Source organism: Vipera berus (assembly GCF_964194415.1).
Source record: "Vipera berus genome assembly, chromosome: 4".
NCBI classification, from domain to species: Eukaryota; Metazoa; Chordata; class Lepidosauria; order Squamata; family Viperidae; genus Vipera; species Vipera berus.
This window is the reverse complement of record NC_138206.1, coordinates 108691287-108763375: the sequence shown is the minus strand read 5'-3', so window position 1 is coordinate 108763375 and position 72089 is coordinate 108691287. Positions and strand designations below refer to the sequence as shown.

Genomic DNA, 72089 nt, shown 5'->3' with positions numbered 1-72089 from the left:
GAGGCAAGTAAAGCATGTGTCATTCTAGCAAGTAACTTGCTTTTACCTAAACTAGCATAAATACTCATGATGGGTACAGTACCAAAAAATATTGCTTCTCAGTAGTTTTGCATGTATACCTGCTTACAAGATGTGATTTGTGTTTTTTCCAAAATATATAATATGGAGAGTTCTTGAGTTTGTTAGTCTTTGTCTGGTTTGTCATTAAATCTTTCTTCTTAATTAAAAAGAACAACAGCTCTCTCTGGAGGGAGGTATTTAAGAAGAGAACTGTTGGTGGTGCTTGATCATTTGCAATTTGGCTGTCTGCTTCCTATATGCCAACTTCTTCATGGCTTTCTAGACACATTTATGAGGTATTATTACTATAATCAATATAATAAATTGGTCAAGTGGAATAAAAAGAATCCCGTTGGGTAGTATGTGAAGCGACTAAAATCAGGTGAAGCAAGTCCTTGGAGAGTTAAAGACATACCGGGAATGGACCTGAGCTGAAGATCTCGGGCTGAAATTCTCCATGTTTCTGGAATGTATCAATAACCTTGACAACAAAGAACTGCTAGACAATTGTTTAGAATACTGTGACAGAACTTAGAATTTGGTGACATCAGGCTCCAGCTATGGATCTGATGGGGTGGCTGGGGTTAAAGACTAAGATTTAATACACTATATTAGCCAGATATTTTTATGCTCATGAAGCATGGAAATGGAGATAGGAACATTAACATCTGGCATAACATACAGGCGGAGTGGATGGCAGGTAAGGCATAGCCCATTACTCCCAAAATTGTAAGAAAAGGCAGAAAAGATCTTGTATAAACTATAGGTATTAGGAGAAAATGCTAGTCAAAAGATCTCTTTTGCCACATGTTTTAGTAGGAATATGTAAGAATATATCTAATAACATTTATTCAATAAAGTTTAATAATTTGGGGGAAGCGTAAAACAAGTATTTCAGTGTTTAAATTTCAAATCCTTAATTTTGATTTTCTAAATTGGAAATCAGGTCGACATGTTTGAAATCCAGAAATTGGAAACAGCTCTTCATAGCAGTTTATGTATTAACACAAAATTGCTTATTTTCAAATACTAAATGTTAATTTAAGTTTTTATAATTTAGCAAGTTATCCTTTGACAAAATTCCTTTTATTTCAGCACTTCTAGACTGAATGTTTGTTTAGAAATAGAGAGTAAACTGGCTTTCTTCTGTCCTAGCATTTTTGTAGGCTACTTCTGATTCACTTCTGTTTCTTTCTTATAGCACAATGACATTCTTAACTTGGTCTGTGAATTTGAGGTATGATTTGGTGAATCACTGCTAACATAAGCAAAGAAGGTATTGGAAAGATAATTGCAGTGATCCGCAATGCAATACTGTTGTATAATTTCAGCAGTAAAAATATTTTTGAGGATTTGAATCTTGATTTATTTAATTAAATACTTACACTTAGACACACTAAATATAATCCAGTACAAGAACATCCTGTAACAAAATATTGCAGTAGATCATAATCTATGAGAACAGTAGTCGGGTGCTAATTCAGAATTTCTTTTTTAATTTTAATGTATAACAAGATTTTAAAAAAAACAATTACAAAAGATAAACAGTGAATACACAAAACTAATAGGAGAAACAAAAATACTGAACGTCCAAATACATCATCATACATTAAACATTAGATAGAAATCTGTGGTTCACAAAAAATACCTTATAATTGTTATACAATAGGGAAAAAATGATAATACTGCTGTATAGTGTGTAAAATATCAGGAAATCTATGTCAGAGAGAAACTTAACATTTTATTCAGTATCCTGTTTTTGAGAGTGCCTGAATTTATAAAAAAGCCCTATACTTAAGAGTAATCACTTTCTCATTTTTGTTTTCCTGTGAGTGATATCCATACCATCCTGATTCACACAACATGCTAAGCCATAATATAGTGGCTGGATTGGAGTTTGTATTAAACCACAACTTGGTTTAATAGGTGAACTCAGTTCTCTTCGAGTGCAACCGAATCACTGTGATTAATAATCACTGATGGTCTGCATTGCACTCTTTAGTAGCACCTATCAAACTCCATGCCTCATCTGGGTTTTTTTGTTTGTTTGTTTGTTTTGAAGATACTTTCAGTTAAAAATGACTAGTTAGCAAACTTCAAATGTTTATTTCAGAGATTGCCTTTGGGCCCTGCACGTAGCCAGGAAGCATTCTTAGGAAGTAAACATTATAGAAAGTTGCACTACAGAACTTTTGAACTGTGTCTACCTGACTAGGAAAGAAAAGCTGAGATACTAGGAATCATCTTAGCTAGAAAAAGATGTGTAGCAACCTCATCCGTTGGCTTTCTCACAAACATTTTAACACAGCCCACAGCTCATGGCATTCTTTTCATTAAGAGTGCCCATAACATGCTCTTGACCTGCCTGTTGAATCCCCCCTTTTCAAATTCCAGAGCCAAGAGTAGTAGCCAGTGTTGAAGGAAAGGTCTTCTTCATGGTTCAGTCCAAGCCAGGAATAAACAACATGGCGACTGCTTTAGGAAGAAGGTTGCAGTTTATTGAAGAGGAGAACCAGACAGGAAGATGGCTCTGGAAGAAAAAAGAGCGAGCACATGTAGGGAGTGGGTTTTTATACCCTCTGAAGCCTTTTGTTTGGAGTTGTTCCTGTGGCATGAACTTTGACCTGAGTCTGAGTGTGCCCTTTATTATCTGTGGGTTAATCCTATTATGTCCCAAAGATCATATCCTGCTTCCCTGGTGCTGGGGCTGATGACTCTTTAGATTTTTGGTGTTGATTCTAGGGAACTTTCTTCCTAATCCCAGTTTCCTGATTCCTGATTCTGGCAAGATTATTATCTGCAATTCTTCAGACTTGGTTTCTGTTTGGGGAATGGACACTTGGGGGCAGGGTTGGTTTCTGCTTTTAAAATCCTTTAGGGAAATATATTCTGCTCTTTTAATATTTCCTTCTCTGGGGGCTGACTTACCACACCAGGCAACATCATCTCTTTCAAGTAAGCCTAATGGCACTTTTTTATTTTAATTTTACAACTGTTGCTATTTACTCCTACCTGAATCAGGAGCAAGTACATTTTACTATGCATTGCACATTTATTCCAAAGTAAGGAGGTACCAAAGTGAATCACTACTTAAGGCTCGTCCTGTCATTTAACCCCATGACTATAATTGAATTTCTGGGCAGGTAGAGAGTTCTCCAAAATTAACTTTAAACATTCAGAATCAAATGGAAAGCTTAATATTTATAAAATAACATTACACAGGACAATCAAAATAAGCACTTCAAAATAAAAGAGACAAAAGTGAAAATGTATGTCTCTAATGTATTGGGTCTGATCTATTCCTCTAAGTGTGTTCTAGTTTGTTTTTCTAAGTACTAGTATTTTATCAGGTTGACTTTGCATCAAATGTTTTTATTTCCTTTTTACTTGGTTTGGTATTTTATCATGCTGCTTTTTATGACGTTTTTAGAATTTCATCTTCTACTTGCATTGTGTTACTTCAGGTGAAACTTAAAAGAATTTGCTTTAAATGTAAATGAATAGTTTGCTTGCCCAAAAACATTTTGAGGAAACAAGGAATTGCTGGGCAGAATCAATCTTAAGTAGCACCTTAATTAAATTTTATAATAGGTAGCCAGAAGTAAACTAATTAAAGCTATTGATTTTTGGTCAGACAAGAAAATAGTTTTTATGTTTTCTGAATTCAGGAAATAGGTAGATAGAATAGAGAAGCTCTGGCATCTTTTTCATTTTATGGGGAAAGTTTGGTAGATACGAAATTTACATAATATTTCTAGTATGATGCTATTATAAGCTTACACAAATCTAACAAGATATTGGTAGTTTTATATTTGATTCTTTTCCTAATTAATATGTTCAATATTGTGCAACTTGCTAAGCCATAAATGTGATTTACAGACAGCAATGGCTGAGTTTGCAAAATATTCTAACTTGGCTTTTTTATTATTATTATGCAATGTGTAAACTTATCTCTTACCTTTGAACAGGTAACATAGGCTCTGATTGGCAGGAGGGCAGGTGATTTTAATTCTCATTGGTATTTTTAATTGGGGTTTTAAGTATACAGGGTCAATTTAATATTTTTTAATTTGGTTTTTTAACTTTTGTATGGTGGATTTTTTAATTTCCTGTAAACCGCCCTGAGTCCTCAGGGAATAGGGCGGTATATAAATGTAACTAAATAAATAAATAAATATATATATATATATCTTTAGCAAGCTAATTTTATTGGGGAATGCAAGGTAATTTATTTTGTTGATTACTGATAGTTCTCAACTTACAACAGTTGATTTAGTAACTGTTCAAAGTTACAATGACACTGAAAAAAGTGAATTATGATCATTTTTCACACTTACGTTTGTAGCATCCCCATGATCGTTTGCTCAAAATTCAGAAGCTTGGCAACTGGTTCATACTTATGACCATTGCTGTGTCTCCAGGTCATGTGTTCACTTTCTGACAAGCAAAATCAATGGGGAGAGCCAGATTCACTTAACAACCGTGTTAGTAAACAGTTGCAGTGACTCACTTAACAACTGTGGCAAGAAAGGTCGTAAAATGTCACTGAACAAATGTCTCACTTAACAACAGAAATGTTGGGCTCAGTTGTGGTCGTAAGCTGAGGACTACCTGTACATGGTAAGCTTCTGAGGGCCTCCTCAGGATTTATAACCTTCAACCATCCTCAGTTGCATTGTTTGCGTAGAGTGATAATTTTTAATGTTAATGACTGAAGTTTTTAAGAGGAGACTGGACAGCCATTTGCCTGAAATGGTAAAGGGTTTCCTGCCTGAGCAGGGGAGTTGGACTAGATGACCTCCAAGGTCCCTTCCAACTTTCTTCTTCTTCTTCTTCTTCTTCTTCTTCTTCTGATGATGATGATGATGATGATGATGAAAGGAAACAAATCTAGAAATGTATATAAATTTGCTCTTGGATTTAACCAGTTAAGGCACTAGACTAGAAACCAGGAGAGAGTGAGTTCAGCCCAACCCATTTCAGAGTGGTCATTATAGGGAAAATAGGAGGTGAAAGTGTGTTAAACAGGGCTTTTTTTCTCATAGAACGCTCAAAACGGAGTTCCGGCACCTTTTTTGGATGGAACCTTGTAGGGTAGGCAAGGCAGGTTGTATGACATGTGTGAGTTCCGGCACCTTTTTCTTTTACAAAAAAAGCACTGGTGTTAAATATTATATATGCATGTTTGCTGTCTAGAAGAATGAAAAAAAATCTAAACAAAAACTCGTTTGGATATAGTCTGTAGAAAGTGAGGTGCTTTTTACCTTATATTCTTATAGTCAGTCCCACAAGAGGGAGCTCAAATATTATTTCTTGCATAGTTTAAGGTAAGCCTTAACTATGATTGGCCTACATTTTCGATAGGTTCATAATAATGTAGTTTAAAATGACTGAGCCAACAAGGAAATAGCGCAACTTCTCAGGAGATGCGGTAATATTATACTTGCCTTAGTCATTAAACATAAGGAAGAAATAGGCCCAGGCTGGATATGTAGGTAAATCGTCCCCTGTCTTTACATGAACGTAATGAACACCGGGTTACAGGAAGAGAGGTAAAGAGGAGGAGCCAAAGGGTGTTTCAGAAAATTAAGGCTTCTTTATTTTAAAATAAGGAAAATTGTACGTGTCGTGCATGACTAATGACTTCTATATGAAAAATGTACCAAAGCCAGTTCATCTTAATTCTTTCAAGAATCTGTGAAGAAATACCAATTCTGAAATCTTACCATTAGGATGATGGTTGTAAAGCAATAACAAATCAAAATGTTGTATCTTTTTTGGGGTGGTGGTGGAGTATTTCACCTTTTCTTTTCTTTTTTGGAAATAAAGATTCGGGACTGGAGCTTTGCTGTACAGCCTGTTATCACATTGTTTTTCATCAATTTTTTTTTAATCAAGCAGGGAATTGATTTTCTTGTGTCAAAAGAACTGTCGGGAGATATATTGGTATCTGTAGGGTGATGCATTGGAGACTAAGCTCTAAGGATTTCACCATAAAATGTTTGAATAATTCAAATATACAATACAAAGATCAGAATATATGTCTCTGTCACAACTGGGGCAACAATAGGTACTTTGCTTTTGGTCTTCATTATGAACACTGACGCGGTGGCTCAGTGGGTTAGGATGCTGAGCTTGTTGATCAGAAGGTCGGCAGTTTGGCGGGTCGAATCCCGAGTGCCGCATAACAGAGTGAGCGCCTGTTACTCGTCCCAGCTTCTGCCAACCTAGCAGTTCGAAAGCACGTAAAAATGCAAGTAGAAAAATAGGGACCACTCCGGTGGGAAGGTAACAGCGTTTCGTGCGCCTTTGGCGTCTAGTCATGCCAGCCACATGACCATGGAGACATCCTCAGACAAGCGCTGGCTCTTCGGCTTTGAAACGGAGATGAGCACCGGCCCCTAGAGTCGGAAACGACTAGCACACATGTGCGGGGGAACCTTTACCTTTACCTTTATGAACACTGAATTCTAATTTCAGGTCTTCTGGCCTTGTTTGTTTGTTTGTTTGTTTGTTTGTTCATCTCAATCAATGGTATGCAGGAACTTGTGAGAGGCAATTGTTTGATATTCTGGAATTTGTTTACAAGCTGGTTGAGAGAATTGAGCCACTACACCCAGTGCACTGATATAGAAACAGAGCTGGTTCTTTCTTAAACATTTGCCAGCACACTTCTGATATCAATCCTTTGTTTCGTATTCAGATGTGCCTAGTTTTTCATTAGGCAACCATTTGATTAAAGATTAGGTGGAAATGTTGCATTGATATTTATGAAAAAAGAATCCCAATTCTGTTGCTTAGGAGATTTTAATTTTCATTCAGAATTTATCAGATTCTGAATTATCTGTCCCCCCCAACCCCAATAGCTATCCTACCACTTTCCTTTCTGACTACCACTTTTAAAGTCTCTGGATATTCTGTAGTATTCAGTTCTTCAATAACCTTTTTGATTTGCAAACTAAACATTGTTTCAGTCTCTGCACAATTCAAGGATAACCTGTATCTGTTAGCATCGCTTTCCTGTGGTTGTATCCTGTGTTTATATTTAGATGACACAAGCATGAAGACAGGGTGTGTTTAATTATCATAAGAAGCCAATATTGTCAGTCTCAACAGTTAATGCTTATTGAAAAATTTTATGCGCTGCATATCTGAAATAAGAACTCTGGGATTACAGTGAACTAAATATGAAGTTCAGCTAATTATAGAACTGCATTTAGTTTCTATGAGGCAATAATATTACATTTAGAGGTACTCCATGGTTCCAAGACAAGTAAACCTATCAAAAAATGTCACAAAGTAGCTAGCCAAATCAAACTGCTACTTTTTAGATAAAGTGAATTCAATATTTCTTTGCTAGCTGAAAATAATAATGAATTTATGTATAAATTTACAGACTTTTTTAGCTCTCAAAGTATCTTGAAAGTTATGTCTCATGTTGGTATATGTACACTTTTAACAGAAAAAGGCATTACCCAGCTGTAATATGTAGATAGAGCTGGCAGTTCCCCTTCTGTTTATTAAGCTACAGCTCTACCCAATTATTGCTTGCATTGGCTTCCTTGTATGTATCATAAACACAAGATTTTAAATAAGGAAGCCAAAATTGTCCAAAGTTACTTCTTCAGCAAAGATCATTGCTACTTCCTTTACCTGTTAATCCAGTTTAAAGTAAAGGGCATAGTTAATTATTCACTGGGGAAGAAATGGAGGTAGTGACAGATTTTATTTTCCTGGGCTCCAAGATCACCGCAGATGGGGACTGCAGCCAAGAAATTAAAAGACGTTTGCTCCTGGGGAGGAAAGCCATGGCAAATCTAGACAGCACACTAAAAAGCAGAGACATCACCCTGCCAACAAAAGTGCATATAGTCAAGGCTATGGTCTTCCCAGTTGCAATGTATGGCAGTGAAAGTTGGACCACAAGAAAGGCTGAGCGCCAAAGAATTGAAGCCTTTGAACTATCGTGCTGGAGAAGACTCCTGCGAGTCCCTTGGACTGCAAGGCGATCAAACCGGTCAGTCCTAGAGGAGATCAACCCTGACTGCTCTTTAGAAGGCCAGATCCAGAAGCTGAAACTCAAATACTTTGGCCACCTAATGAGAAGGAAGGACTCACTGGAGAAGAGCCTAATGCTGGGAAAGATGGAGGGCAAGAGAAGAATGGGACGACAGAGAATGAGGTGGCTGGATGGAGTCACTGAAGCAGTAGGCCTGAGCCTAAATGGACTCCAGAAGATGGTAGAGGACAGGAAGGCCTGGAGGAACGTTGTCCATGGGGTCGCGATGGGTCGGACACGACTTCGCAGCTAACAACAAAAAGTATTCATGTTTTGAAGGGTTTTAGAACTGAATGGCAAAAGAAAATGAAAGTCTAACAAAAGTTTCCTTCTCCTAATTATGATCTTAGTGAATCCTTGACCAAAAGTTGTGTGCGTTTTTTTGGAGGGGAGGGTGAGGGGGGGAGAACTAGAATGTGAATGCCCTTCAACTCCTTCCCTCATCCTTGTATTTTCATGTCGTACTCTTTTATTGGTCTTCCTCCTTTGGTTTAAGAAAAGCCCTCAACAAAATAGAAAATAGAAAAAGTCATACCTTAGAGAATAAAAGCTTGAAATCCCAGTAAATCAGTTCACTAGAGAATAATAATATAGCTTTATACAGATACTGCATTGTACGGTGTGAGGAGCTGCTGACATCTTTGGGAATATATAGATAAGTATGCTTTTTAAGCAATGTCTTATCTATCCACTATAATTTATTCTTCTGCTTATACCAGCTCAAGGTTCCTGGGTTTTGTTTAAATGCTAAAGGTTAAGACTTATGAAAATTCTTGTTGTACTGATTTTAATCCTGAAGAAAAAAAAAATCTTCACATGTGGCTTTGCTCACAAACTTCTTTAACCTTTTCTAAATGAACAGAATTAGATACTTAAAATTGCATTTTGGAGATAATAAGGCATTAGTTTTCCAACAGAACTTGGAATAATTTACTGATTTATTAATTCAGTCCATTTATATAGCTACAAACTTACAAATGCAAACTTGGGTGGCTAAAATCAATTAAAAACAACACACAAAAATATTAAAACAAAAATGTGCAAAACACATCACTCATCCAAGGCCATTTGCATATAAATATGCAAAATTATATAAAAGCCCCTAATGATGGGCTCACCTGGCCATCCTAAGGACCAATGGACCAGCCAAATCATCAATTCTTTGTGAAAGGCCTATGGGACATACAGCATACGTTCTTGGTTAGAGCTTATTTCGCTTACAATTTCTTTCTCTAGCAGTTAAGACTTCTCAAACCTATAAAATGTCACCCAATGTGCACAGTCTTTCTTCCTCCTATTTCTTCTGGCTCCCAAGATTATTCTATTTTTGAAGCTACGCTGAAATTCTTCAAAATCAAGATCCTTCTAGAGTTGGGGCCTACTGCTACTCAAGATTTTGTTGGTTCAATAGATCATAATGGCTCAGTGTTTCAGTGTTTCCTAGTGATACACCATTTTCTCAGAAGTCTTTCATTAATATTTATCAAGTAGAATTCACCAGTAACTTAACAGTAATTCTCAATATCATTTTTGACATCCATGTCATTTTCAATAAATACTATTTTACAGCAGATGTTAGTTACCAAGACAATAACAATCATAACAGGCCCAATTTACTCAGACCTGATTTACTCAGTTTTACAATATATCAGGATTCTCAAAATATAAACTGATTTCTATGTCAGAGAAGACCAAAACAAAGGAAGAAAAATGCAACAATGCAATAAGAATTGATATATTCAGTGCTCTTATAATTGGAACAGCATACACACACACACACACACACACACACACACACACACACAAAAGAGCATGTTGAAGGCTAGTTGCACTCTTTATAGACAAATCCTCTCTCTGATGATCTGAGTAATAAATATGTCTTTATTACAACTGTCCTTTATATTTTAAGATTTTGGAAGTGAACGTCACCTGTTTTCTTCATAGGTGAGAGAATTCAGTCCAGCATTGATTTGAGAAAATTTTTAGCAGGAGAACCTGATCTGCAATATCCCAAGAAACTTTAAACAACTCGCAAAATAGCCCTTTGATTTTTTTGGGGAACGTCTTATAACTTTGGAATCAGAAAGAGAAGTAGGAATCCACCTTATACCTGTACTGGCTTGTTTGATTTCATAAGTGTTGTTTGCATGCAGTTCCCAGAATTATAGGAAAGAGATTTCCCAGCTGCCCTTGGAGGCATCAGAAATTGAACTTGATTTTGGAAATGTGAACTCCATGTAAAACACATGCTGTTACAAAGATGCCACTCTTCAGTTAGTCAGTTGATTTACTATCTAATACAGTGGTCCCCAACCCCCGGTCCGTGGACCGGCACTGGGCCGCGGCATGCCAGAAACCAGTCCATGCAAACAAACAAAGACCCATCCGCCAGATGCAGACAGTACATGAAACTATGCCCCCCCCTCTGGTCCACGGAAAAACCTCTCTCCATGGAACTGGTCCCTGGTGCCCAAAAGGTTGGGGACCTCTGATGTAATAGAATGTCTACCATAACTGACAGTTTACTATCATCTTTTTCTTTTGCAATGTGCAAAATATATCCCACAAAAAGACTAGCATTTTTTTTAATTACAAGAAAGGAGAGTTAGATTTCAAAATTTCTATCTCAATGGCAGTTTCATCCCTTCTTTTTTTAAAAAAAAAACCTCATATTTTTAGGTGTGCATGAATTCTAAAATTTTCAGAAGACTGTTGCATTTTTCTGTAGTTTAATATTTCAATGCATTTATTCCGCCCCCCCCCCCCCCGTCCCCGAATATATGTAAATTTCTGGTGCTTTCTCCATTAACAGTGATACTGATGTGATGAAGTTTTGTTTCAGAAACAAAATTAGACTGCCTTCAGTATTTACAAGAGAAAGAACCTTGAACGTACTGTAAACAAGGCACAATTCAGAACAAATATTTAATCTTCTCGGGGAAGGAGTTGAGCATTAACAGACAAAATATGAATGTTTGCAAGAGAACTGCATCCTAGGGGGGGGGGGGAAGTCCACATAAATTATTTTCAATACTGCTGCTGAAGACCTTTCTGTTTATATGCAAACAGATGTACAGGCTTCAAGGACGGAGCTGCTTGGTAATAAGATGCCTACCCAGCTGTCCGCTGTCAACCATAAGGTTTTGCTATATCCAAGGGTGTCTGATTTGTCCTATCACATGATCCTACTGTGCATATACTTCAAAACAAATATTCTTAAGTGTTTGGTTCAAGTACTATATCAAAGAGCCTCTATGAAATCCATATTTTAAAATCTGATTTCATTGTTTTAAAAATCGCAATGAATACGCAAATTGCAGAAGCAATATAAACATGCAGCAAGAGATTCTCATTTAAACCAGTGTAATATACCTGTTCATATATAGTATCATCAACATAATGTATCCTTACTTGGGTAACATCTTTGGTAGTTTTGGTATTGGCAGCAAAGGAAGTAAAAGTTTCAACCAGCAGAATGGGTTAGTGCTATTATCTGAGGCAGAAAGACGTGATGTAGTCAAAATATAAGATGGACTCACTCATGAGTATTTAAATTTTAAAAAATTGTTTTTTAAAAAAATAAGAACATGTTTAAAGGTAAAGGTTCCCCCGCACATGCGTGCTATCGTTTCCGACTCTAGGGGCCGGTGCTCATCTCCGTTTCAAAGCCAAAGAGCCAGCGCCTGTCCGAGGACGTCTCCGTGGTCATGTGGCCGGCATGACTAGACGCCAAAGGCGCACGGAATGCTGTTACCTTCCCACCGGAGTGGTCCCTATTTTTCTACTGGCATTTTTACGTGCTTTCGAACTGCTAGGTTGGCAGAAGCTGGGACGAGTAACAGGCGCTCACTCTGTTACGCGGCACTCGGGATTCGACCCACCAAACTGCCAACCTTCTGATCGACAAGCTCAGCGTCCTAACCCACTGAGCCACTGCATCCCTTTTAAGAACATGTTTACTAGTATGCTAAAATATTTACCTATAGACTACCAAAATCATTTGTTTTGTAGCCTCGAACTGAATACCAAAATAACAGAGTTGGAAGAGACCTTGGAGGTCTTCTAGTCCAACCCCTTGCTCAAGCAGGAGACCGTATACCATTTCAACAAATGGTTGTCCAGTCCCTTCTTAAAAGCCTCCAGTGTTGGAGCACCCACAACTTCTGAAAGCAAGTTGTTCCACTGGTTGATTATTCTTACAGTGAGGGAAGTTTCTCCTTAGTTTTGGGTTGCTTCTCTCTTTGTTTAGTTTCCATCCATTACTTCTTGTCTTGCCTTCTGGTGCTTTGGAAAATAGGTTGACCCTCTCTTCTTTATGGCAGTCCCTCAAATATTGGAAGACTGCTATTATCACACACACAGACACACACACACACACATCCTTCTTTTCATTAGACCCAATTCCTGCAAATGTTCTTCGTATGTTTTAGCCTTCAGCCCCCTAATCATTCTTGTTGGTCTTCTCTGCACTCTTTCCAGAGTCTCAACATCTTTTTTTATATTGTGGTGATCGAAATTGGATGCAGTTGGATGCAAAATTGGATCCCAAACTGGGCAAACTTAACTTGGTAACTCATAAGGCAACCTTTTCATTATATATTACGACATAATACAAAATGTCATAAAACATTTCCTGTGATCAGTTCCTGGTATTTGACTGCTCCTTTCAACATGGCCTACTTTCAGTGTAGCTACATCTCTGGATATCTCCCTGAATTTTTAAGAACTTTTCCAGTGAACCTGGTACTTGAGAAGCTTTGCTTTAGTTTTTCTTACATGTCTAATTGTATTCAGTCCTGTGGGAAGCTAGCAGGATTTGGAGGAATCTGGCAAGGAAATCCCTCTGAAACGATGAGCCAACACATCACCGGTTGTCTAGTTCGTTATCTAGAAAAATAAGAACTAGGAAGCCAAATCTGAAAGCTTCCTTCCCTATCTGAGCATTATGATGTTTCTCATTACATTTCAGAATATGCTTTGGTTTTAGCTACCTTTACCTCATCTATCAAAAAATGTCTCCTCTTAAATACAGACACAAACTACAGCAACCCTAATAAAGCACCTTTTATCAGTTCTCAGAAAACAAATTCAGATTAATACAAGTGTCAACCACCCCTTTTTTCTGTTGTTCAAGGATATTTTACCCATTGCTTAATGCCACAGTGCTGCTTTCCTGTGGGGGAAGGGTTTGGAGTGAGAAAAGTCTCTCACAATGCAAGTTTCACCTCATGTGTCGATGATACATGCACAATGAAAGACCGGAGCTTGAATTGTGCGTGAGTCATTACATGCATGTGTAACAATGTAGATTTCACTATTTTGGCATCAGCGTGGTTCAGAAGAGATCCTTCCATAACCAATGGAACACACACACACACACACACACATACACACACATGTGGGAGTATGTGTGTGTGTGAGAGAGAGAGAAAGAGAGAGACAGAGAGGCCCAGACAGAGAGACAGAGAAAGAGAACTTCTCAGGCTTGAGGGTGGGGCAGGAAGTGGGCAGTAAAGCCGTTGCCATTTCTTCTAGATATTTCTATACTTTTGAGTCAGAGACGCATCCATCTGGCTTACTTCGTGGCTGTGAGGACTGACTGGTTCACCTAGCCCTTTTTTGTTCAACTTCTAGTAGGTCATTGAGATTGAGAAAGAGTAACTATGCAATAAGGCCAAGCTATGCAATCCTAGAGGCACCACATCAAAGCCTGTGTTGCTTTGGTAATTTGTGTTGGTTTCTGACACGGAGAGGACATCAGTAAAAGATGTTGTAGGGTAATGAACAAAACGTATGGTCATTTTTTTTGAATTCAGGTGCATCAAGTAAGTGGCCTTGTTGAAGTGCAATTCTGCCCATTTGATCAGAATCTGCAGCCCCATGGTCATGGGGTCAAAATTCAGATGCTCGGCAACTGACTCATATTTATGACAGTTGCAGTGTCTTGGGGTCATGTGATCACCCTTTGTAACCTTCTGACATGCAAAGTCAATGGGGAAGCCAGATTTACTTAACAACTACATTACTAACTTAAAAACTGCAGTGATTCGCTTAACAGCTGTGGCAAGAAAGGTCATAAAATCAGGCCCAAGCTCACTCAACAATTGTTTTGCTTAGCAACAGAAATTTGGGGCTCAGTTGTGGTCATTAAGATGAGGACTAGCTGCATGTCAAATGGCTGTGGGGAAAGGTGAGGAACATGTGTTTAGTTTTGGCTTAGCACGTGGTCACTAATAATTACCAATTTACCAATTACCAAATGACAGGTTAGTATGATGCATCCATCTAATTACAGAATGTGTTTGCATGCCAAGCCATATCTTCGCTTCTCTATTTTTTGGTGAGTTGGTCAGCACTACCTGTTTTGTTTTTTTTCTTATCACAGGTCAATGGAGGTAAGAGAGATGCAGCTATAGAAACGAATGCTTTGCAATCCCATTTTTGTTTCCCCTCTTTCTCCCTGTTAATTAGAGCCATTAGTACAGATTCAGATAGCATTGCTGGATAATAATTAACTTAAAACAATCACCCGTACAAAGTTGAATAACTTAACCTATGCTCTATGACCAGATTGCACTCTGTTCCACTCATCATGACATAATATATTACGTGAACAGGTCTCTGCTTGTAAAAGGAGGAAAACTGTTCTCAACTAAAAACTTATTCAGTCCTGTTTGGAAATGTCAGGGAGTAAACCTTGTGCCTTCCGATGGAAGTCATAAACTTAAATTAGTAATCGGTAGTCTTTATACAAAGATTACCACGGCAGACTGTTAATATCTGAATTAGTTTTATAATACTCTGTGTCCTTTATAAAGCTAGACAACCACAACTGAGCCCCAAATTTTTGTTGCTTATCTAGACAGTTGTTAAGGAATTTGGACCCAGTTTACAACTTTACTTGCCACAGTTGTTAAAGTGAATCACTAGAGTTAAGTTAGAAACACAGTTGTTAAGTCCATTGACTTGGCTTATCAGGAGGTCTCAAAAGGTGATCACATGACCCTGGGACAATACATGCCAGTTGCCAAGCATCTGAATTTTGATCACGTGACCAGGGGGATGTGTTAACGGTCGCACATGTGAAAAATGGTCCTAAGTAACTTTTTCCAGTGCCGTTCTAACTTTGCATAGTCACAAAACAAATGATTGTAAATCGAGGACTACCTGTATATGGTTGAAAATTTCATTTGTACTGTGAAGGAACTAGAAACATAATTGATAACCCAATAGAGCTATCTAGTAAAAATATCCCTCCCCTCTTTTTCAGCTTTGAACACCATTATCTGCTTAACTAATTAAAAGGAGTGATGTTGTTTCCTACAATAACAAACTTTTAATCAGTTCCTTCTAGCAATATGGATTTTTTTTTAACATCTCAGATCTTGTGATTCAAATGTCACAAACAAGTAGCGGTAATGGCCATTGCAAAGAAAGAACTAAATATGCTTTGTGGCTTTGAACAAAGCAAATGTGTAGGATAGTGGAGTGGGTGGCAAAAAAACCCATTTTCTCTGCCAGGTGACCTAATTATCACCTCCTACCTCAAGTAGTTACTGTAAAGTAATGAGTATAGGCCTTTGAAACTATGGTAAACAGGGTGTTGCTAAGTGTAAATAAGGATTTCTGAAATTAGATGGAGAAGCAGATCAGTTCCATTAGACTCACAGATATGACAGGGGGGTGAGGATGATATAAACAATTATTCACAGCACAGCACAATAGCAGCATTAAGAATAACTAATCTTTGGACTTCTGGGCAAATAATGGCAGAATGAAGAGAGCTTTATGGCAACAGCCCCAGTAAAAAGAGGAACTGGTGAAGGGGACATAAGTTCATCAGACACCCGCTCTAGATCAAGAAGGCAAGGTTGACTCATAAATTTGCTCCATATAAAGCCTCCCCAAAAGAGACTGTAAAATAGCAATATCCGGTGAGTTTTAGAACTTTAGAAGCCACTGAGATAAGATAAACCCAGTTGGGCACTGGGTTTGCCTACCTCCTGTCTTAACCACCTCAGGAAATTGCTTGTTAATTGATTTTTTGGGATGTTAATAACCTTCTGAAGGGCAAGGTTTACTGTGCCAGGAGAGTTTTCTTCTACCCTTTATGAAAGAAGTTTCGTGTAAATTTAAGGATTATAAAGGGGAAAAAAATACTTTTGGAAAATAGCAAAAGGGGGACTAGAATGTTGACTCTAGAAAGATAAGGGGCCAGATGGACTTGAAATGCATCTTGTGGATTGTTTAGAATTTTATTATATGTAATAATGGTAATAAAGGTCACTTTTACTTGATTTATAATCTTTACTTGAATTATAATCTTTATGCTCTCTGATTTTCCCCTAGTCAATCTTCAGAATCCTCCCTTATATTCATTTTCAATCAATAAAATTTTCTCATGGGATGATTTTTTAAATTAATTTCAAGATATAGATATATAGATATAGATACGGTATATATAGGCATAGTATAGATATATAGATGTAGATATATAGATATATAGATTGATAGATATGGATATAGATAGATAGATAGATAGATAGATAGATAGATAGATAGATATAAATATAGAAATTGATGAGAAACTTTTATTGATTGAAAATAAATAAAAGGGAGGATTCTGAAGATTGACTAGGGGGAAATCAGAGAGCATAAATATTACAATTCAAATAAAAGTGACCATTAATGGAGCACTATTATTTGACTATATAAAAAATCAAGGATATTTAGGAACAATGTATTCAGAGATTACTCCTACAATTGATCGTCATTATAGGTAGACCTCAGATAATGACCATTCATTCAGCGACCATTAGAAATTACACAGGAGCTGAACAAAGGGACTTTCCCAAGCGCCCATGCAATTTATGTGATGGCCATTTAGGTTGTAACCATCCCAGAGTTACCTTGTGATGAGATGGACAGCAAATGAATTTAACAAACAGGCAAACAAATAAAGAAAAGCCACCTGAATATAAACGGGGCTCAAACCCCACTCCTTACTAGCCTTGAGGGTGTTACCTAGTTTGGCTAACGTCTGCAAGAGGACAGCCAAATTCAGAGAGCACCAAAGGACCACTCACTGCTCCACATGAAGAGCAATTTAGGGCTGCATTCAAACTCCTTATCCCAAAGAGTGCTTTTTTTAGGAGGCAACTGCACTTTCTTGTTTTTTCCTTGAAGACGTTTTGCTTCTCGTCCTAGAAGCTTCTTCAGCTCTGACTGGATAGTGGGGAATGGGAGGATTTATATTCCTTGCAGACAGCTGGTCATTTGTCTTCTTTTAGAGTCATTGAGGCCATAAAAGAATGCAAATGGCCAGCTGTCTGCAAGGAATATAAATCCTTCCATTCCCCACCATTTCCCCCTCAGTCAGAACTGAAGAAGCTTTTTGGATAAGAAGCGAAACATCTTCAAAGAAAAAAAACAACAAGAAAGTCCAGTTGCCTCCTGAAAAAGCAGCTTTGGGGACAACCATGACCTGGATAGCTAAGAATCTCTCTAGCCTAGACATTTACTTTTGAATCTTTCGAATAATGGAAAGGAGGGCATTTTTTTTTCATTGAATCACAGAATAAAAAGGACGGCTGGGGTCCCTAAGATGCAGTAAACAGATGTGGACAGGTATAATTGCTGGCTGGGTAAAATTGAGCCGGTCACTCCCAGCCCCATACACCTCACAGGGTTGTGGTTGTGGGGGAAAATAGGAAGAAAGAGGGTGAGTTATGTTTAACACCTTGAGCAGGGGTAGGCTCTTTTATGACTCATGGACTTCAACTCCCAGAATTCCTGAGCCAGCTTGGCTGGCTCAGGAATTCTGGGAGTTGAAGTCCATGAGTCATAAAAGAGCTGAGGTTGCCTACCCCTGACCTTGAGTTATTTATTTATTTATTTTATTTATTTTATTGGATTTGTATACCGCCCTATTCCCATAGGACTCAGGGCGGTTTATTTATTTATTTATTTGTAAGCTGAGCAAGCTTCTTGGCTGAGAAGCGAACCGTCTTCAAGGAAAAAAAACACAAAGGCCAGTTGCCCCCTGAAAAAAGCACCTTTGGGACAACCGTGACTGTGAATCTCCATAGACGTTCAGACCCTTTCCCCCCAATTCCAGAGACTGCAGTGGAGCCGACCTGTATTTCCTCTTCTCCGGGATTGTCCAGGTCACAGGGGTCGGCAACCTCGGCTCTTTTATGACTCGTGGACTTCAACTCCCAGAATTCCTGAGCCAGCATAGCTGGCTCAGGAATTCTGGGAGTTGAAGTCCACGAGTCATAAAAGAGCCGAGGTTGCCTACCCCTGGCCCAGGAGGAGGAAAGAGTCGTGTGGACGCGGCCAGGGCTGTGAAAGAAGAGGAGGCGAATGAAAAAGGCCGCCTCTCTTTCCCTCCATTCAACGCCTCAACCCCTCTCAGCCCTCAAGACGCCTCTTCGCCTCCCAGCCCGCCTCACTCGCTGCTGCTGCTGCCGCCGTCTCCTCCTCCTCCTGAGGCGGCCAGCCGGGGAAGCGAGCGCCCAGGTTCCCCCGAGAAGGAGGAGGAGGAGGAGGCGGCAACGGCGGCGGCCTTCAGGGGAGGAGCCAGCCGCACCGCCGGAGCCAGGCAGCCAGAGAAAGACGGGGCCGGGAGGAGCGAAACAGGCCCGGAGCTGAAGGAGGAGGCGAGCGCTGAGGCGGCCAGACCCGACGCGCCCCCCTTCCCCCCCCCCCCGCTCCGCTGCCGGCATGGAGGAGCAGCAGCAGCAGCCCGTCAGTCGGTACCAAGTGGTGAGCGAGGCCCTCCGGGGTGGACGGTGGCTGGGCCGGGGCTCAGGCCTTGCGCGCGGCCGAGGCCTGCTGGACACGGGAAAGGGAAAGGAGCCGCGAGGAGCGCTGCTGCTTCTCCTTTCCTTTCCTTTCCTTTCCTTTTCCTCCATCCTTCCCTTCTTCCCTCGCTTCCCTTTCTCCCTTCTTCACTCCTTTCCTTCCTTCCTCCTTTCCTTTCTCCCTCCCTCCCCTCTTCCTTCTCTCTCTCCCTTCACTCCTTTCCTTCCTCCCTCCCTCCACTCCCCTTCCTCCTTTTTTTCCTTTCTTCCTCACTTCCCTTGTCTTTCTCTCCCTCCCTCCACTCCCCTTCTTCCTTCCTCCTTTTCTTTCCTCCCTTCCTCCCTCCCCTTTTCCTTCTCTCCTTCCCTTCACTCCTTTCCTTCCTCCCTCCCTCCACTCCCCTTCCTCCCTTCCTCCTTTTTTTCCTTTCTTCCTTCCTCCCTCCCTCTCTCCCCTCTTCCCTCTCTCCCTCCCTTCACTTCTTTCCTTTCCTTCCTTCCTCCATCCCTCCACTCCCCTTCCTTCCTTCCTTCCTTCCTCCTTTTTTCCTTCCTCCCTCCCTTCCCGCGTCCTTCTCTCCCTCTCTCCCTCCCTTCACTCCTTTCCTTTCCTTCCTCCCTCCCTCCACTCTCCTTCCTTCCTCCTTTTCTTTCCTTTCTCCCTCCCTCCCCTCTTCCTTCTCTCTCTCCCTTCACTCCTTTCCTTCCTCCCTCCCTCCACTCCCCTTCCTCCTTTTTTTCCTTTCTTCCTCACTTCCCTTGTCTTTCTCTCCCTCCCTCCACTCCCCTTCTTCCTTCCTCCTTTTCTTTCCTTCCTCCCTCCCTCCCCTTTTCCTTCTCTCCTTCCCTTCACTCCTTTCCTTCCTCCCTCCCTCCACTCCCCTTCCTCCCTTCCTCCTTTTTTTCCTTTCTTCCTCACTTCCCTTGTCTTTCTCTCCCTCCCTCCACTCCTTCCTTCCTCCTTTTCTTTCCTTCCTTCTCTCCCCTCTTCCCTCTCTCCCTCCCTTCACTTCTTTCCTTTCCTTCCTTCCTCCGTCCCTCCACTCCCCTTCCTTCCTTCCTTCCTCCTTTTTTCCTTCCTCCCTCCCTTTCCGCGTCCTTCTCTCCCTCTCTCCCTCCCTTCACTCCTTTCCTTTCCTTCCTCCCTCCCTCCACTCTCCTTCCTTCCTCCTTTTCTTTCCTTTCTCCCTCCCTCCCCTCTTCCTTCTCTCTCTCCCTTCACTCCTTTCCTTCCTCCCTCCCTCCACTCCCCTCCCTCCTTTTTTTCCTTTCTTCCTCACTTCCCTTGTCTTTCTCTCCCTCCCTCCACTCCCCTTCTTCCTTCCTCCTTTTCTTTCCTTCCTCCCTCCCTCCCCTGTTCCTTCTCTCCCTCCCTTCATTCCTTTCCTTCCTCCCTCCCTCCCTCCACTCCCCTTCCTCCCTTCCTCCTTTTTTTCCTTTCTTCCTCACTTCCCTTGTCTTTCTCTCCCTCCCTCCACTCCCCTTCTTCCTTCCTCCTTTTCTTTCCTCCCTTCCTCCCTCCCCTGTTCCTTCTCTCCCTCCCTTCACTCCTTTCCTTCCTCCCTCCCTCCCTCCACTCCCCTTCCTCCCTTCCTCCTTTTTTTCCTTTCTTCCTCACTTCCCTTGTCTTTCTCTCCCTCCCTCCACTCCCCTTCTTCCTTCCTCCTTTTCTTTCCTCCCTTCCTCCCTCCCCTCTTCCTTCTCTCCTTTCCTTCCTCCCTCCCTCCACTCCCCTTCCTCCCTTCCTCCTTTTTTTCCTTTCTTCCTCACTTCCCTTGTCTTTCTCTCCCTCCCTCCACTCCTTCCTTCCTCCTTTTCTTTCCTTCCTCCCTCCCTCCCTCCCCTCTTCCCTCTCTCCCTCCCTTCACTTCTTTCCTTTCCTTCCTTCCTCCATCCCTCCACTCCCCTTCCTTCCTTCCTTCCTTCCTTCCTCCTTTTTTCCTTCCTCCCTCCCTTCCCGCGTCCTTCTCTCCCTCTCTCCCTCCCTTCACTCCTTTCCTTTCCTTCCTCCCTCCCTCCACTCTCCTTCCTTCCTCCTTTTCTTTCCTTTCTCCCTCCCTCCCCTCTTCCTTCTCTCCCTCTCTCCCTCCCTTCACTCCTTTCCTTTCCTTCCTCCCTCCCTGCCTCCACTCCCCTCCCTTCCTCCTTTTTTTCCTTTCTTCCTCCCCTCTTCCTTCTCTCCCTCACTCCCTTCACCCTTTCCTTTCTCCCTCCCTCCCCTCTTCCTTCTCTCCCTCCCTCCCTTCCTAGCCTCAAAATGCCCGTTCAGGCTGTTAAATCCTCCCTCTCTCTTCTCCCCCCAGGTCTGTCTGTCTGTTACTGCTGTGTTTTGCTTTCCCTTTTCAATTTCAGGGTCTTTAATTGCAGCTCCCATCCATTCTCTCATTCTCTCTCTCTCTCTCTTTTGGGGAACGATTTCAGCAGAAGAGGCAGTCCAGAGTGAATGTTCCCTCTAGGGCTTTACACGGGATATGTTTGCATTCTCACTAAACCCGGGGTGAACCTTCCACAGGCAGTCCTCAGCTTACAGCCACAGTGGAGCCCCAAATGTTCGGTTGTTAAGTGAGACGATTGTCAAGGCCCCAATTTTACGACCCTGTCTTGCCCCCCCTTTGTTAAGCGAACCCCTGTAATTGTGAAGCTGACCACGCGGTTGTTAAGTGAATTATTTAATATAATTATGTGTCCTTTTTATAAAGCTAGTCCTCAACCTGACGACCACAGTTGAGCCCAAAATTTCTGTTGCGTATCAGGACAGCAGTTAAGGAATTTGGACCCACGGTGATTAAGTGAATCACTAGAGTTAAGTTAGCAATATGGTTGTTAAGTGAATCTGGGTTCCCCATTGACTTTGCTCGTCAGATGGTCGCAAAAGGGGATCAACCTGACCCCGGGACATGGCAACTGTCATAAATATGAGTCAGTTGCCAAGCATCTCTGAATTTTGATCATGTGACTATGAGGAAGCTGCAACGGTTGTCAGGGTGAAAACTGGTCATCAGTTACTTTTTGCCAGTGCCATTGTAACTTCAGACGGTCACTAAATGAACTGTTGTAAGTTGAAGACTAGCAGTGTTAACTATCCGAGTTTCCAGCCTCATATATATGCCACGCAAGCAGACCTATTTATCAGCTGGGCCTGGTTACCCTTGTACGATTACCACTTGATGAATTGTGCCAGTTTTATGTAGCATTTGCGTAGCTGATTTATGAAAACAAGATAGCAACAGAACAACCTTTGAGTTGAATCCAACAAGTTAGTCTCTGAGATGAACCAATATCACTATTTGTATTTTGATAGATATCACACCAATATAACTTTATGAGAAAAGTGGAAGGTTTATTTTAAAATTTGGTTAATGCTGTTGATTTCAACAATATATTGGGTAGTGTTTCTGATATATTAACCATACACTGCAACTTGAGCCTTGTGAATGTTCTCTATTTCAAGGAATATCCCCTGCTGTTGTTCTAGAGCAGGCATGTCAAACTTGCGACGTCACGTGACGTGGCGTGACATATCGCGACTTTTTCCCCATTGCCGGCAATGGGGAGGGTGCGCTTTCGGCGTGATGCATCTGGCCCGTGGGCCAACAGTTTGACATACCTGTTCTAGAGAGTATCCTAAGCTTATATATTATTTGGTAAAACAACTGCACAGCTGTATTTATGTCCTCTTAAAAGGATCCAGGTAGCCCAATACTAGTCAGGAAGAATGTCCATAAATAATTTATATAAGATTCTGTCCTTAAAGGGACAAATGCTTTTTTCCCCTCTACATATTTTTTTAAGAAAAATCTGCAAACTGAAGTTGTATAGGGTGTGGGTTTGAGTTGCCCCCTCTTCCTACACAACAGCCTAATATTTTATTAGTCTCTCTCTTTGAAATGATAAGCTGTGCGTTCCCCTTTAATTCTTAACAATGTGTATTTGCTCCCTCACTTTGTGGCTATGTTAGTATGTTAAGTATGGTTTGCTGTGCAAGTCATAGGAGTTTCATTATGTTAAACCATATTTCACATATTTGGCTAAGCCAGAATCAAACTAAATTATTTTTAGGACCTTTTTTTGAATCCAATGATCTTGCTTAGAAATAAAATGTTCTTTAAGCATACCATGTAAGTGCCTGCTGATGCTTTCCTTATACGTTTCTTTCTTTTAAACTTTCACATACATAACAGATATATGATCTGGGACAATGAAAGTAAATGATATAGGTACATTTCAGTATATGTGAAGTATAAATATATTTGTTTACACATATACATGCATATAATATAACATGCGTAATGCAGATCCTCTGTTTATATAGATTTGTAAGTTGAGCAGCTCTTACATATTTCTCTCTTATAAATAGAATCATTTCAGTGCTTGTTGAAATACATAATTTCCTGCCCAATGAACTGCTGCTTTGACTAGATAATACTTGTTTTTCCTGGGAAAATGTAGGTGCTAATTTCCTGATTCAGCTGGGACCTTGTAGTGCTTTCATAGGGAACCAAGTCTACCTCCCGGAAAGGATTTGTAATTTCAAAAGGAAATAGAGAAAAGAAATTTGAATGTTTCTTCATGTCTGATTTTATGTGTCATATTTGCATTTCAGTTGCTTCAGTTTGTACTTCACTGAAAATAAAGAAGTTGGTGCTATGCTGACATGGTTTAAAATCCAATGGATGATGCACAGTACATAGTAAAGATCGTTTATAAAGAGGGAAAATGCTGTATTTAAAAAATCATGGCTCTCCCTAGTTTGGAGGATGAAATTGTATCTGCCAATATTCCATTTTTTGAATTTAAATTTTTTGACAAAATCGCAGGTAGGATCATCTAAATCTTTTAGGATCAGCTTATGCACAGCACTGATGGAATTGACTCTTAATAAAGCTGTCAAGCTGTTTCAGCCCTAAATTTGCCTTCATTTGTGTTTTAAGTCCTATTCAGCCTGCAGCTTTCCTATGAGGTAAAAGAACCCTAAACAGTTTGCTACATCCTGTTTTTAAGGTAGCCAGATGAACATTTCAGAGGTTATGACATACTTAATGGGAAAACTTTTCAGAAGTTGTGATTGTGTTGGGTGATTGTGATTGTGTTGGGTGGTGAAAGCTAACATGAGATTCAAAATCACCATTGGAGGAACAGAGGAAAATGATTTGACTTACTCCTCTCACAAATTTCAGATTGAGGACATACTGTACCAGAAGGCTTTGCATGAATATGAATTAAGACTTCCACTGCTTCCAACTTGTATTGGATAAAATATATTTCTGAAGGATCAGTCAATATTGTGCTACCAACAAATTTAACCTTACTGCTGTATTAAGAATTTGTATAAGCTTTACCCCAAATTTCTATTTCTTATTGCTCTGCATTGTTGTGATGAGAAAACATTCTGATTAGCAGCTGGTTTCCTAGAAAAGATAATCAGTTTGTTTACTTTTGGTTTAAGACTGTTTTGTACCAGGCAGATTATATTTGTAACTTACAGTTTATGTATCATTTAACAACATCATACCAACTGGGGCCACGTTGTTCATGTCACATTATTATAGTGTCTACAAAGCAATTTTTTTATGGTTAGTGATTAGAGCCCCATTTGCATAAATATTAAAAGTGGCTAGAATCTAAAAATATTTATGTTCTTGTATAAGGCCTTACGATATTATGGTGTTCCATTAAAGATCTTACGAGCTTTCAGCAGTTATGGTGAGGAGGATGCCAGGCCAGTGTACAAATGCTCACCATTCTTGACTTGCCCTGAGTACAGTAATAACTATCCAAGGTCTTCCAATAATTTCTTTGATCCGATCCAGCTGGCTGACTAAATGACTTCTATTTATCTCAGTGTTGCAAAGTATTATGTCTTCTAGTCTGTTATCTTCTTGCATTCTATCACTATTTACCACTTTCACTTCATTGTCCACTCCAGGTTCACTAAGCTTGCAGGTCTTGGTATTTACCATTGTCCTGGCTTTTTTCTTTCCATTTCACTTTTACTAGCTGCTCTAAGTCTTCTTCAATTAACAACTTACTTCCTGTTCATTTGGCATTTCTCTTTGGCACTTTCCGTAAGCAGCCCTTTCTAATCTTCAAACTGATAAATCACAAGTTTATTTTTCTCTTTTTTCATTAAGAGTTTCCAGTCATTAATAAGCGTAGTTACTGATCTTTCTGTAACCAAACAAGTAAATTTTGCCATCTCTGCGTTCTGTTATCTTCATCACCAATCCTCTGATGTGGACAAGTATGTCATCTGTGATAACTCTTCAGATTCTATCTAGCTGTGAATTTTGACATTGCTCTGATCTTATTTGAAATATATATATTTTTCATTTTCATCATCTGCTTATATTCCTGCATTTGAAAATACCTGCAAATGAGATCTTTCCTTGCTCGATTTGTGGAGTCGTGTATCTGCTTACCTCATGTCAGTGTTGCTTAAGGCTTTCATCCTTGCTCTTTCTCTCCCTGTGATGATAATTTATTCTGAAAATCACTTGAATCTTTTCATCTTTTGCCATGTTGGTATCATGGTGGCTCTCCTGATTTCCTTAATTTTCTAAGTTTAACCTGCATTTTTGATTATGGTACTTCACTAACTTTCAAAGTAGGTGCCTGGAAGTGCACTGACTGATTAGAAAATAGAAAATGGTTGGAAGGGACCTTGGAGGTCTTCTAGTCCAACCCTCTGCTCGACAGGAGATCTATACCATTTCAGACAAATGGGTTGTGCAGACTTTTTTTGTAAACATCCAGTGATGGAGCACCCTAGCTTCCAGAGGAAAGCCAGTCCATTGATTAATTGTTCTCACTGTCAGCAAATTTCTCCTTAATTCTAAGTTGGATCTCTCTAATAATTTTCTACCCATTACATCTTATCCTGCCCTCAAGTGCTTTAGAGAAGGGGCTGACCTCTTTCTGTCAGTGGCAGCCCACAAATATTTGAAGAGTTCTATCAGGTCACTACTGGTCCTTGTCTCCATTAGATTAGACATAACCTGATCCCTCAACTATTCATAATATGCCTTAATCTCCAGTCTCCTTATTATCTTTGTTGGCTCTTCGTCCTCTTCCTAGAGTCTCAACATTTATTTATTTTTTTGTGTCACGTTGACAAAAATTGGATGCAGTATTTCAAATGTGATCTTACCAGTCCACTATAAAGTGATACTATCACTTCTGTTGTGATTCAGGGTCAGCCTGTGGGTTCGGCAGTTGGGTCGGACGACTCAGAGGAGGAGGGGGGTGTTGAAGAGCTTGCTGAGGGGGTTGGAGAGCTTGCTGATGAGAGCCCTCAGCCAGGCCCCTCCCACCTGGTCACGATGCAGACCCAGCTGTGTGAACCTGACAGCGTGGATGAAGATGACCCACAGCTGGCCCTGTTCAAGGGCGCCCGACGCAGGAGGCAGTCAATCAGGAGTAAACAGAGGAAGGCAATGGGGCACCTCGGAAGGAGGCAGAGAGAAGCCACGCCCTGAACTGTATAAAAGGGGAATGCGTGGGAGGGCTGGTTTGCTGAAGGCAACCGCTTGAATAGCTCCTGTTTCATGGTTCGTGTCTTGTTTGCTTTTGTAGCTATAAATTTGGCAGGCTTAGTTCCAGCCTCTTGCCTTCTTGTAAAAGGGGTTGTCCCTGCCTATTCTGCAGGGCCGGTAGCAGGCTGGTACAGAACAACTTCATGAGGTCTTGATACTATCCCTCTGTTGATGCAGCCCAGGACTGTTTTGGGTTTTTTGGCAGCTGCAGTCTACTTCTGACTGATACTGACATGGTTGACCCTAGGACTCTTACATCCCTGTCACCATAATTACTATTTAGCCAGGAACCACCTATTTTATACCTGCGCATTTGGTGTAAGACCTTGCTTTTCCCACCTGCTGTTATTAAATAGTACTTTTCCATCTTCCGTTTCCTATTAGACAACATCAGAATAACACAAATTGTTGATTTTTACGCAGTCTGTATTTATGTAGGTTGAATTAGGTTTTCAAAAGAAACAAGAACTTTCTACACATGACTGTTTTAAAGGCATTACTAATCCAGATGTTCCCATCATTCTAAGATCTTCCATTTCTCCAACTTTGGTATCCCAGTTTCTTTTTGTTGTTGTGCATATCATGCTTGTTGAAATATTTTCCACAGAAATAGTGTCATTTTCTTTTTGATCCATCACTGGCAGTTATAGTTGCCTAATGTTGACATTTAATGGATATCCCTTATTTCCAATAGATTTAATCTGTTTATTGAATTTTAATCAAGTAAATATTTAGTTTTTAGTGTCGCTATAACTCTGTCCCTTCATATTCTTTTATAGTTGGACAGTTTCACCTTATCATTAGAGATTTAGGTTTATGTAACCTAAATTAAATTAAATTAATTAAATAAATAAATTAAATAAATTAATTAAATAAATTAAATTAATTAAATAAATTAAATAAATTAAATTAGTGCAGGTTCGCATCCCACCAGGCTCAAGGTTGACTCAGCCTTCCATCCTTCTGAGGTAGGTAAAATGAGGACCCAGATTGTTGGGGGCAATTAAGCTGACTTTGTAATAATGCCGCTTGGGGGGTGTATGAAAGCCCTAATAAGCAGGCATATACATAGAATGAAGGCTACTGCTAAGCTTGTAAGCCGCCCTGAGTCTTCGGAGAAGGGCGGGATATAAATGGAATTAAAATAAATAAATAAAATAAAATAAAATTTATTCTTGTCCAGGCGTCCCCAATCCCCAGTCCATGGACTGACTCTGGTCTGTGGCATGCCAAAAACCTGGCCGCGCAAAGAAGCGAAACCCCATCCTTGGGATGCAGGCAGCATGTGAAACCACGTCCCCCTCCAGTCCGTGGAAAACCCTCTCTCCACGGAACCGGTCCCTGGTGACCAAAAGGATGGGGGCCACTGTTCTGGTCCACCCAGTTTTTCCCCCTAAAATATGCAGATTGATAACCTTTATACCCATTTGGCTTAAATTAAGTTTTATTTCATTCACGCTTATTCATGTTCTGATTGGATACATTGTAACCGGGTGAACTGTTTTCAAATGTACTTATCAGTGGCCAGACTTCCTTAGGTCTGTTTTATTTCTGTTTGTAAGCAAACATTGTAATCTTAAATATTAACATTGCTATGGGAAGGAAGCAAATTGTCAGGCCAAAAAAGACACAGTGAAACCCAATCGAGTTCAATTCTTTATTTGCTTATATCTCATGTACAGAATCTTACTATAGTAAAGCTATAATCTTATAACCTAATAGATATACTCTGAGTGATTATAGGGTATGGTTACCCTGAAGCTGTTCCTCCCTCCCCTATCCAGTTCAAGATTGCACAGACCCTTAATTTGAACTTTTCTCTGGAATGTGCTGCCTCTGCTCCACGAAACCACAGTGTTCCTGCTGAAATCCCCCCCCCCCTTCTCCAGGTGCATATTTTATAACACAAATGCCCTGCTCTGCATTTCCATCCTATCAGCTATATTTTTAAACTTTTGATTGGTTTCTATCGCTACAGCAAAAGAATTGTCATAGTGTAGAAAGCAATCTGTGTTGACTTTCCCTTTTATTACATCATTCTAGATACAGTGTAGAACGTAGCTCCAAAAAGTAAGGAAAATTTGAGATAGCCAGATACGTTGTAGAATATGTTTGGACAAAGTAAGGGGAGTTGAAGATAACTGGTTAATTATTCAAGCAAGGTCTTGTTTTTATTATGACTGCTTCTGAGTCAGATTTTGAACAGAATTCAACTGTCAAGTGACATTCAATGGAAAACGGAAAATGTTAAAACTGTTTAAAAAAAACACCAGAAAAACATTTGGCAAAATCTGCAGTGGAAAATAAACAAAAAGAGTAGAAGCAATTAAAAATAACTTAAAACCCCATATGAGACATATAAAGTTACAAAATTATACCTTCAGGATCTCTGGCCGTTGGTGAGGATGCTGGGAGTTGTACATAACTCTAGAGAAATTGTAGTCATTTATCATTGCTCTTAGCAAAGGGCAGAATCAGCACATTGAAATGTATATCGAAATAAACTAGCAGCCGCTACAGAGACAAAATTGGTGTAACATTGTGAGTTTTTAAAAAAATATCCAAAAGACATCCAGATAGTCCATTCTCCCACAAATGCAGGTTCCAAGCAATATTCAGAAATAACCTCATAACCTCAAAGCAAATTAAAATATTCCAAATTTGAAAAATAGACATGGTAAACTTTGTCAACAGTATAATCGAAATAGTATTGTTTGGATATCAAGCTTCTTCAAGTTTCAAATAATCCAAGCAGCTTTTCTGTTGTAGGTTTTCCATTGAAAAACTAACGTTAAGGTAACTGACCGGAATGCTAATGGAAGCTCTTCAGAAGATTTTCCTTTTCATTTATAGAAAAATGTCTTCTGCTTTTTGTTTAAATTCAATGTTACTTAGTAGGTGACTCATGGTAAAGTATAATTCATTAAGTACTTGAGTGTATGGAAGAATATAATGCTGTAGTGCAAGCTGCAGGCTCTGACATAGAATACATATGTCCTCATTTCGACTACAGTTCAAAATTTCAGAAGAGGATAAAACCCACTTTGGCATGCACACAGAGAATTTGATACTCCAACCCTTACTTCTCCTAGATAAAAGGGGAAAAAATAATAATAATTGGGTCCTTTTAAAGCAAAAGGTTCTCCTTTTAAGTTGCAGTCCGAAGGGAAGAATATTCATTTACCTGCACTAATGTTGACAGCTTGCATTTTATTCTATGAAGTTAAAGAGGAGCCCGATTTACTCTTTCATGAGTTAGTTAGTGTCTATCCCCCAAAGCAGAGGTGAATCCTCTTGGAACATCCTATCCAGCTAGGAGGCTGAGTTATAGAAATCTTCCTCCCCCCCCCCCTCCAGTTTTAATTTTCAGGAAGAAATTTCAAGATATAAGAATCTTGTTCCCCTCAAACACTTTGGAATTCGGGGAACTTTCAGAGTAAGGCATCCCAGAAGGGGGCAACAGGGAAGATAGGTGGTAGCAACAGGGATTTCCAAATTGCTGTCCCAATACTGGAGGCAGGGCCAGGATATAAAAATCCAGATGGTTTTGAGGAGAGGAGATTTGAGACCCACACCTACTTATTCAATATATAGACCCAGTCATACCACTCACTACAAGCAGCTTTTGATTTATACAGCAGGGGTGAAAGGTGTGGTACTCCCAAAGCTGAATTTAAATACAGTAGGTTTGGTTTTTTCTGGCTGGGCTTGCAAGTCCTGTTCATAATAATCCTGTCTCTTAGTTGTTGCAGAATAAGATGATATGAAAATCATCTTAGGCCTTATTAACAAGCTTGACAAAATGATTCTGGTCAAAATAGTTTTGAGGTTGAGTCAGTGGGGAATCAAGTTCAGGGCTGATTCAGTAACTCTTAGACTTCTGCTCTGCAGTGTTTCTGGAGGACAATTTGGAATGAGTTTTCAAGGATCACAAATGATGGTTTGAGAAGCTCTGACTCTGGAACATGGACTCCTTCTCTGTTTCTTAAATTTTTTCAATTGCAATCTGTTGGTAAGAATGCTGACCTCTCAGGTTACATCAGTGCTTTATTCTGAATTTTATATTCTCTGCCCTGTCTCTTTCTAATCAACTTTACTGATAGTTAGTCTTACCCAACTAGGTTTAATTGCAAGGAACTCGTATTTAAAGAACATTATTTCTTCTGTGTCTATTCTTTTTGAAGATTCATTTTATATATATTTCATTGCAATTTTTGTATTTCATGCCTGTAACCTTAACAAAAGGTCATAATTTGAGGTATTTTGCATTTGCTTGTGATATAGAGATTAAATCAAGTAGAAGGGGTTACCCATCCCTCTGGTTCTTTTTCCCCCCCAACCCAGTAGAATATTGGAAAGAATATTTTAAAAGAGGTTTGAGAATCCATCTGTCTATCTGCCCAACTCACCTGGAAATAATGGAATGGACACAATTTTGTGTGCAGAGGCAATTTTACAAAAGAAAAAAATAAAGTTTAAAAGTGGTCTGGATCAGGTTAACAGCTGTAGTGGAGATATGGTAAAAGCAGTTGGTCTGCAGTTCATCAGGTTGCTGACTGCTCCTTGGTAAGGTCTCCTATCTCTCTCCTAGCCAAATTGCCCAGAATACTGGACTGCTTTGGTACACAAATGCACACACAAACAGATATAATGCATTATTTTGTTGCACAGGAAAATGTGGATGTGTTCCCTGGTACTACTGGTAAAGTGGTAGAGAATTCCACAACGTGTACTTTGCTTGCTATTTCTATCTTGTTTGTTTCATTCTGTGTGTTTTGGAAGTTTCTCCAGATCGATTACCAGAATCTGATCTCATGTGTTGTGAGGACTTCACAGGAAAAGAGGAAGAAAATATGTGAACTTAAAAACAGCTCCTTAGGTCTGTAACATGATCATTTGAATGGTGAAAATCATAGTCTCCATTACTATGTGTGTTACATGGCCTTGCTCATTTTGTAGAATCAACCTGCTCATTTTGCCTTCCAAATATATTTAATGTGGTCCCCAGCTGCCCAAAAAAAAAAGCTTGCCGACTTTTTAGCATAGCTGTTTAATCCTTGCCCTGTTATCTTTTCTTGTCATGTGAAATCTGTTTTGTATTTAATTAAATCTGCTTTACGTGTATCGTAATTAGATTTTTTTTCTTAAGCAAACATATCTTGGCAAGCTTTAGAGTCAAGTTTCTATCCTCCCTTAATCACCTCAGAAACCCTTGTAGATTTCTTCTTGCCTGTCATGAGACTTTTATTTGGGAAGTGTTAAAATACGTGTTTCTATTTAATTGTGCAACTGTGGGCAATAACTTAACCTTCATGAGCGGAGAGAGAATTGGTAACTGTCTAATTGCTGGCAGGGCTCATGAATTTTGTATATGTGTGTCCAGTTTCAGTCTAACATAGTTAGATAACTATGATAATGTAGATAACATGGTAAGTAAAAGTAAAGATTTCACTAGAGTTATTTTGTTTACCTTCCTGGATTCGCTGTCCCTTCAGGCAGTCCGTCCTGCCCTGGTCACCTCATGGCTTGATTACTGCAATAGTTTAGTTTAGTTTAGTTTAGTTATACATGCTACAAGGGCTTGCTCTTGAATACCACCTGGAATTTCCAGCTGGATCAAAATGCAGCAGCATGAGAGGTAATGGGCATTCTTCCATGTGCCCATGTAAAACCTCTGCTGCATGAGCTGTACTGATTGCGACTTGCTTTTGAGTGCAATTGAAGTATTGGTTGCTACCTATAAAGTCTTTCATGACATACGGCCTTGTTTACTTGAGGAACGGCCCATTTCCCATTGTATCTGATTGGCCAGTTTGATGTGGTAGAGTTGATGTGCTCTGGGTTCCGCTGATTCAACAATGGCATCCACTGATATTAAACAAGCTCAGTGTCAACGCTGCTAACATCGGATGTTTTTGCTTTGACAACAGATGGAGATGCAACCATCTTCCTTCTTATGTTTTACTCTTAGAGTTACAATTAGATGATGCTAGGGGGGAGGAGAAGGAGGAGGAGGAATGTGCATGGGAGTTTAGCTAGACATAACAGTACTGAACCTAGTGTGAGAACCAAGGTTATTGAAATAAGAGATGATAAGAATTGGCGGGTTGGAGAACTGGAGGGAAAGCCTGCATTTCAAACTAATTAGAGAATGTGATTTATGACTGTTAATTAGAGGAGGGGATTGTGGTTTGATACTATGTGCTCAGGGGAGAGGAATTCAGATTTTGGGTTGGACTATGTAAGTGCCAAAGTTATGCTTCTTGAATAAAGATTCTTTAAGGTAAACAATGCCTCAAAGTTCTTTGAAGAGTTTCATCTGTCGGAACCAAGACATTAAGCCAAAATCTGAATTCCCCTCCCCTGAGCACATAGTATCAAAGCACAATCTCCTCCTCTAGTTAACAGTCATCAATTGGAACCAAGTCATTCAGTCATTCAGTCCCTAGTCATCTCATGACTGGACTATTGTAATGTGCTCTACTTTGGGCTACCCTTGAAGAGCATTCGGAAGCTACAGCTGATGCAGAGTGCAGCAGTGTGGGTAGTTTGGGGGGCCCCAAGTATGGTCCCTGTAACCACCGCTCTGCGAGCTGCATTAGTTTATTTATTTATTTTTATTTTTTATTTTAATCCCATTTATATCCCGCCCTTCTCCGAAGACTCAGGGTGGCTTACAGTTTAAGCACAAACCAATGTGCTTAGCAATAGCCTTTATTTTATGTATATGCCTGCTTATTAGGGCTTTCACACACACCCCCAAGCGGCATTATTACAAAGTCAGCTTATTGCCCCCAACAATCTGGGTCCTCATTTTACCTACCTTGGAAGGATGGAAGGCTGAGTCAACCTTGAGCCTGGTGGGATGCGAACCTGCACTAATTGCAGGCAGCTGGTGTTACTGAAGAAGGCATTAGCCCACTGCTCCACCAAGGCTCTTAGTTACCAATCTGCTTCCAGGTGCAATTCAAGGTGTTGGGGATCCCCTCTAAAGCCCTTCATGGCAGGGGTCCAGATTGCTTGAGGGACCATCTCACCCCTCTGGGATTGGCCTGTACCACTCGTGCCAACAGAGGGGGCATGCTGTGGGTCCCGTCAGCTCAAATATTCCGGCTGGTGGGATCCGGAAGGAGGAGGGGTCTTCTCTGATGTTGCTCCTGCCCTCTGGAACACCTTGCCTCCCCTCGGTGTGAGATTGGCCCCAACCCTTGTATCTAAAAATGTGGCTTTGCCAGTTGGCTTGGGGCTCCAGTGGAGGAACAGTGCAGTGGAGGTGATTGATTGAGTAATAACAGATCCCACCTCACACACACACCCCACTCTGCCCGTGCCCTCCCCATGTGTCTTTGATTTTAATGTTTGATTTTGACTTTTCATGTTTTAGCTTAGATGAAACTATAAGCCATCTAAGAGATAAGGTAAAGGTAAAGTTTCCCCTGCACATGCGTGCTAGTCGTTTCCAACTCTAGGGGCCAGTGCTCATCTCTGTTTCAAAGCCGAAGAGCCAGCGCTTGTCCAAGGACGTCTCCGTGGTCATGTGGCCGGCATGACTAGACGCCAAAGGCGCACGGAACGCTGTTACCTTCCCACCATAGTGGTCCCTATTTTTCTACTTGCATTTTTACATGCTTTCGAACTGCTAGGTTGGCAGAAGCTGGGACGAGTAACAGGCGCTCACTCTGTTACGCGGCACTCGGGATTCGACCCGCCAAACTGCCGACCTTCTGATCGACAAGCTCAGCGTCCTAACCCACTGAGCCACCGCGTCCCTTCACCTAGAGATACTATATGGTAAAATGGGCAGCCAATAAATTTTATAAATAAATAAATAAATAAAATTAAATACATTAAATAAATTAAATAAACCAGGAGCTATGGAAACATGCCTTGAACTTCTAGAAACGTACCTCCTCCATTTTAGCATCTGCCTTATTTATGGAATGAGGCTCCTCAAAAATTGGAGTGGCCCCTACCCTACTGATATTTTAAAGGACCCTGAAGGTGAGGCTCTTTGGCCAGGACTTGTTGAGAAGGATTGATAACTCTTTGCTTCCTTTTCCTTCTTCCCATCGAGGTTTTTCTCCCCTGCCATCTCTTTTCCTTTGCTTTTGTGTATTTTTGAATGGTTACTCGTTTTTAAATGTTTTAACAATTTGTAAACCACCAAGAATCAGCCAGCATTTATTCAATTTAATAAATTAAATTATTATCTCAGTGGCAGTGAGAGGACCGGAAAACTGCATAACACATTTTAATTTGTAGCACCGCTAAAAAATGTAAATATACTCTTTTGGACTTCTAGAGAGTTCAAGAGATAAATCATTTTCTCCTTTGAAGATCCATGACTCTTACTACACATATGGAGTATTTTGCTACTGTTTCAATATTTTCTTTTATTCGAAAATAGTGTAACTAAAAACATAATGAATAGAGGAATGTGTTCATCCTTAATGTGCATTGTTTATGTTTTTCAGCTGTTCTACTTTATGAACATATTATGAATTATCCTTAAAAGTGATCAGACTGAATATTTTTAGTTCAAATTTTGTGTTTTACCTTATTTTTAGTTCAAATTTTGTGTTTTACCTTGTACTGTTTAGATAATTTGCTACCCAGGAGTTTGTTTGTTTTGACATAGTAACAAAATTTGTACCTAATGTTAAATCTGTATTATAGTAAATCTTGGCTTACTGTAACTGAACTGCATATAATCTGCCTATTCTTCCAATGAATACAAGAGATTAAAGTTGGTAATGATGTGAAATTAAACCTTTGATCATAATTTTAAACAAGGAAACAGTCCAAGAGTAAACTTATTTAACAGCTTAATTTTCCTGGGGTCATCAAAATGAAAGTCTTGGTTTGGACATTATATTAAGCAGCTGTATACAGGTGGTTTTCGACTTACGACCACAATTGAGCCCAAAACTTCTGTTGCCAAGCAAGACAGTCGTTAAGTGAGTTTTGCCCCCCTTTGTTTCCTTCCTTAGCACAGTTGTTAAATGAATCATTGAAGTTGTGTTAAAGTTAGTAACACGGTTGTTAAGTGGGTCTGGCTTCTCACTGACTTTGCTTGTCAGAAGGTCGCAAAGGGAGAATCACATAACTCCGGGATACTGCAGACACCGTAAATATGAGTCAGTTGCTAAGCGGCCAAATTTTGATCACGTGACCATGGGCCTGCTGCTATGGTCGTATGTGTGAAAATAGGTCAGAAGTCACTTTTTTCACTGCTGTTGTAACTTTGAACGGTCACTAAATGAAAGGTCGTAAGTGGAGGACTTCCTGTACCTGGTCATGCTGGTAAAAGAAGCGGAGGTGAATGAAACAAAAGAACAAGGAGAGTAAATCTAGCCCTCTTGCATCACATCTGGATGTATCCATCATTATTTAGCATTCTGTGTGAATGCCAGCATAGTGAAGAATCGTATTTGTTCAGTGTTTATTTTATAGTACATAAAAGCTTTAAATTCAGTCCTTTTATCCAGAATGCTATAGGGCAGGGGTCCCCAACCCCCGGTCCGTGGACCAGTACCGGGCCACAGCATGCCAGCAACCGGTCCACACAAACAAGCAAAGCCCCATCCACGAGATGCAGGCAGCACACAAAACCACGCATCCTCCGGTCCACGGAAAAACCTGTCTACACAGAACTGGTCCCTGGTTCGCAAAAGGTTGGGGACCTGTGCTATAGGGTCTCCTGCTTGAACACGGGGTCAGACTAGAAGACCTCTGCAGATTATCTGAAATTATATAGGCAAATGTGCAGAATCGGTGATGTGTGGTTTGAACATAAAATATAAAGTACAAAACAAAATTAGGCACAGAGACATTTTTGGAAACAGCTGAACCTAAGCAGTGCAGCATAAAGTACCAGTTTTGAAAGCTTTCCATAGACCAACAGTCCCCCAACTTGGAAATGATAAGAATTAAGCTTTCTAAAATATGCTTGCAGATAGTTCAAAAGGATAATGAATAGTCATGATGTGATGTTTTAATTATCCAGAAATCTTTCAAACCTGATCTCTTCAGTAAATTCTTGCCTGGCTGACAGCTTTTCTTCACAGAAGCAAGAGTATTGACTGGTCTTAATTTAATATTAACCATTAGGAAAGTCCCACTTGATAAAGTAGAAATAGCAGCAATATTGGATTAAAATTTTGAGGTTGTTACCAAAACCAGGAACAGAGGGAAATTGTGTCTCTACCTAAAAGAAAATAACGTTATTTATAACTTTATAATGGTATAACTTTATAATAAATAGGCAGTCCTTTGCATTAAGTGTATGGGGCCAGCATTGTGCAAGAAATGCAAACATGTAAAACAAACATACAAACAAATCTTATAAATAAATAAATAGTTCTCAGCAGCTGCTGATTTTTTTTTTAATGGTGGCCTCTTCTCTGCAATAAATTGCTTGCAAGAAGTTTCTGGATTCTTGTGTGCCTGCATAATTTCAGCTCATTGTGCTAAGAAGAAACATGATACTTGGAACTTTTAACATGGGGAACCCCCTCCCTCCCAAAAATTCAGATAAACAGAATTATCTTGCAATTTTTACGCAGAATTTGAATAGATTGTTTATCAGACAAGATTATTTCATGACATATAGCTTTACTTGACCATAACTTATATTTACATGTTAATTAAAGCACACAAGTGTTACCTAAATAGAAGCATTGCTTGAGAAGCATTGCTTGATTTCAGGAGCATCTTTCCTAAGGGCCCAGCAGTAGTCCGCCGGTATACTGGGACTCCACCTGCCGTGCCCTGGTCAAATTGCTCACCGTCTCATTGCTGAGTGCACCAAAGTTTCAGGATAAAAATCCAAGCAAGGGCCCAAGAGTAAACATGTAGCTTGGTAGAACTTCAGGAGATCACTCATTATATTGCAAGAGTTTTCTTCTGGATGATTTTCCAGAAATATTTTTGCAGACGTTTGTGAATTATTTCCACGCAGCCTCATTTAACGCTTTTGAGCTTCATTTAATGCTTCATCGAGCTAACATCTTTACAAAACACTACATCATCTTGGAAGAGAAATATGTTAAAACTCATGATCATTGTTCTTGTTAGGCAGAAATAGCAATCTGATGAATGGTGGTTGTTTTTTGCTTCCTCCAAACAATAGGAGTGGCAGACACCAAAGAGTGCAAACTCTGAAACCACCCTTTTGGAAGTCTAATAAAATCTCATACAGCAAATACTAGGTCCTTAATTTTCTTACCTTGTTCACTCACTTCTCAACCCAGATAAACCTCGTAGCATTTTTTTGATAAGTGGGATGAAGTTTTATTTCTGAGATTTTAAATCTCAACTCGCCACGCAAATAACAGAAAGTGTCAGGGTTATTTCCAGAATTTTATGGTCATGATATGCACGATACAATCAGTTGTGAGCTCTGACACCAGACTGACGAAAGAACTGCTGCCAGGAGGGACTGGGCGTTCATATGTAGACATGTCCGAACATGACTTAACCTGCATTCTGCTGTTCTGTCCTTGTTATCAGGCCTTTTACCTTTATGTTTATTTATTTATTTATTTTAATTCCATTTATATCCCGCCCTTCTCCGAAGACTCAGGGCGGCTTACAAGCTTAGCAGTTGTTGATGTTGATGTTGATGTTAGAGAGCAATAATAAATTGGACTTTGCTCAGCGATTGTTGTAATTACGGTACTAAAGTTAAAATACACAACTGTAACATCACTAATTGAACAGCGTAACGAAGATGGAGTCCTAAAAAAAAACTAAGTCTGATAGAAACGGATCTGTTTTCATGCTTAAATTCAGCATGAAAAAAACCCTGCTTAGAACACCTATTGCAATCCATGATACAGAATTATTGTTGATCAGTCAGATTTATTTATTTATTTAGCGTATGGCTGGTCACACACAGAATTAAAAGCACTTCATATTTACAAGTTAGAACAGTTAAAAGAATTTTTTTTTTAAAAAAAGAAGCAATTATAAAACCTAAGAGGAAAACAGAAATAACATTTCAGAGTTTAATGTCGAGTTTGGAGATCCAGTCAGTAGATCAGTCAAATGAAACTAGAAATTAAATTCTATGAGCAGAGATTCAGGTAGCCAGTTATTACTTAGCCTTGGGAGGAGAAAACCAAATGGAAGTAAAGTTGAACTTTACAAATAGCTGAAAAGTGGAACCCAGAAAAGGGGCAAATTCTCTTTTGCCATTCCCAGGGTAAAAGATAATAAATTTAAGCTACAAGACAGCAGAGCTCGTCAGAAGGCAAGTGTAACGGACGTTTTTAAAAATACCAAGTTTCTCGTTCTTCTAGGTACTATCATAGTGTTGACTGCATTAGCATCGTTCTCTCTGTGTAATTTCATGAACACACACGTGTGTGAGTGAAATTTCATGAACACACACGTGTGTGAGTGATGGAGGATTCAAAGATACAAATATCTTGTGTATATTTTGAAATTCTATTTTGCCTACTTTGTGTTGTGTCTTGATGTGCTGATTGTATCTTGGGGCTCTAGACTACAAAGTTTTTTTTTTTTTAAAAAAACAACTCCTTGGCAACTTATATCGTTGCCTGTTCTTGGTTAACTATGATTGTTAGGGCACAGGTGCGACGTTAGAGTACAGATAATGAAATAGGTTTTTTTTAATTCTTTTTTTACTTCAAATCTTACGGATTGCTAGGCAACTCTGAAGTACAAACAATGAGCTTTTGGATTTGTGCTAGAGCCCATCCTCAGAGAACTCTGTACTGAAATGTGTGCTTTGGGTTGTTCTATGCCTGTGGTGGCGAACCTATGGCACGGGTGCCACAGGTGGCACACAGAGCCCTCTCTGTGGGCACGCGCACCGTTGCCCCAGTCCTAGGGCTTCAGCTGGGTTTTATAAAACCTTTTCGCTTTAGGCCTCCGCTGCCGTGTGCAAAAAAAAAAAGGTTCAATCAATCAATTTCAACTTCTCGCGGGAAAAAAAATCTTGCAAAATTGGAATTGATTGATTGAACTTCTTAGTCCCACCCAATCTGCCGTTACCACCACAGCCATGCCCACCCAATGGGCCACGTCCACCTGGCACACGACGATACATAAGTGGGTTTTGGGTTGCAGTCTCTAAAAAGTTTGCCATCCCTATTCTATGCATTGTATTTATGTGGTACCTGGTTGGGTGTGGCTTCTTATTGGATTGATTGGGGTGTTGATGTCGTTGGCTGTTGTGTAAGGACCCACTTGAAAACCTCTTCCCAAGAAAGCAGATGATTTCATCCCCAAAGGAACTTTTATTAGGAGAAGCTGACAGCAGGCATGGAAGGCAGGATCTGAGGGTTTCCTGCTCAAATCAATAGATTAAAGGAGCAAAAAGTAAAGCCCACCCCAATAGTTCATCCGGTCAGTTCAAACGAGCCCATCCACAGGTGTTAAGTCCGCTGTGGGAATGAGGCTGATAATACTCCCTTCCCAAGGCTGTGAAAACGTGTCGTTGGGCCTTCACACCTTTTCTGCAGCGAGAGATAAGCCAGATGCCCGGAGGCACATTCCTTTCTCACCTAAGGTTGGCATCAAGGGTGGAATCAGTTCAAAGAGCAAGCAGATAGAGGAAGTGGAGAAGGATACATTGCAGCAGCTAAGTGAAAGAAAAAAAGATACAAAATGATTCCCTCGATCTTCCCCGCCCCCCCTCCCCAGGAGAACGGCAGAACCCTCAGATGGGAAAAGAAAAGACTGAACTAGCTAAAGTCCCCCCCCCTCCACCTTCCTCCCCCCCCCCCCGCTAAAGAAATGGGTTCTGACATGTTGTTTCCTTGGGCTGCCAAGTTAAAATGGATGGTTAAAATCATCAGGTTGGTGTGACTTCTTCTTTCTTTTTTTTTTTTTTGCATTGCTTGGATAGCAACAGGAATTGTTTTTCAGACAATTTTACCCCACTATTCTTTTTCATAGCACTGCTACCATAATTACCAGAAGGAAGAGGAGAATTTGAGGGGGGAACCACCTTCTACCAGTAAGCTGTAATCAGATTCAAGAATCAGTTGCAAGAAGGGAGTTAGATGCTAAGTAGAGAAATCGTTTTGAAATACTTTCCGCACTTAATTCTGGATTCTCCCACTATACAATTAATATCAGGGAGAAAACATACAACATGACGAGTATAGAAGGGCTGGGAGAAAAACGTGTCACCCGTAATGCTTTTGATCTCCATGGTAGTCAAGATGAAAGCAACACAGAACTCTTAAGTGTCTGAGTGCTTGGAAGATAAAGTATTACTCTCTTGTTTACTTATAGCACAAACACTTAAGTACACATTATCTAGTCAAATGTCATATTGGGGTGCATATATTTAATTCCATGTGTTTTTCTTTAAAGCTTCATAATGAAGATGATCCTGCAGAATCTACAGTTGAACAACCGTCCACTTCTACGCAAACTGCACCAGCTTGTCAAACAGAGGCATCTTCACCTGAAGTGGATACTTCCCCTCCACCTTATTGTAGCATCGCTACAGAAGCAGCTGCACCAACAGGTACTGTCTTTTTTCGTGATTATATAACCACCCCAGGTATTTTTAGCAATGCTGAAATAGTGCCACCAGCACTCCTATGCCTGCCTCTGCTGACCTGCTTAAAGTTGCTTTGCTCAGTTCTTTCATGCAAAAGTCAAATGGTTTTGTTTCACATATCAGTACAAACAGGCTAAATTGGATTTCATGCAATTAATTTGTCCAATCATGCCTTCCTCTCTATGCATTATGAGATTAGGGTTTTTTATTTAATTGATATTGATTAAACTCGGATTATACTCCAACAGAATAATCATGATTTTTTTAAAAAAAAATCTTTGATTTAATTGATTTAATTTTAAATAACCGTAATTGCATAGAAAGCAAGGGTGTTTTCTTGGTTTTAGGGGATGCGTACGTGTACAAATGTGTACATACCATTTTAAAAAGACATGGGTTTCTTGTAGGGTAGGAAATGGGGATTGCGACTTGTAGAAAACAGGACACGCTATCCAGGATTAGTTACAATAATTAAACGAATATAACTTGGCAAATAAGAGCAAATTAATCTAGATCGTATAACTCACCAGTGCAAAAACATGGATGTAAATATAAAGCCACAAAACCAGTCTTATAATAATAAAAATGTAACACATACATTGAAATAATAATAAAAAAAATCTAATGGAATAAGTTGAAACATCCCTATGAGTTTTTTCCCATTTGAAGTTAAACTCTTCGGGTGAGATCCATTTTGACCTCCATCCAGAAAACCAAACCGCATGGGAGCAAACTGAGCTGTTCCATAATACGGGCAGCATGATAATGCCTCCTCTCTCTGCCTCCCCCACCCTTCCTGTGCACTTTTATAGTACTGGAGAATTGCACACAGTGTTTCCCAGATAGTCATAGTGGATTAGCTGATTCTAGTTGAAAGAGATCATTCCACACCCTGCTACATAGGACTTTTAAACTGCACCCAGAATTCTACTGTCACCCACTGCAAGGCATACAGCATAGATGTATTGTTCCTACAGCATTTAGTGGCAGGTAATATGTGGGCCACTCTACTTTAAATCAACATTTGTTTCAAACTGGCCTTTAAAGGGGAATGTGAAGCACCTTACAGTACCAAAGCTGGTTATGATGAAAGTGCCAGTTACTGCCACAAAGGCCTCTTTGCCTTCCCACGAAAGACTGTAGTGACAGTGTGCATCAAGTATAGCTAGCTAGACAAGATTCCTTTAGGCATAGCTTCCAATTGTCCACCAAGAAGTAGGTCCTAGGTCAGGGGTGTCAAACTCAATTTCATTGAGGGCCACATCAGCATTGCAGTTGCCCTCAGGGGGCCGGATGGGCGTGGCCAGGGTGGGCGTGGCCTACTGGATGGGCGAGTGCATATGGCCTACTGGATGGGCGTGGCCAGCTCTACATCATTCGCATCAAGGGTGCCTGTGGGGGCCTGGGCAGGAGTGGGACAGATCTGAGGGTCTCTGGCAGAAGGAGGGTCTCTGGGCCAGGGCCAAGGCAGTGGGGGCCGTTCCCTCACTGTTTCCAGGATGGCTTCATGGGCCACATGAAACCACTTCGGTGGCCAGATCTGGCCCCTGGGCCTTGTGTTTGACATGTCTGTCCTAGGTCATAGACTTGCTTCCTCTAGAGAACTTGAAATCTGAATTTGAATTTGAAACGTGTTTATTCGGTCAATGACCAGCCACATCAAACAACAAAACGAGCAATAAAAAACAGGAAACACAATCAGGATCAAGAAAGAGAAGCAGGTTGCAGCCACATACCAGCAGCTACAAAACAAATCGAGCATGGTACACTCCAAACAACTCCACCACAACAGCACCCTGTCCACCCATCCAAGCTTCCTCTTAGAGACAATGGCTGGCAGAGAACTGTGTTGAACTAAGAGCAGCTTTGTCTTATCTGGATTCAGCCTCGGCTTGTTTATTTCCACCCAGATGAGTCTCATTTTTTTTTTACAGAAGTGGAATCACCTAATGAATTTTACCCAGTGCCACCTCCATACAGCGTAGCTACTTCTCTTCCTACTTACGATGAGGCAGAGAAGGCCAAAGCTGCAGCATTGGCAGCTGTTGCAGCAGAAGCAGCAGCCCACAGAGTGAGTAAGCAGATCGTGCTACGTAAATGCACCCTTTGGAAACTACACTACACAAGTCCGCGTTTTGTATGCACTGTATTAAGTCATGTCCCAGTTCTTCATGTTTGCGTAGTTGTTTTTTTTTAAGGATACGTATTTCGTATTTAAGTGTGGAGGCTTTTAATTGTTTCAAAACTTTTGATTGCCGAAAGGTAGACCTCAGACTTTGCACAAGAGTTAACCACCCAAGCAAGTGCAGCATACAGGTGGTCCTCGATTTACGGCCACAATTGAGCCCCAAGTCTCTGTTGCTAAGCAAGACAGTTATTAAGCGAGTTTTGCCCCTTTTTTACGACCTTTCTTGCCACAGTTGTTAAGTGAATCACTGCAATTGTTTACTGTGTAACATGGTTATTAAGTGAATCTGGCTTCCCCATCAACTTTGATTGTCAGAAGGTCACAAATGGGGATCACGCAACCGTGCAACCGTCATAAATACGAGCCAGTTGCCAAGCATCTGAAGTTTGATCACATGACCCTGTGGCTGCTGCAGTGGTCGTTAAGTGTGAACAATGGCCCTAAGTCACATTTTTCAGTGCCATTGCAACTTTGACCGGTCACCAAATGAACTCTTGTAAGTTGAGGACTACCTGTATTTGGAAACTCAATCAATGCAGTGGCTTTTTCCAGGACTTTGACATGCAGCAGTAGCGGCTTTTTCCCCCCCTGATTCCTGATAGATTTCTGTAGATATTGATGGGTTACGTTTAATCTGATAGTGTCACCAGTTAAAGCACCATATGATTATGCTACATCAGGTGCTCAGCTTCCTAGGCTGCTAGTAGAAGAATTTATACAGGCTAGCCCCTTTTATTTCAGTTGGGATGACATTTTCCAGGTTTTAATCTGTAAAAAGAGCCTTGGTGGAGCAGTGGGCTAATGCCTCCTTAAGTAACACCAGCTGCCTGCAATTAGTGCAGGTTCGAGTCCCACCAGGCTCAAGGTTGACTCAGCCTTCCATCCTTCCGAGGTAGGTAAAATGAGGACCCAGATTGTTGGGGGCAATAAGCTGACTTTGTAATAATACCGCTTGGGCCCCCCCGAAAGCCCTAATAAGCAGGCATATACATAGAATGAAGGCTATTGCTAAGCACATTGATTTGTGATTCTTAGATTGTAAGCCGCCCTGAATCTTTGGAGAAGGGCGGGATATAAATGGGATAAAAAAAAATACTGTGCACGTTGTGTTAACAACAATATTTTTATGATGCATATTATATACTGTCCAGGCAATCCAAGAAAGCATGTAATAAATATAATATAATCTTGTATGGAGACCAGTAAGCAGGTTTTTTTTTAAAAAAATATTTCATTATTGGATTATATTCTATGTATATTATATATACATTATTATTACATTGCATTCTATTTTTTGTACAAAAAAATGCAATGAGTCAGCTACAAAGGCTTGAGCAAAATTCACTGTACGTGTTTATGTAGGAATAATTTACCGTTATTTTTTTTTCTTCAAAATTTGAATTACTGGGTTTCTATGTCCTTGATTTAACTTCATTGTTAAATTTTATTTAAAAATTAATTTACAGAGATAGAATGACTTGTAATTTAACACACGTTTAGCTCTTCTGTCTTATTTTCTTTACATGCTTAGCACGGCCAATTTAGGGAGTCTAGGAGTCTGTTTGATGAAATATTCCTGAGTCCACCAGAGGTATGATTCCATTCTGTGAAGTTTAGATTTTGCAGTGAAGTTCATTTACGGCAGACATTTTTTTTTAAAAAAAAATCTTTTCCTTTTCTAAATGAACTTACCCTCTCAAATGAATTATAATACTTTCATAAAAGAAAGTGACTTACATTGCAAATCTGTTCATTTCTGTTTGGAAATATCCTATTGCAGGGGTCCCCAACCATGGCAACTTTTAAGACTTGTGGTCTTCAACTCCCAGAATTCCTCAGTCAGCTTCTGGGAGTTGAAGTCCACAAGTCTTAAAGTTGCCATGGTTGGAGACCCCTGTCCTAGTGCATGCAGTAAGATTATAGTCCTAATAAAACGGAATACAGACACTGATGGATTATAATATATCTCGGCTGTTATTTGCCTTTAAGGTTTTTTTTTGTATTGTGGTTTTGACTGTTTTAACGGTTTTTATGATGGTTCGCCACCCAGACTCACTGGTTTCAGATGGGTGGCTGTACAAATGGAATAAACCAGAGGTCTGCAACCCGCGGCTCCGGAGCCGCATGCGGCTCTTTCAGCCGTCTCCTGCGGCTCCCAGTCCTCTGCCATGTGCAGTCCAAAAAACAAAAAAGCGGGACTAAAAAAGTTCAACCAATCAATTCAAATATGCAGGGTAGGTGCATATCTCGCCTTGGCTCCACTCTTCAGTCAAACCCTGTTCTACGCATGCGCGCATGTATGCGCATGTGCACACATTTTTTGCGGCTCCCAGTTTTTCCTTTTGTGAGGGAACCGGTTCCGAGTGGCTCTTTCACTGTTTCAGGTTGCTGACCCCTGGAATAAACCAATAACATTGAAATAAATAAATAACAAATGGCAGTCCCACACAGATTTATTTAGAAGTGAGCTGCACAGAGCAAGGTAGGGCATATTTCGACACGTTATGCATGTGTGAATTTTTGTTTATAAGGATAATTAGTTCTTTTCATTATGGAGAATAATTACAGAGGCATTTTGCTTAAAAGGCCAGACACCCTGAATGAGGTAGCGCAGGTCATCCTCATTCTACAGCAGGGGTGTCAAACTGCCGGCCCGTGGGCCAAACGCATCACGCAGAAGCCGTGCCCACCCCATTGCCGGCAATGGCAAAACTGTCCAGATACGTTGTGACATCGCAAGTTTTGACATGTCTGCTCTAGAGTGCTGGAAGGCACTCAACGTATTTATCATATATGCTTTGCTTTGAATTTGATCTCCCAGAAATCCTTTGGGGCAATCATGCACCAACAAATTAAAGCAACCATACCTTCTTTCAGAATGACAGGGTTGCCTTCACCAAGTACGAATTGTCCTTGACTTAATGACCGCAGTTGAGCCTAAAATTTCTGTTGCTAAGTGAGAAAGTTAAGTCAGTTTTGCCCCATTTTACATTTTTTCTTGCCACACTTGTTAAGTCAGGGGTCTTCAAACTTGGCCCTTTTGTGAGTTGTGGACTTCAACTCCCAGAATTCCTCAGCTAGCGTGCCTGGCTGAGGATTGCTGGGAGTTGAAGTCCAGAAGTCATAAAAGGGCTAAGTTTGAAGACCCCTGTGTTAAGTGAACTGCTGCAGTTGTTGTTTACACAGTTCTTAAGTGACTCTGGCTTCCCCTTGACTTTGCTTGTCAGAGGGTCATGTAATCACCTTGGGGACACTGTAACTGTCATAAGTACATGCCAGTTGCCCCGCACCTGAAGTTTGAGCAGGTGACCCCGGGGAATGCTGCAATGATTGTCAGTGAAAAAACAATCATAAGTCATTTTTGTCAATGCTGTTGTAACTTTGAGCAGTCATTGAACACACTGTTGTAAGTCAATTACCTGTATTCTGTGACTCTTGGGAAGGACACAGGTGCTTTAAGAAGCTTCACACAGATGCTACATGATGCTTGAGCTGTCTTTTGGAGATCTAATTGAAAGTACTAAATAGTCCCAGTATTCATTTGTGTAGCATCTAATTACCGATTAGAGAGCTTTAAGTTTTAAGAGTTTAGATGCTGTTTCCAGTACAGTGAGCATCTGAGCTCTGGATGAAATTGTGGGGAGGAAAAACCTATTTGTAAAACCAAATAAGGTTTCCAATACATTAATTTTCTAGTGGGAGGCAGTTTGAAGTATGAATTATACTTCTTTATTTTATAATAAACCTTTTTTGTTGTTGCATTTGTGTGAATAAGTTATTAGTCGTTTGGCAGAATAACAGATCAGATTCTACCATTCTGAAATACTTTAGCTTAATGTATCACATATTTGTTGGTCTTGGACTCTGCTGACCGGAATATTCAAGGAAAAATAGTGTAATAAAATTAAATTGCATACAAAAATAGTTTTAACAGTTGACGGCTTTCCTGATGATGACTCATTACTTAATCTCAGTCATAAATGAATGTATCATAGGATATCTGAATGTAAAGTTCAGATGTGTATTTCTCATTCTCTCATGTGCTTGTAATATCTCTGCATTATTCATACATTTCTCATGTAATTAGGATCAGCAGATTTAAAGAGTCATCATATATCAGGATGGGACTTTCAGTGATTGGAGAGTTCAGTGCTTTAACTCATTCTGTGACTACTGTTAAAAATAATTAAAAACACACGCCCTCGCAAATCATTATATTTCTTTGTATAAAAGAATTAACATTTGTTGGCATACAATTTTGACTACCTCAGCTTAAGGTACTCTAATCCAGATTTTGTGAAATCCTGTACTTTTACCTCCTTCAAAGGTACGTAACTTCAGGATTCTAGGGTTATAATTTATTTAACAGTGAAATAGCCTATTTAATTGCCTATATTGGTAAATAACGTTTAATGATGAGGTAGCAAGTTTTAAGCTTTAAATAAGTTGTAAGCTCTAAATAAAGGATTTGTTTGTTTCAATATTTTGGGAGTGTAGAAAGTGACACATGAATTTAATATACTTTAAAGTATACTACAGCTTCTTGAAAGTCTTTTTTTAAGAAATAAACCTACTGTTTAAAAATAATTCCCACTTAAAAAGAGACGTACACTGAGTGGATTTTTTTTAAAAAAAATAGCATAACAGCTTACCTTGTTTCAAAGGATAAATGTATGCTTTGTAAATTAGTTTGCATAATTCTGCTGAGTATTAATCTGCATATTTGTATTTCAAATTTAAAAACAGGCCTCATAGAGATTATTTGGGAAGAGTGACAGCTTCCGTGTTGTGCTATAAGTTTTAGTTGTTTGAAATTGCATGCAGATAAATTGCTTTACAAACTTTATAATGGTGTTGCAATATATATATATACATATATATATATATATATATATATATATATATATATATATATATATATATATATATATATATATATATATATATATATATATATATATATATATATATATATATATCTGCCGTGACAACTTCATGTAACAATTTTTAGGATGTTAGCTCCCTCTGGTGTTTGAATATCAGCAAAGCATTAATTTTAGAATTCTTTCAGTACTTTGTGGATTGAATATTGTGATAGTTTACTATTGTTGTTGCATGTTTGGATGGCCATATGCTGCATGTCTCAATAGTTCCAAAACTGGGGGCTCTAAAGTGTTAGTGAAATGTCAGTTGTATACTTACTTTATTTTGTAATTTATCGATGTATCACATCCTTCCCATGTAGATCATTTGCACAGCCCCACTGTGTCCAATATATATAAAATATTTGGCTTTCGTTGTTAGTTCATTATTGGTTTGCATTATAAATATATTTTCATTAATCAATAATCTTTTGTATCTTTAAGAGTGATCTTAGCCTCTCTTTGGATACATTATTTGGACAATATATACACATCTATGGTAGTAATAAAATATTAAGACAACATATACACATCAAGTATTAAGAATAGAAAGGGTAGATATTCTTATATTCTTACTTGCTTTCCATTAAACATTATAGAAAAAAGTTAATTGAATGTGTCTGGTGAAATATTCTGCCAGTGGACATACATTAGGGCAAAATAAAATAAAATAAAATAATAAATAATATATGTGCTATGAATGGTAGCCAGTCATTGCACCTTATAGATATACACGCCTTTTTTGAATGGAGTATAGGAAACTCAGGATTATACTATGGATTAGTCATTCCTTCCTGCTTTCACATACAAAAAAGAAAGATTTCAAGTCACAAAATGACAACATTTAAAGTGTGTTGTTTTTAAATGTCTAGTGACTGGTGTACCATTGAATGAGGAAACCAAGAGATTCTGTTATTCCCTACCCCATAAAGTTCCTAAGGGGAATGTCCCAAGAAAAGAAACGTTATACATAATGAAAGATATTTACCTATATTAACATGTTTCTCATTTTGCAGTGCCTCAAGGGCTGCTGTCTATTATAACTGTGGCTAGCACAATAACTGATAATAAGTCATGTGATCCATAGAAATGATCTTTAGATGAGGACTGATTAAAGAAACTCCTAAACCTATTTTTTTAAAAAAAGATAAAATCTCCTTTGAGTTCCATTCCTAGAGAGTTTGGGTCATGGCAGCAGTACAAAAATTGTTTGTAATTGCCTTTTTCCAAAGTTTTTAAAACTGGAATTTTTACCAGTCCCCAATGCAATGACTACTCAGGCCTGATCCTGTATATTATATCCAGATTCTGCCAAAGTAAGGTAAAATGTTCTAACAGGCAAGCATGGGATGTCCACATGCTAGGTAATTTTAGGTTAGTCAAGGAGAGGGAAAGGCCATCTAAAGACCCATTTCATTAAAAAAAATATAAAATAAAAATAATGAAAAAGACATAAATTAGAAAAAAAACCTCAAAAGGCAAAGTCGATGGACTGCTAAGGTCTCTCTCTCTGCCTTTAGGTTTTCTGTGTTTCTACCATTTTTACTCACTATAACTTAAAAACGGGGGCAAATGGCTGCTGATAAATACAACATAAGACACATTTTGAACATGTATTGTTGATTTGATTTTAATGAAGGGTTATGACAAGTTTACATCTTAAACTGGATAACCGAAATACATACATCCCTTGTAATAATGCATCCTTGATTTTAATACATAGATTCCTACTCTTGCAAAAAGTTGTGATTTGCAAGATCTTACACATTATCGCTCTGTTAAAATGTGTTTCTTGTCCTCTTAAAAAGGAAGAAGAATATCCCCCAAGAGATGACTTCAGCGATGCAGACCAACTCCGTGTGGGAAATGATGGCATTTTTATGTTGGCTTTTTTCAGTCAGTAATTTTTCTGTTATTTAAGTTATTTTTATTTAAAGCAGAATATTTCTCTGTTGGGGGATACATGTACATGGCCTGCTGATAGAAAGCAGAAGTGCTGGTAGGATATGGCAGAGGGTTTGAGAAAATGTGATTATTGTCTTTGCTGTAAATGCTGAAAATGTATATTTTCAGTTGATAATTTCAGTTGTTTTTTTCCTCATTGCAGAATAATTGAAAACAATGTACTTAATAACTGTAAATATTTGTCACTTAATTTCCTGACATTATCTCTTGCTGATGGAGAGAAAACTTTTATTCCTACATGTATGTCTTTTAAAATATAATTTGTAACGAAAGTGGTTACAATCCACTTGTGGTATGTGACTGCCACCTTGTGACAAATGTATTCATTACAACTTTAAAGTTCTAAGACTTACAGCATTTGATCATAGGTAAGATAAAGTAATATGGGAAGAAAATTATATTCTTGCTGATTAATATTTCCATAAATGGCAGTTAACTGGGTACATATCCTAGAGAAAAGTAAACCATGTAAATAGCTTATCAAGATAACATGGACTCTTAAAAGAAGACCTGGCATATATGGTATATTGCACAATGAAAAGCATAAAATATGCTCTCTGAAATATTTAAGATAATTTTTTGAATCTTCTTTTAAATACCTTTTTTGAGCAATGTTCTACTGGGATTGAAGATATAGCAGTTGCCCTGTTTCCCATAACGTATGCATAGAAAAACCATGAAGGACTTTAAAACAACAACAACAAAAACACCAGATGCTCTTATATTAATACAAATTCCCATATGACATGCCAAAAGCATATTTTAAAAAATAACACCAATTATAAACCATGGCAGCTACAAAACCATCTAGAGGCAGGCCTAAAATTACAGATTGAAATGCTGATGTTAGGGCAATAAACTCAGGAGTAGATAGTTCTCTGCCTACATTATAGAGTTGTCCAGTCACAAGTTGCCTAACAATATCAAACATTGTTCTTAACACAAAGGAAAACAAATGTAGTATAGACAATCCTTGAGATCCTGTTTCCTACATTTTCCAGTGCTGTAGATTTTGGTAAATACTAACATATTAGAAGAGAATGTGACTGTTAAGTCACAATAACAGACGTTCCAGTCTTGGTGTAAGCCATATAGATTTGATTTTTTCTGCAGTGGTACCGGTAGTCCTCCACTTACGAGCACAACTGAGCCCAAAATTTTATGCTGCTAAGTGAGAAATTTTTTAAGTGAATTTTGCCCCATTTTATGACCTTTCTTGCCACATTTGTTAAGTGAATCACTGCAGTTGTTAAGTTAGTGACATGGTTGTTAATTGAATCTGGCTCTTCCCCCATTGACCTTGCTTGTCAGAAGGTCGCAGAAGGGGATCACATGACCCCAGGATGCTGCAATTGTCATAAATATGAGTCAGTTGTCAAGCATCTGAATGTAAATCACATGACCATGGGGATGGTTGCTAAGTGTGAAAAATGATCATAAGTTCCTTTATTCAGTGCTGTTGTAACTTGGAACAGTCACTAAATGAATTGTTGTATCTCAAGGACTACTTGCATTCAGAAACTCAGAAAAGATGAGCAGTCCTTTGGAGAGTTGGCATTCACCTCAAAAAGGGGGGAAAGTGCAACTTTTAACCTCTCATCTTTCATATGGGAGAAGGTTGAAAGAAACCAATATTTTCCAACTATTTCCTCCGTATATTTCTATGATACTGTGGCACCAGGCATCATTCACATATAACTCATCCTGTAATGATATTTTACCGGATATTGAAACCACAAGTCTTATTGCCATCAGACAGTGGCTTCTTGGATAGGTTTCCATGTCCTAATGCAGTGATGTCACTCTCACCAAGATACATCTCAATGTGACGCTTCAGTATTGCTGTTCTCATCTAAATCTTTGTTACGATTTCTTACCTGAAATACCGTGTTTCCCTGAAAGTAAGGCCTACACCGAAATTAAGCCCTAGCTTGATTTTGGGGTGGGTGCGTGGGCCTAATTTAAGCCCTACCCCAACAATAAGCCCTAGTTTGGGGGCGAGGCACACACCTAAAAATCAAGCTGGGGTGGGGTGGTGGAGCCGCCCCACCCACCCCATACCCACTTACCTTGCACCCAGGCCTCTCTTTGCTGGCCCACTTCTTCTTCTGAGACCTCTTCTGTAGCCAGGCCTGCATTTCTCAGTCACAGGCCTTTCCGGAAGGCCTGTGCAGCCAAGAACTGAGCTATGGATTCAATCCATAGCTCAGTACTTGTCTGCTTAGGCCTTCCGGAAAGGCCTGACTGCAAAATGCAGGCCCGAATGCAGCTGCAGAACTTCGGCCCCAGAAGAAGTGGACTGGCTGGGTGGGGCTGGAGGTGAGGTAAAGCCTACCCCGAAAATAAGATGTGTCGCCTCTTTTGGAGGCAAAAAAAAAAGACACGGTCTTATTTTCAGGGAAACATGGTATCTCATGCAAGAAGACCAAAGGACCATTTTTAAAAAATATTTCTTTGATTTCACCTTGGGTTTCCACTGGCAAGATCTAGAGGTGTTAAGAGTCTGCCTTTCCATCACTTGATATCAATTCTCTATCCCAAGTCACTGATAATAATTGCCTTCACTTTGAAAAATACTTGAATTCTCATAAATGCCTTTCTGCAGTTAATTCAAATTTTAACAAAAAGTTGTGTTTTGTTTTTTAGTGGCATTCATTTTCAACTGGATTGGATTTTGCTTATCATTCTGTATTACTAACACCATAGCAGGAAGGTATGGTGCAATCTGTGGATTTGGATTGTCTTTGATCAAATGGATTCTTATTGTCCGGGTGAGTTTTTTTATTTGGGGATTTTGTTTTTTCATTTCACTATGGAAGCATGTTAAATGAAATACAATAAAAGTCTCTAATGGTATATTCCTTGGTCTGTTATAAAGTTGATTTCCTAGGCTAGTAAAACGTCAGCATATGGAAACTAAATTCGATTGCATATTGCAACCAAAATTAAATGGCTGTTTTGTGTGGTGTAATTAGGACTTTTGCTGTTAGACTTCCTACTTTTGCCCTTGAGTAGCAATGAAAATCTTTTTTTTACTGAAATATGAATATGATTTGGCTTGTTATGAATTACTTAGTTGAATTCTATGTAAATGAGAGCTAGTTAGGTGTAGTGGTTAAAGGCACCAGGCTAGAAATCTGAGAGGCCCATCAGTTCTAGTCCTGCCTTGGCCGTGAAGCCAGCTGGGCAAGTCACTCACCCTTTAGCCCAACTTAACTTACAGGGTTGTTGTTGTGCGAAAAAAATAGGAAGAGGAAAATACGTTCGCTGCCTTGAGTAAGTTGTAAAAATAATAAAGATGGGATACAAATAAATAAACGTAACTATTTCCATTAATCAAAGAAATACATTGATTTTCTGCGCTCGGTGTCCCAGAGTTTAGAGAAGAGCAACAAAGATGATTAGGGGTCTGGAGGCTAAAACACATGAAGAATAGTTGCAGGAATTGCCTTATGGCTAATCTAGCGAAAAGAAGGACTAGGGGTGACACGATAATGGTGTTTCAATATTTGAGTGGCTGCCACAAAAAAGAGGGGGGGTGTCAACCTATTTTTCCAAAGCACCAGAAAGCAAGACAAGAAACAATGGATGGAAATTAATTTAGGAGAGAAGCAACCTGGAACTAAGGAGAAATTTCCTAACAGTGAGAACCAATTAACCCATGGAACGATTTGCCTTCATAGTTGTGGGTGCTCCATCAGAACAGTTAAACATTGTTACAGGGTTTTCAACTTGTGTAATACATGCCTTGTACTCAGATCAGCATCTTGGGGACTTCTGGTTTTGATATATAAAAAAATATTATATTATTTTGGCTGGCAGGTACTGGGAGGGATTTTATGTACCAATAGAACTTTTATAGTGCCGAACTAACTCTAAACAGACACATGTTTAATATTTTCTCCACAAATGGCTTACGTTTCTTTGTTTGCAACTACACCTAGCAAAATGCCTAAAGTTTTCTCTACTGTTCTAATAACAGTATTAGAGCATTTTTTTATTTCTTAAAATTCATTAACTGTACATCCTTTTAGTATTTCTGTATATCCAAATTACATCTTTGTTGCATCAGTAATCTTTCATATATCATAGTGATAACTTTATGTTTTGGCTTTTTTTTCTTATCAGTTCTCAGATTACTTTACCGGCTATTTCAATGGACAGTACTGGCTTTGGTGGATATTTCTTGTACTTGGTAAGTGCTGATCAAAAGGTTTAATTTTCTGATTTTAACTCCATATAAAATCCAAATTTAAGAAAGAACATATATATTATGAATGGGTGGGCATGTCCCTGTGAGTGTATTTATCTGTCTCAAGAATGGTCTGCCTATCGCAAACCAATGCTATAAGCAGAATTTTCATAGGGTAATAAGATGCTTGAGGATAGTAAAGGTATGACTTTGGGTGACTTGATTGCAATCATATGGATGACTCAAGGTTTTTTAGTCTCTGGTAGTTACAGAATGATCTGAAGCTGTCTCTACCTAGGGTACAACACATTTTTTACTTAATTTTTGTTTGCTTCGTCAGCGCACTGCAGCTCTTCTTAGAAGACACATTATTTTGAACTGCTCTAATTCAAATTCAAGCCTTGAAGATCTTATTTCTCTGCTTGTTGTCACAGCATTCTTCTGAATATCTCCATGAGATGTTGATTGGAAGCACTATTCTATAATGGTTCCATTCCTACTTAAAAGTATAGTTTTAGAGTGCAGCACTGGGTAAAAACTACCTTAGCATTCCATAGGTATACTGTGGATGCTCTGTATTAATGTCTTACAGCAGATACTTTTTAGCATTTACACAAAGAAAGTGTGAACTGTCATTAGGAGTTGAGATTAGCTGTCATCCATATGTTTATGATGCTCGGCTGTACCATAAGGCTGGAATCTGGAAAAAGGCTTTGCATGTCTAGGGTGAGTGCCTATAGGTGCGATAATGGATCGAGGACCAATAGATTGATGCTGAATCCGCCAAAGATGGAGATCTTATGAGTGCATGCTCCTCACATATAGAACTTGGGAAATTTGACCGTTTTGAATAGGATTACAATTCCTCAGAAGAAACATTATGTAGTTTGTGGGTACTCCTAAAGTTATCTCTGGCTAGAAAAGGCTGTTAGTAGTTTAGTTAGGTTTCCTAGCTACGTTCTTTCCTAGAGAAGGATACTGTAGCCACCATTGTCCATATACTAGCTTCATATTTGGCTTACTGCAATGTACAATATGCAAGGCTATCCTTATTATTTGATTTGGGAGCTGCAGCTGGCAGAAAACACAACGTTGAAATTCCTTAGAAGGTCATTGGTCCTGTTAAATATACACGTGCTGAAGGAACTACACTGGTTGCTAATAAGTTACTGGCCCAGCTCAAGGTTTTATAACTGGGGTGGAAGGTCATAAAGAGTTTGGAATCAGGTTGTTTGGCTTCTCATGGCCAGTCCTCTCCCTGATGGTCTAGCTCAGTGGTAGGCAACCTTGGCTCTTTTATGCTCGTGGATTTCAACTCCCACCAGTCATAAAAGAGCCAAGGTTGCCTACCCCTGGTCTAGCTGATTTCAAGCAGTGGACATTAATTTAGAGCTGCAGTTTTACCTAGAAACATCTTATGAAGCTACTTTTCACATACCTTATTAAGGTACTTCTTCAACCAACATAGGTACTCTACTTACATGATGATTCCAAAATTCAGGGGGGCCTTATCCTGGTGAAGGATATAGATGGTAAAGTGGGGCAAAACTCAGTTAACATATGTCTTGCTTAGCAACAGGAATTTGAGGCGCAATTGTGGTCATAAGGCGAGGACTACCTGTAAGGATTGCAATTTTGCAATGGAAATTAGGTTTTTGTCCTGTTGTTTGTTTTCTAAGAGGGCCACGGTTTGGATGAAAAATTCTTGTTCCTGAAATTAAATCTTTAATTGTAAAGTAAAATACAGTGAAGCAATGTTCTACACAAAGGCAAGAACAAACAAACAAACAAATGCACAGGTGATGGTACCTGGCTCAAAGTTAGCGAGAGGGATCTAGGTGTTCTTGTAGACCACCACTTAAATATGAGCCAGCAGTGTGCTGCAGCTGCCGGAATATTTAATGTGTTTAAATATTTCATACTCTGTTTCTGGTTTTAGGCCTCCTCCTATTTTTCCGAGGTTTTGTTAATTACCTGAAAGTTAGAAATATGTCTGAAAGTATGGCGGCAGCTCATAGAACAAGATTTTTCTTCTTGTATTAGAGGTAAGCCATGTTTCTCCCTTTATAAGTAAAAACTTAAAATTGCATCTGAAGGAAAACTTTAGCTAACAATGAATGGAAAGAAATATTTTCATGCTGAACAATGTCTTATATAGACTGGAAATCCTTAAACCTAAAAAAAATTCTTATCCTTGATTTTTCAAGCTTATTTTGTCAATAACACCCACCCCACCCCCCAAAAAAATCCTCTACAAATATTCATCACAAGTAGTGCTAAGCTTGTGATAGTGTGTCTTAAATAATTGTTACATCTGCCTATAGTCTAGGCATGTGCTAATCAACTGTTACAAAGTTTATTGTTTTATTACGGTAAAAGCTGTTTTGGAAAATAAAGTTGGTATTATGTGTAATCTTTTGGTTTTCAGTTGGATTCACCCAATTTATATATTACCCTGACCATTACAAGGGAATATACCCCCCTGCATACAATCTCTTTCAAATTTTCATAGTGAGGGTAGATCAGACTCTTAAAATACCCTTTTCATATCTCAACAGTTTTAAGAATGTATCTTAGTATCAAATCTCAAAGAAGGCGATGAGTTTTAATTGACGGATAATTTTAAGAGTTTAATTTATTCATTATAAAAGCATTTATATAATCTTACAGATTTCAGAGCACTTGGCATTTAAGGCCACATATACAATAATACAAATCCAGTGTTATTATTCACTTATATCAAATCTGTGATATATATATATTGTAAGCTGAAGACGGCTTTAATAAATGTCGACTAGAAATTGTGTGGCAAAGTGAGATTTGAAGCACAGTATATTCAGTTTATTATTAGTTTTCACAGTGACTGTGGCATACTGTTTTTTTATTTCACATCAAAATAGGGATTATTCAGAATTCTTTTGTTTCTACCCAGACATGTTCATAACTTTGGTGACATTTAAATGCATGGTGTCTTTAACAAATTAAATAAGCAACTTAAATGAATTCTCTCAAGGAGCTTAAATCCTATAATGGGGGGAAGGGGGAGAAGGACAAAATGAAGGCGAGATAAGAAAGGTACAAATGTTTCTACACATCCTTAAGCCTTGATTACAATTGGAGATTGAGAATATAAACCAAAGATTTTATGGAAAACTTTAGTTATAAGAGGGAATGAAGGAAAGGCTGAGGTAGGCATATCACATACATACTCACGATTATAGTTCAAATGGAAATATCGATTTAAGGAGCAATTAGTTAAGGCCAAAGAAAACCTTCAGATGGCTACAATTATAAAATATAAGATGGGACAGAAGAACCATGAACAAATTTCCCAAGTGTAACAGTTAACAACATTTAAAATCAATTTATTTTCCTGTCAGTTATTAGCTAAGAAGCCTTTGGTGACAAAAGTTGTAGCCCACCAATTTATTATGGCTTCACATTAATTAACTCTAGTGAACTTTTTAGAAATTATTGCAATAGCCAGCCAGCCCTGTGACAACACCCTTCAAAATACTTCATGGTCTAAATCAAAATGAAAATTGCAATAGTATTACAAACAATTTAAAAGCATGCATATAATTCTAGATGCCTAAAGAGAGAACACTTAGCATTTTAATAGTAGATACTGGTTTAAGCAGAGGGATTTATGGTACTTTGGAAAAGTGCAAAATTCAGCATGCCTGATAGATGGATATTCCAGCTGAATGGCTGCTGAAAACTCTTAATACCGTGGTACTAACCGATCAAGCGTTTGATGGCATTGTTCTGTACCAGCCTGCTACCGGCCCTGCAGATAAGGCAGGGACAACCCTTTTTACAAGAAGGCAAGAGGCTGGAACTAAGCCTGCCAAATTTATGGGCACAAAAGCAAACAGAACAAGACACGAACCATGAAACAGGAGCTTTTCAAGCGGTTGCCTTCAGCAAACCAGCCCTCCCACGCATTCCCCTTTTATACAGTTCAGGGCGTGGCTTCTCTCTGCCTCCTTCCGAGGTGCCCTATTGCCTTCCTCTGTTTACTCCTGATTGACTGCCTCCTGCGTCAGGCGTCCTTGAACAGGGCCAGCTGTGGGTCATCTTCATCCACGCTGTCAGGCTCACACAGCTGGGTCTGCGTCGTGACCAGGTGGGAGGGGCCTGGCTGAGGGCTCTCATCAGCAAGCTCTCCAACCCCCTCAGCAACCTCTCCAACACCCCCCTCCTCCTCCTCTGAATCATCCGACCCAAATGCCGAACCCACAGGCTGACCCTGAATCACAACAGGCATTGGCGTTTCCAAAAGAGATTTAAAAGAAAAAATAACTATTTTGACATCGCTAGTAGACTTAATGAAGCAGTCATGATTTCTTGAAGCTTCTTTGTATGCACTTGACCATTTTTGAGTAATCAAGTAGCATCTTATAATTGTAATATATGACAAGATGAATGGATTAAGAGCTTCTTGTTCGTCCGCTCAATCCAGTTCACATATATTGAAATATAACTCTTGGCTTTTTTCATTCACAGACTGCAGGAACCAGGCATTCCTTTCTCTTATCAATGTGAACTTCCAACCAACCAGTTACCTTCCGCTGAATAGGGAAAGATGACAACTGTATGAGAAGCAGGATTCTTTTGCCGCTTAGTGAATGACAGAATGGTTCATGCTTAAGTTCCAGTTCTGTTCATTCTAGTAAATATTTATATTAAGCATTGCCTTTTGTCTTGCACATATATACATATACAATATATATATATGTGCTAATCAGCAAGAACTTTTAAAAAAAAATTAAAATCCATGCATATAGTCTGCTAAGCAACTGAATACAGTAAGACTTAACTAAATCATGTTTGAATCTGGAATATTTTTAAGGGGTAATGGTTCTTCACAGTATTATGTACTATCCATTTCTTGGTTTAATGATTTTTTGGGGATGCAGACAACTTGTACCAACTCTTTGGGACTCTACATTCATCCAATTATGCACATAGAACATTTTTAATCGTACAATTTGTAGCTCTATAAATATGTGTTGAAAAGCTTTCTATTGAGGGCTGGACAAGGTTTTCCCAGTGTACTTTTTTTTTGTCGTGGTTTAATTGTGTAAAATTAGCCTCTTCATAGATGTTGGCAATATAATGCCGTAAAGCTTAATGGAGTTTTTAATCACTGCCATTTTGAAATCCGGTAGGAGCTGATTTTGTGAAGAAAGCATTAAGCTGCAGATATTGTACAGCTTAATACATTCGGTTTGATTCTTAGGTTAAGAGAATAACAGTGATTGCTGCTGTCCTGTTACCAACTTACATAATTCCAGGAAAGCAGAGAAGAAATTCCAATAAAATCATAAGAGGAGATCTGATTAGTTGTCAAAATTTGAGAAGGAGTTCTGTTCTTCAGCGCTTCCCACATTATTTATGCAATTTTGCTTTGACAAGAGAAACATTGGGCTGTTCAAGTTTCAGATATTTGGGGGAAAGAAGTATGCAAATTAAAAGCTCATCAATTGAACTGCACATGGCTAATTCAGCTGGGCAATTTGATAAACATAAGCCCCCACAAGAAAGCTTTAAGCATACATCTATGATGCCAAAAGAATTAATCTGTGGAACTGAAGAAGTGCATATTCCAAGCGCATGACTGAAGGATGAATGTGGGGAAGAAAATCTAAATTCACTCTTAAGCATTTATCATCTCATTAAGGTTTAGCAAAAGGAGTTGCTAGCCTGATACTGCCTTTTTCTTGTTAAGCGTATCTCTGCCTCACTGTTCCCCTACCTGCCTACAGTCACAATGTGCATTTGAAGACTAGGAATTTATGTTCTCTGTGCATTCCAGCCAGTCTTCTTTTGGCAGAGGGAAGATTCATAGTAAGGGTGATCTGCAGTACTACCCAGTTGAAAGGAGTTTTTCAGTGTGGGATATCACTTTACATTGTCGTTAGGCTATGGCAGGGGTAGGCAACCTCGGCTCTTTTATGACTCATGGACTTCAACTCCCAGAATTCCTGGGAGTTGAAGTCCATGAGTCATAAAAGAGCCGAGGTTGCCTACCCCTGGGCTATGGAAAGACCTTTACACAAGGATTTAAATAATAGCCCAACATTTTTTTAAAAAAAGGTGGTTCTGTTTTTCATGGCAACGAAGCCGAGTTTAGGTTAATTCTCAATAGGTGTTTTTTTTCTTTTTTCTTTTCTTTTTTTCTGATTGCAGAAATGTAAGCAATTTAGTGCTTATGATATTCATATACAGTGATTATGTTTATTTTGAGTTAACAGATATATCTAGGGCTTCATGGAAAGGCAGCAGGAGTAAATGTATTTATACCTTCCTTAAGCATCTCTGGCACTAGGCACCGTGGTAGAGAGAGAGGTGGACTCATACGGTTGTTAACAAGGCCTCATCTCTTGTTTCCTGCCAATCATCAGTCGCTCTGTATTTTTGGAGTGGAAAAATGCACTTTTATTTCTTAATTTGAATTCTTGCACTCTTACATTTTCATATGACATTTAGGGGAAATACGTGTTTTCTCCTTTAGTTCTGTATCAACTTGTATCCATTGTATGCGTAAGGTTGGTGATTTATAGTCTTGAATATTTAAGCATTATTTTATGCTAAGACTTGGAGAACAAATGCCCATTCCTGGTTTGAATGAAAACAAAATTCTTCCCCCCTCCCAAAGTTTCTGTGTATTTTTTCCTTGAATTCTTCAGTATTTGTTCTCCCTTTCTTCCCACCCCTTCCTCTGCATAATTTGTTTTCTGATTTTTATTTTATTTTATTTTATTTAGGTTTTGAAATAAAGGCTTCCAGTTTTTACATTAAAAAAACCTTTCGACACCTCTTTTGTAAACAATTAGCTGAGCATTTTAACTTTGGACTTTTTTGCAATTTTATATGTTTAATGATGCTTCAGTTTGAAGCAGTTACTGGAGCAATGCATTGGCAAAGAATAATTAACGTTCTCTTCTATACCATGTTTTCATATTAAATGATGCATGCACCCTAGTTAGCAAAAGATGCAGGTAATATATGAAAGAAGGCTACAGTCATTGCCTATATGCAGAGAAAAATACATCATTTTGTTTTAAACCTTTATGTTATATGTACAGCAGGAGAAAAAAACAACAACACAAACCACAGTAGGAATATGAACAGTGAGAAAAGGCTATTTTCTGTCACTGCAGTCATGTCTTCCTTTAGGCAACTATAATGCAAATTTACATTCATATCAACTTTGCGTCCCTGAAATTGAAATCACTTTTTTTTTTGGTAAAATATCTTTAGCTACTTTTTTAAAGCCTATGAATCATGCTTTAATCATTACAGGACTCTGTAATATACTTGGAATTCTGAATCTTTAGTCTGGGAATAAATTTATTATAAGGCAAATATATTCAATTTCTCAGAAAGCAAAGCAAACGACTAAGAAAATATAAACTGCTAAGGCTAAGGCAGTATGTTTTTTCCCCAAGAAACAACATATAAATAATAATTTGCCGCAAGAATGTATGATATATGTCAAATTTATAATGACTGGATATTATTTCCAACCATTATGTCTCTTATGACAGGGGTCCCCAACCCCCGGTCTGTGGACCAGTACCAGGCCGCGACATGCCAGCAACCGGTCTGCACAAACAAGGAAAGCCCCATCCACGGGATACAGGCAGCACACAAAATCACACCCCCTCTGGTCTGTGGAAAAACCTTTCTCCACGTAACCGGTCCCTGCTGCCCAAAAGATTGGGGACCTATCTTATGAAGTTAATAAAAGGCAATGGACTTGGTTTTAGGATATTTTAAGTATAGATTTTAACATGTTTATTTAAATTAATTTTTACAAACTGGATTAAATTTAAAGTGCATTTAATAGGATAGTGACAATACACAAATATTTAAGCCTGATCTTTTTCTACTTTTCACGACTTTCATCCATTTCTACAAGTGGATGGACCAAAACGTCTTTAAGATGCTTTATCATAACTACAAGCGGGGCCTTAATGCATAAACCTGAGTTCTTCATCCAAACCTTCTCAGCTGTATTTGAGATCGAAACAGCACCCATCTTAAATAGCTCACTGGTAAAATTGTTCTTTGCAAATTAAAATTCAGTTTCAGCTCAACCCAGTCAAATGTGAAAACCAAATTGGTTAGTTAACTTGCAAACAGTTGGAGAAGAAAGTTAACCATGTTGACATCAAACACTGCAAACTTTGGAAGATTTCTGGCTATATAAAATTGTTCTAGCCATAATGCAAAAAGTTATGTTTTTACTTACAGGTTACGCTATTACAATAAACACTTTAATTTTGTCTTCACCTTTGTATTGATCTTACTTAAATTGAGGTTTGTGGACATCTAACTACATATAAATTATGATTTCTAGATATTTGTACTTTTTTGTATGTTTTTGAAAACTAAAAAATAACAGTCACAATTTTCCAGAAATTACATGGAATCTCTCTCCCTCTCCCTCCCTCTCTTTTCCTTCTGGATCTGGAGCATGTAGTGGTTGAAAGGAAATGTAATAATTATTTAAGAGTGGCTAATATAGAGCAGAATATTGATGAAATAAGTAGAATTAAGGGCATGTGACTATTTTTGGGTATAATACATATAGCTACAAAATACATAAATCCTAATGTGTCATTCATATCAGGAAATACAGCTTTGTAATGAAATTTAGACTATAGCAGTCTTGAAAAATAAGTGAAAATAAGCAGCAAAGGAAAACCTGCAATGACTTTCAATATTCTCACATTAATACATTTATGTTCAGTGCCTAGGTCTATGTATGTATTTTGGCTTCGGAGACGAGCTTTTTCTGAAAAGTCTGGGTCTTTTCTTGACAACAGAAGTAAAACTGCGAAGGAGAGGAAATGAGTAGATTTTCCACTCCCAATATACTGCTGCGTTGGGGAACAATTTGACATTATCAGTGTGAACATGCCTATATCATTTTTGTAATTATTATTATTATTATTATTATTATTATTATTATTATTATTATTATTATTATTATTATTATTATTATTATTATTATTATTTATTGGATTTTTATACCGCCCTTCTCCCGAAGAACTCAGGGCGGTGAACAGGGCATATAAATAGAAATACAAAAGTTAAAAAAGATTAAATAAATTGCCCAGTTAAAACAATAAAAAACCCATAAAAACCCTGACATTCCCCCATCAGGCCAGGCCAGCTTGTTCGAATAAATGGGTCTTTAACCCGCGCCGGAAGGAGCGGAGATCCGGTGCCATCCGGAGCTCCACCGGCAGTTGATTCCATAAAGCCGGGGCGCCCACAGAGAAGGCCCTCCCCCTGGGGGCCACCAGCCGGCATTCTCTGACCGGAGGCACCCTGAGGAGGCCCTCTCTGTGGGAACGCACAGGGCGGAGGGGAGTCGACGCCGGCAGCAGGTGGTCCCCGAGGTATTCCGGACCCATGCCATGTAAGGACTTAAAAACCATCACCAAAACCTTGAAGTGATAGTGATAACTATGCAAATATTGGTTCCGTTTTCCATGTAAGAAGTAACATTGGTCCTTTGTCTCTATACTGAGAAGATAGAAGGGCCAAATCTTGATGTTTTTGTGTAAGCAATAGTATATTTTGTTGTTCCCCTTCCTCCCTGCTTCCCCACCAACAGCTCCTTTGTCCATTTGAGATTGGGTTAGTTGGCCTGTGAAAAATATTTTCCAGAACTTGGTTTGTATCATCTCCTTGATGTTAAAACTTCAGAGTAGAGCAGGTCACAAAACAGATCCTGCTTGATCTACTGGAGCTCAGTCCCTGTAATAGCAATCTTGAAAGCTTCCCAGAGATTCACTCGCTCTCCTTTTATTCTAAAGAGAATCAAGGCAGCACAATCTTATATTTCTTACTCTAGCCAGGCTAAACTGATGTTTGCTTTAAGAATCATTGAAATTCTTCAAAGGCTATCTGCATGCACCTTTACATTTACTTTCCACTGCTAAACTTTGGCGCTAAAATTAAGCGTTCTGGCGAAATATAAGTTGTGATAGTTTGAAAACCATCTGGTGACGTCTATGCACAAGAATGGGCAGCAAATAGTTAAAAACAAAGGAAAACATCATTTAGGTTCTTTCAATGTTAACAATAGTTTCACTGTGGTTTTAATAAATCACAGTTGGTTTAATTCTTAATTAAGCTGCATCCTGATAAGCCAAAACCATAACTTAAAAGCCACGTAAGCGGGAAAAGCCAAAATCAATAAATTGGATGCTATAATGAACTCTTTGTCCAATAACATTATTGTTTCATTAATAACAACTGTTATTGGAATGGCTAAGTTCCTAGGAAGTCACTCTGGAGATTTTCATACTTTTGTCTTCTTCTGCCAGTCCAAAACAATTCATTCACACTTCTTTGTAGAAGCGCTAATAATGGTGATGATAATAAGAAAAGTGACTTCAGAATTTATCCAGAGAATCACTGTACAACAGGGTTGGGCAACTAAGGCCACTTTGGTGAAGGGAGGAGGGAGGTAAAGACGATGCAGGGACATAAGTAAAGAGGACAAAAATCAGCAATCTTGTCAAAAAGGGTCCCTTCGGGCAGGTAGATAAAAAGCTTGTGTTTGTATATGAGAAAGAGCAAATGTAACATGTAACCAGTAAAGTTTTGCTGATAACTTTAAATTCATTGGGTCTCTGTGTATTCCAAATCAACCTGATGCGCCTTGGTTGGAAGTGATTTGTGTGTGTTTCTAATTGTTTCCTGGCTGTTGTTCAGGGAGGTGTGTCTTGCCTGCTTTAGCTGCACCTATTTGGAAAAAAAACAACAGGTAGAAAGCGGGGTAATTATAAGATATTGGTGTGGGGGAGAAACACAGTTATCATATATTTACACAAGATAAACAATGACCAGTTGTTTACCGACTATCCAGGTAACAATCTAATGGATAATGAGTTTATTAAGCTTTAGTCAACTTATCTATAAAGAACAAGGCTTCATTTAATCAGCTATATAAGTGTTTAATGAATGACTTATTGATGAAACAGCTTTCCTAATTGGTAACTGTAAATATGAAGTTTTATTTCCTTTTATAATCTATCTACTTCTATTTCTCTAGATGGAAGGAACATGACTAAGGCAGAAATGGCATCAAGTTCATAGTATTACACCGGTTAATATTGCAAGCATCAGTGGTCAAGGAAAGGAAAGGAAAGGAAAGGAAAGGAAAGGAAAGGAAAGGAAAGGAAAGGAGGATAATAGTTGGAAGGAACCTTGAAGGTTATCTAGTCTAACCCCAACTCAAGCAAGAAACTCTATACTATTTCAAACCAATGGTTGTCCAATCTCTTCTTGAAAACCTCAAGTGTTGTAGCACCCACAATTTGAGAAGGAAAGGAAAGGAAAGGAAAAGCTTTTGGATTTAGTTTTAAAACAAACTCCCGAATTCAGTATTGCGTATTTGTGCTTAATAACTGTTTAATGGTCTAAACCCTATCTCACCAAACTATGCCTAAGTAACCACTTGGGAACTTATTGACTTTTTAAGCTGTGAGCCAGAAGAATATTTAATTTTAACAACTTGATCTCTCCCAATTTTGAACTTTAAACAAACTATATTTTGTTCCCTGCCCAGATTATATTTAATTATTTGCTTCTCATAGATTTTCTGCAATAATTTTTAACTTGATGCAGTAGGAGAGCCAGATATATTTCCTCAAGCAATTGTTACTGTGTGTGTCAATGATGTATTCTCAGCCCTCAAAAAGTGTATGAATGTCAAAACAGATGCCTCAAAAATCCACATTTCTATTCCAATATGTCAGCCGTTCCTTCAGTTATATTAATTAGCATAATGTGGCATGTGGTTGAGTGGGTGTCATTTGCAACCATTTAATGGTGAAAATAACATTTTCCCCTCCTGTTCATACCAGTTCCATATGTGCATTTAATTTAAGTACATTCTGGGACAAGCCACACAGTTATATTAACTACATTATTGTGTCTCAAAGCTGTCTGGGTTTGATTAGGACTTTAGCACAGGGTGAAGGTGCTTTTAGCTTTTATCATGCACACCACTCTGATGGAAATAATCTTTGACTGCAGTTGTCCCTATCTCCCCCCACCCAAAAAAATATATGGTGTCGGAAAATAGAAGGATTTTTCTCTGAGCATAAAAAGGAAACATTTTTTTTAAAAAAGAAAAAAGTATGACCTTCCATTTCCCATTTATTACAATCCAGATCTCGTCATCCATGCTCACATAAATGCTGTTTCACAACCTGTCACAGACACAAATGTGCCTTGATGCAAAAGGAACCTTAATTGAACAGCTTGCATTTCTAAACCTTTTAGAGGCAAATCTGCAAACAAACATGCCGTTCCAAAGAAAGGTTCACTAAGAAAAATCAAGACACGATCCTGCATTATATACCTTAAAAGCTCACCACAATTGGATTGAATAGGATGGAAACAAAACCGAATGGAATTGAAAACTCACAAAATAAGCAGATTCAATTTCTAGCTTTATTCTCAATAAAGAATATTACAGACTTCTCCTACCACAGAAAGGCAGGCCAACCAATTTGTAAGTCATGCCCCTCTATGTATAATAGTCTTTTATCTCTGAGCATTACCCACTCTTTAAGCCATGTTAATATAGTTGCTTGGTAGTATAACATCCAGTCCAGCAGTCCAAATCCTCCACTTTCTTTCGCTTCTTGTAACATTTTCAGTCTGATTCTAGTTTTTTTGTCCTTGCCAGATAAATTTCAGTATTGTTGTATTTAGTTCATCAAAAAAAGGCTTTTCCCAGTCTTACAGGTATCGTTTGCAATAGAAAAAAATATTTTTGGTAAGATATTCATTTTCACTGTTGCTATTCTCCCCAGCACTGAAAATTTGTAAATTTTTTCACTTTTCCAAATCCAATTTTATTTGTTTTAGCAATCTTGCACAATTGTCTTCTTTCATTGTTGCACATCATCAGCATGCAAGTGTGTGGTTTATCATTTTTCAGTGGTGAAATGCTTCAGTTTCCTCAGCTGCTAGCAAGAGGTGATTTGGCAAAGCTCCATAGAAAAGTGGTCCCTATTTTCATTCTTTGGAGACGATATAATAATAATAATAAAGCCTTGAAGAACATTAAGAACTAATGCAAAGATGCCATTAATGTTTCTGGGTAGGTAAGAACAGTGAGAAGCAAGAAGTTAGTAAGAAAAAAACAATATGAGAAACAACATGGAAATCAATCAATCTATCTATCTATCTATCTATCTATCTATCTATCTATCTATCTATCTATCTATCTATCTATCTATCTATCTATCTATCTATCTTGGTCTCTGGAAAAATATGATGGACTATAATTCACATGACTGTAGTCAACATATAAGATGATGGAAATTGCAATCCAGATCTTTGAGAGGAGATGAATTTAATGAAGGCTGTTCTAGCAACACATTTTACTTTAAATGCTCTTTCTAAACAAACGATTGTAATTTATATTCTCATGTTACCGGTTGAGCTCCGGATGGCTCCCGACCTTCGCTCTTTCCGTCCCGATCTGAAAACCTATTTATTTGAACAGGCCGGCCTGGTTTAAGGGTTTGGGGTATTTTTAATTATTTATTGTTAGGGCTTCATTAATTTAATTTTACTTTTAACTTTTGTAACTTTTGTAGTGCTTTTATTGCCCTGTACAACCGCCCTGAGTCCTTCGGGAGAAGGGCGGTATAGAAATTCAATAAATAAATAAATAAATGTTTAAGAAAAAGGACAACCAATAGAACAGTTCCCTATGAGACAAGACAAGGGAACGCAGAGCTTTTTTTAGCTTAGAAAGGAAACAATTGAAGAACAGGATAGGTAATAAAGTCAGGCATGTGGAAAATGGGGAAGGATACTTCCTTCTCTTTCACAATCTAAACCAGAATCATCAACTGAAACTTAAGTACAGAAAAATTGGGATCTGTACAAGAAAATGTTATTGTTATTTGTTAGCTTTATATTGCATCTTTCCTTCAAATGCTTTTAAAACGAAACGACAAATTCAAGCAGGAAAGGGTTAGGATCAAGGATAGGTTTTAGGAAGCAACATTCATTAAGCGCTGATTATTGGGGATTAGTTAGGATCAAGAGTAACACAATGCTATTACCTTGGTGTTTCTAGCCACTATGAGAACTAGCTCTGGGATGAGACTTTTGAGTGATTTTTATGGAATTCAAATGCTTTTTTTTTTAAAAAAAATCTGTTTTGTAGGTTGAGTGAACACCCAAGCAGAGGGTGTGTGGCAGCAAATGTTCAAAGTTCAGTATTTCAAAATCTGCACCCACGTGTGAAGCCTTTTCTGAACATCTGTGTTTAAGGAAATTGATTGTCTCTGCTTCTGTAGTTCTGCCTAGAACTGCAGCAAGATTGTATATTGTGGAGATATTGCCTATTGTGTAATGTTTATTACATTTATATGCTGCCCATTTCACTGTCGAAGCGACGAGATCACTTGAGCTTTTAGAAAAAGTGTAATATAAATGCTGGTTATTTCTAAACAAAGAACAGCAAATGTAATTGCAGAAGACAAATCACTTTGTGTTTGCAAACTTAATGAAATAATATTTTATCAATCTTAATTCTGTCTTGTTTCTCCAATTCATACACTGCAAGGAAATTTTGGCAACAGACCTATCCTCTTTTTTAATGAAAACTTTCTTCCCTGATGCATTGTCTGAAGCATTAATTTCAACCTTGCCAGAGGAAATCTACTGAAGTCTATGAACATGTATTTGTTTTTATTTATTTATCTCAAAACCACCACATAACCTGCCCATAGACACAAATGGCAGCAGAATTACAGGTCAAGAATGAGGTAAATTGACAACATTTAGAAAGAAGTTCACATTTCTAGTTGTAATTCTTATTATGTTCCATCTTCTACCTTTGCGCCACTGTCAGCCAGATCAAACATGGCATTGACTAAGTTTAATACACATGCTTTTGACCATATAAATAAAAGCTTGGGAATGAGTTAATAATTATGAGGACTGCTGCAGCATGGAAGGAACTAAAGTTTAATCTTGTGTTCTTTACTAGAGTCCTGGAGAAACTCATTCCTTTCATGCTGCTATTTGCACTGGGAATAAATCATCCATTAATGCAAGCCGGGGAAATTCCACCCAATGCAACCTGACTTTTAACATTTGCTATTTCCATATTTCCTGATGTATGACAAATTAGAATTTTATAGATTCTGACCTTAATACTTGTCAAAATAAGTTGAATTCTACAATCTGTAGAGGCTGTACATAATACAAACACGCGCACGCACGTTGATCTGTTTCCGCAAGTCCTCTCTATGGAAGTCTTTTAAGGCAGCAGTGGCACGTAGATTTAAGCATGGCTTTATATTTATTTTTTTTAGAAATAACCTCTGATATGTTCAGTGTAACTTATCCCAGTGTTTCTCAACCTCATCAAGTTCAAGATGGGTGGACTTCAATTCTGGGACTAAGTCCATCCATCTTGAACTCGATGAGGTTGAGAAACACTGGCTTATCCTATAGCAAGTTTGCACATGGGTACACATACTAAGAACTAAGTTCCACTAAAATCAGTTAGAATCTGCAGCCCAGTCTTCCCTGTACTTGCCTTGAAGGAAGTCATATTTCTATCAATTGGTATTTTATGTTAGCCACCTATGTTTTTCTGTCACATTTATACCCACAACACATAGAACCCTGCTTTAAGCAAATAGAAGTTGTAACACAAGCAACATGGGATTTTCCGAAAGTTGGAAAATTTTCCTACAGTTGTAAAGATCTGTATCATATTCCTGTTTATAGTGCTTCCTGGTTTTCTGTTAACCTCGCCTTTGATTGAGATCTAAGGATATCTTGAGATCTAAGGGAACCTGGCACCCTTTGTAAAACAATCCTAAAGAAATTTATTTTGAACCCCACTGATATTTAGATATTGCTTTTTTGATCTTGAACATTCCCTGTTGTTATTGTTTTTATTATTATTATTATTATTATTATTATTATTATTATTATTATTATTATTATTAATATTAATATTAATATTATTAATATATCTCTATGTTCATAACCGCAAATTGCCAGATCCAGCAGTGAATTATTGCTGTTATCAAGTTCTCTGACAGCTTGGTTTCAACAAATCAAGCTTCTTTTCAACCTGCAATTTTAAGCTGGCACAATAGAAACCTCTACCTGCCAGAACAAAACTTTTTCACATTCATTAGGAAGAACATATCATTTACCTTTAGGATAAAATTATGTCAATAAAAGGCAACAAAGAGCTTTTTGGAACTCCGGGATATAAAGACTGCTATTCTAATGTAAGAACATTTTCATCATGCTAGAGATGTTAGTGCTAGTGCTGATACTAAATACCAACATTCTAATAGTAATTATAAAGTATAGCTCTATCAGTTGTTCTTGCAAGCTGTCAACTTTTCTGAAATACGTTTCTGCCACAGAGGTGCACCACCACGGCTACTTACAAGACAGAAGAAATGGTTGGGCAACTTCAGTGTTTCAAGCACACTAGCCCACAGTTTGTTTACAACTTGGCCAAGTTTGTTGGGTGCTTTTAGTGATTCTAGACAAGGTGAGTTAAAGGGGAGCAAACTTTCCTTGAGGATGTTTGTTTGATCATATCACTGAGGAGCCCCAAGGCTCCAAGGAATATCGTAATACAGCTACAGTTCTAATGTCTGGAAGTTGAGTCACAGTAACTGGATTTTTTTTCCTTTCAGCTACTTGGATAAACAGTGAAATGTTTCAACACCCCCCCCCCCAAAAAAAAAAGTCCAGTTGCCATGACTCAACTTCCAGGACAACTCTAACCTGAACAACTGAGTGTCCTCATAGTCCCACAGTTGTAATATTTTTGCTTTGTTAGTGTCCATACTGCTCAACACACCTTACTTTGGATTTTTGTGATCAGAGCAGGGAGATTCCATAACCTTTCTTCTCACCTGATCCCATTTAGTTACTTGTGATCTTTCCAAAATCTATTCTGGGGGACAAATGGGAAGCCTTTTGCAATTACTGAGTCACAGGATGCTGACAGTTGATCTAAACCATGCGTGTTTATGCTAGGAAACTATCAACTTTTCTCTAAGTTGAATGAAGACGAATATACATGTCCCAAGATAAAGTTGAGGGATCCAGTCTGGGTTGATCACTGGGACCAGAGGTTTACTCTTCTGAGCTTTTGGACTAGGAATTTGTTAGAAGTTCCCTGAGGACGGGCTCCAGCAGAAATCCAAAAGCTCAGAAGACTAAACCTCTGGTCCCAGTGACCTAGCCAGATTGGATCCTTTTCCCTAAGTCCCTTCAGGAGGCATTGCCCGGACACAGAAGAGGCTGTAGAGAAGTGGTTGGGGAAAAAAAAGCTTTTCTTCTCTTAACCTCCTTAAATTAAAGAAGGGGAAGTTATGGGAAGCTAAAACAAAAGCAAAAACAGGGCAAGCAGTGGCAAAACTATTTCAACGACTCTGCCAAAAAAACCTGAATGGAAGCACTTACTAAGAATCAAGGCCTTCTAAATCAACTTTATAATTCAGAGCCAAGCCATTATCTCCAACAGTTGTTGTCACAACAATTTATTTATTTATTTATTTATTTATTTATTTATTTATTTATTTATTTATTTATTTATTTATTTATTTATTCATTTATGGGACTTATATGCCGCCCTATCTCCTGAAGGACAATTTAACATACTATTTTTTTTTCTCTTCCACTGAAATATCTGAGGAATTCTGAGTGAAGTTGAACAATTAAATAAAGCTAATAACATTTCTCGGTGGGCTAGAAGAAATTTCCAAATTTTCCAAAT

The 72089-nt window shown here is 38.7% G+C and overlaps 1 protein-coding gene across 4 annotated transcripts; it reads left to right on the top strand.

The window, feature by feature from the left end:
* The first annotated feature begins 18463 nt into the window (after window positions 1-18463).
* On the top strand, window positions 18464-60922 carry NDFIP2 (Nedd4 family interacting protein 2). Of its 4 annotated transcripts, none has more exons than XR_014026318.1 (10): window positions 18464-18886; window positions 40806-40962; window positions 42933-43069; window positions 44718-44777; window positions 49917-50004; window positions 52720-52844; window positions 54202-54268; window positions 56205-56310; window positions 58775-60187; window positions 60293-60922. XR_014026318.1 is itself a non-coding variant. In XM_081326858.1 (9 exons), the coding sequence occupies exons 1-8, from the start codon at window positions 18845-18847 to the stop codon at window positions 56306-56308; spliced, it is 780 nt and encodes a 259-aa protein (XP_081182984.1). In that variant the 5' UTR covers window positions 18464-18844; the 3' UTR covers window positions 56309-56310; window positions 58775-60241. The 4 variants fall into 4 exon arrangements, 2 of the variants coding, with proteins under 2 accessions (XP_081182984.1, XP_081182985.1); XR_014026319.1 differs by having other exon boundaries at window positions 60288-60922; XM_081326858.1 differs by lacking the exon at window positions 60293-60922 and having other exon boundaries at window positions 58775-60241.
* The last annotated feature ends 11167 nt before the right edge of the window (window positions 60923-72089 follow it).

Excerpts from the sequence above, each read along its gene's own strand:
- NDFIP2 (XM_081326858.1), top strand. The coding sequence starts at position 18,845 with ATGGAGGAGCAGCAGCAGCAGCCCGTCAGTCGGTACCAAGTG. Across the intron at positions 18,887-40,805 it reads CCGTCAGTCGGTACCAAGTG|CTTCATAATGAAGATGATCC; the intron begins GTGAGCGAGGCC and ends TTTTCTTTAAAG. Across the intron at positions 43,070-44,717 it reads CAGAAGCAGCAGCCCACAGA|CACGGCCAATTTAGGGAGTC; the intron begins GTGAGTAAGCAG and ends TTACATGCTTAG.